The sequence below is a fragment of the Halictus rubicundus genome, unplaced genomic scaffold (genome assembly GCF_050948215.1).
Source record: "Halictus rubicundus isolate RS-2024b unplaced genomic scaffold, iyHalRubi1_principal scaffold0661, whole genome shotgun sequence".
NCBI classification, from domain to species: domain Eukaryota; kingdom Metazoa; phylum Arthropoda; class Insecta; order Hymenoptera; family Halictidae; genus Halictus; species Halictus rubicundus.
The window spans coordinates 594-71976 of NW_027489202.1; the positions used below are offsets into that span (position 1 = coordinate 594).

General features: G+C 44.1%; 4 protein-coding genes across 13 annotated transcripts in view; all 4 read left to right on the top strand.

Moving 5' to 3' along the window:
- LOC143364541 (dynein axonemal light chain 1-like) overlaps nt 1-3443 on the top strand; it is a 3922-nt gene extending 479 nt beyond the window's left edge. The window contains exons 2-4 of one of the 2 annotated variants that reach the window (XM_076804841.1): nt 11-288; nt 360-524; nt 725-3443. In XM_076804841.1, coding sequence (XP_076660956.1) covers nt 157-288; nt 360-506 — 279 coding nt within the window. In that variant the 5' untranslated portion in view covers nt 11-156 and the 3' untranslated portion in view covers nt 507-524; nt 725-3443. The other variant, XM_076804840.1, reaches the window with a different exon arrangement.
- A 14807-nt stretch (nt 3444-18250) lies between these two features.
- LOC143364539 (dynein axonemal light chain 1-like) lies at nt 18251-24464 on the top strand. 4 transcript variants are annotated; one of them, XM_076804837.1, is made up of 5 exons: nt 18251-18618; nt 19009-19250; nt 21039-21316; nt 21388-21552; nt 21753-24464. In XM_076804837.1, the coding sequence occupies exons 2-4, from the start codon at nt 19052-19054 to the stop codon at nt 21532-21534; spliced, it is 624 nt and encodes a 207-aa protein (XP_076660952.1). In that variant the 5' UTR covers nt 18251-18618; nt 19009-19051; the 3' UTR covers nt 21535-21552; nt 21753-24464. The 4 variants fall into 4 exon arrangements, with proteins under 4 accessions (XP_076660952.1, XP_076660951.1, XP_076660954.1 ...); XM_076804836.1 differs by lacking the exon at nt 21753-24464 and having other exon boundaries at nt 18252-18618; nt 21388-21744; XM_076804839.1 differs by lacking the exons at nt 18251-18618; nt 21753-24464 and adding an exon at nt 18769-18844 and having other exon boundaries at nt 21388-21744.
- Nucleotides 24465-39709: 15245 nt separating this feature from the next.
- Nucleotides 39710-45971, top strand: LOC143364537 (dynein axonemal light chain 1-like). Of its 4 annotated transcripts, XM_076804830.1 has the most exons (5): nt 39710-40074; nt 40465-40706; nt 42495-42772; nt 42844-43008; nt 43209-45971. In XM_076804830.1, the coding sequence occupies exons 2-4, from the start codon at nt 40508-40510 to the stop codon at nt 42988-42990; spliced, it is 624 nt and encodes a 207-aa protein (XP_076660945.1). In that variant the 5' UTR covers nt 39710-40074; nt 40465-40507; the 3' UTR covers nt 42991-43008; nt 43209-45971. The 4 variants fall into 4 exon arrangements, with proteins under 4 accessions (XP_076660945.1, XP_076660944.1, XP_076660947.1 ...); XM_076804829.1 differs by lacking the exon at nt 43209-45971 and having other exon boundaries at nt 39711-40074; nt 42844-43200; XM_076804832.1 differs by lacking the exons at nt 39710-40074; nt 43209-45971 and adding an exon at nt 40225-40300 and having other exon boundaries at nt 42844-43200.
- A 15208-nt stretch (nt 45972-61179) lies between these two features.
- LOC143364538 (dynein axonemal light chain 1-like) lies at nt 61180-67442 on the top strand. Of its 3 annotated transcripts, none has more exons than XM_076804833.1 (5): nt 61180-61545; nt 61936-62177; nt 63966-64243; nt 64315-64479; nt 64680-67442. In XM_076804833.1, the coding sequence occupies exons 2-4, from the start codon at nt 61979-61981 to the stop codon at nt 64459-64461; spliced, it is 624 nt and encodes a 207-aa protein (XP_076660948.1). In that variant the 5' UTR covers nt 61180-61545; nt 61936-61978; the 3' UTR covers nt 64462-64479; nt 64680-67442. The 3 variants fall into 3 exon arrangements, with proteins under 3 accessions (XP_076660948.1, XP_076660950.1, XP_076660949.1); XM_076804835.1 differs by lacking the exon at nt 61180-61545 and adding an exon at nt 61696-61771; XM_076804834.1 differs by lacking the exon at nt 61180-61545 and adding an exon at nt 61753-61845.
- The last annotated feature ends 3941 nt before the right edge of the window (nt 67443-71383 follow it).

A 71383-nucleotide genomic window follows, 5' to 3' on the forward strand; every position in this document is an offset into this window, starting at 1 on the left:
TTTGACACAGGGATCGGAACATTGAAGAACCTGAGGGTCCTATCGCTGGGTCGTAACATAATTAAAGGATTCTCCGGCTTGGAGCCTTTAGGGGACACGTTGGAGGAGCTTTGGATTTCTTACAACCTGATCGAGAAAATAAAGGGAATCAACGCGATGAGAAATCTTCGTGTCCTTTACATGTCGAACAACTTGGTGAGAGACTGGAACGAGTTCAACAGGCTTCAGGAACTCGCGAACCTCCAGGACCTCGTATTCGTTGGTAATCCGCTGTACGAAAGCGTCGAGGTACTTTACAGCTACCTTTTTCATTTGAAAATTGTATAATTTGATTAACTTTTAATATTCGTTCTTTTTAGTTGGAGCAGTGGAGGTCAGAGGTCGCTCGACGCTTACCGACGTTGGAAAAGTTAGACGGCGAGCCGATAATACGAACGGAAGAATGCTGCGCGACTCAAACGCAAAAAGTTGACTGTCCTTCCCAATCGGAAAACAGCTTAATATGATCATACAGCAGTTTTATGGTAATGTTTATTTAATATTCTGTACATTTGTTTTTGGAGTTTCTTTTGTATGATTCTTTATTTGGTCAAGTATGAACCTGTATAGATTTAGTAATATTTTTCGTAATCGTATTGATTTATACTTTGTGAGCATATTACCTTTCAATTTAATCGATGGATCGGAAATTGTATTTATATGACCGTTTTATATCTTTATACAGATTTCAATCTACATCAGGAAGGCGTAAGAATTAACGTTCGGAATTCGTCACCTTTGTGTCCACGGTTGTAATGTATCGTCAATATTCTTCAGTCGACCATTCACGTCGCTCCGCTCCAAAGAATTTGATACGAATAGAAGAAGCTCTCGATGGCTCCGGCTACATTGTTGCGTTCGACATAGACATATTGCGTGCCCATAGGAGGGCCATTTTCATAATACATACGGGGTTAATCTCGCGATTAAACTTCTAAGCGTCCGCTGACCAAAAAGGCTCGGTGAACTCTATTGTCTGGAAACTGTGAATCATTGGCCCCGTCTAATGGATTTTCCTTGGAGAGAAATGAGCTAGTTACTCGAATGATCAGATAATGATGTTCCTCGACGATTCTTCTTCGGTGCATCAGAACGTTGGAATTTTTCGTCGTTGCTTAGATAGAACCTCGAAGATTCTGTCCCGTCGAGTCCTTACAAAATCCTCCTAAATATATTTTCATCTAGATCATGCAAATTGAAAACTTTTCTCTTAATGTATTACCACAGACTTCTACATTTATTTCTACACTTTGTATTCAGTTATTCAGCACATGATTTCGTTTCAAAAAGTACATAACTACATTAGACCCGTTGAGAAATTCAGTAGCATCCGACCGGGTGATAAATAATTTCTGTTCCTCAGAATCAATAGTGTAGGAATCTTGGGAAATGGGGAGATTAATCTCTTTGAAACACTTTACTGAATATTAATATATTTAGAAGAAATAACGCTGACACGATTAACACTCTTTCTCGCAAGGCAGTCGCAACTCTACTCTCTCCGCTCTTCCCGAACATCCACGCTTTATAGTCTTTCACCCCCTTGCATTCGTCTCGCTTGCACTCTGTTTCTTGCATCCGTCGCTTTCATTCTTAGAAATACACAAACTCTCCTATCTCTTAGACCTAAACACTTTTCATTCACGCCTCCTCAGTCACTCGAGTTTTCCAAACATACCGGCGCCGGACCGTCGCAACATGATCCGGTCGCCCGCACGCACGCACGCACAATGAACCATTCATCCCACAAATCTGATGTCGTTCGCTCCACTTTTAGAATAGTTACTCGAACTGAAAGGGTGAAACGGTCGCTGATTGAATTTTCCATCGTGTTAGACGGCAAGTGCATGGCGTGCACCCACCAGGTGAAGTACGCCGAGATCTCCGTAGCCATCAACCACAACGTAGATCACCTTCTGGTCGGGATACTCCACCAGATTCGGCTGAAGAACGCGGACAACGGAGCCGCGAACGGGGCCGCAGGCGGCGGTCACTGGTATACATCAAGAACTGTGGTACGTGCCAGTATGAAAGCCAAGCGTGTGTTCACTTGGTTGTTTGGCAAGGAGGACTCGAAATTAAAAAACTGTGAAAATCTGCACATACTGTAAATTGACCGAGTGGATGTGTCAGTGCGGTGCCTGAAGACCGGGACGGGACCGGGGACGTTTGGCCCCTAGATTCGAAACCAGGGTGTAGGGTTTGAGTCGACGGGGCTTCAGTGTTCGAAACTATATTTCTGTTCGCCCCGGTTGGGTCATTATCTCGAGCGTAATGACCATTACCCAGAAGGCCTTTCGGGACCGCATTGACAGTGTATTGTATGTAAATGAATTGTATGGAAATGTATTGTATGTAAATTATATATAGATATATTGTAAAAACGAGAATAGTTGTTAGAACGTATGTAAGAACGGGGTCAAATTGATCAGACCCCTGGCTTTACAATTGTTATGTATTATTACCAGATTGCGGATCTGTGTGCGAAACAGAAAGCTTCCAAATTAATCGTAAGAAACGCGGGTCGAGTGAAGATAATATTTCTTCTTTAAATAAATTTTGTACATCAAATGTAATAACATTCTCAAGTTCTTCTAACGTCATTACAATTATACATTTTACTTGTTCCTATTACAAACGCATAAAGATCCGCAGTCTACCACCAAAAGGTATTCGTTCTCGCCTATCGATCCTCCATCGTCAGGATCTAAAGATATCATCAAGACGATACATTTTCAAAGTAATTCAATTTGAGCGTCATGGTTCGTGTATCCCATCGTAATACCGCAGATCATGTGTAGCGCTATTAAATTACTATTATACTTTTGATACTTTTTTAAATTAACGTGATTGTTAGGAAGCAAATTTTGGTTTGACGGTTGGTCTGTGAGAGCTTGCGTGAACGTCTCGTTGCAATTGAAAAGCTTTGTACAGAGTGAGCAAGAGTATGAGCATCGTTGATTGATAAACAATTAAAGTTTGGCCAAAAGTTTTTGACACGGATCGGTGGAAAATAGAAGAGAAGAAAATATAAATCTCCAACATGTTCAACATTCACCATTAGTGCATGGTTTCACTGTCGGTGTTTCACTGTAACATATACACTATTCTCCGTGTATTTTCTGCGATCTCTATGTCTGTAATATCCAAATGATGTATATGTTACAGTGAAACACCGAAATCTGGAGAATGTCGACTTTCACCGGGGAATGTCAACATTCACATAGTCGCTTGGTGTATGTCCGAAATATTTGCTAAATACCCTTATTTCTGACTTACACCGGTAAATGTTGACATTCACCATGCACTAATGGTGAATGTTGAACATGTTGGAGATTTATATTTTCTTCTCCGTAATTCAGTCGCCAAAAAACGTCACGCCAAGTCGTGATTAATTTCGGGTTATGTGCGTTACGACGTTACATTTCCTCATAAAAAAGGTTTAGGGTTAGGGTTAGGGTTAGGATTAGGGAATCACTTGGGGGCAGAAGGGGGTGAATCGACTTTCGTTTTTTTGACTCTTCTGTTTTGGACCTGCACCAGAGCATATCTGTGATTGTCGACATACACCGGACAGGGTCCGAATATACATATTTGGTATCTGTCGACTTTTACCGGTGCATGTCAACAGATACCAAATACGTCGGTGAAAGATCGAATATTTTATTACATTGTTGTATATTCGGAACCCTGTCCGGTGTATGTCGACAATCACAGATATGCTCTGGTGGAGGTCCAAAACAGAAGAGTCAAAAAAACGAAAGTCGATTCACCCCCTTCTACCCCCAAGTGATTCCCTAATCCTAACCCTAACCCTAACCCTGACCCTAAACCTTTTTTATGAGGAAATGTAACGTAACGCACATAACCCGAAATTAATCACGACTTGGCGTGACGTTTTATAGCGACTGAATTACGGAGAAGAAAATATAAATCTCCAACATGTTCAACATTCACCATTAGTGCATGGTTTCACTGTCGGTGTTTCACTGTAACATATACACTATTCTCCGTGTATTTTCTGCGATCTCTATGTCTGTAATATCCAAATGATGTATATGTTACAGTGAAACACCGAAATCTGGAGAATGTCGACTTTCACCGGTGAATGTCAACATTCACATAGTCGCTTGGTGTATGTCCGAAATATTTGCTAAATACCCTTATTTCTGACTTACACCGGTAAATGTTGACATTCACCATGCACTAATGCACGATCGATCTCGTACGGTCCTTTGAACCGCGGAATTATTTTTGTTGACACTCCTGGGGTGCAATCGTAATTTCTGATAAGCACCTTATCTTTAACCCTATATTTATTCGGAGCCTTATGTCTTTTATCGAAAATGCGTTTTTGCGACTCCTGATTTTTTCGAATTCGGTTACTAGCTTCTTTTCGGACGCTATTCAAATCACGGGAAATACTTATCTTTCCACTAATCTCCAACATATCACGCAACCCATCTATGACCTCACCACGTTGTCGCATACCAAACAGTAACATGCTTGGACTTTTGTCGGTAGACTTACAAACAGTATTATTACACGCAAATTGAACCTCTCGCAATACATTATACCATACCACACCACGCTCACTCATCAATTTGGCGATCATCGGTAAAATTGTGCGGTTATATCTCTCGACCTGCCCGTTCGCCTGAGGAGAAGCGGTCGCTATCTTAACATGCTGTATATGATATTCTTGTGTGAACTCATTGAATTCGTGAGACATAAAACTACTTCCTCGGTCCGAAACTATGCGCAGCGGTCGACTATAATGCTCGAAATACGATTTTAGACACTTTATGACTTCAGCGGTGTTCTTAGTCTTAGTGGCGTACATTTTTATATATTTGGTGAACGCGTCGATTACAACAAATATATATTTGTAACCCGATTTATGTGCTCTTGAAACAGGAGCTAAATGGTCGATGTGTAGGGTATCGAAAGGTTTATCACCCTTCGGTATACAGTGCAAGGTTCCCTCTAACTTTCCGCAGTTCGGCGTGTATGCGATACATTTCAAACAGCCGCGAATGTGTTTCTCGATCTTGGATTTCATATCTGGAAACCAATAACTATCCGTAATGTTTCGCACCGTTTTTTCAATTCCGACGTGTCCCATCTCATTGTGGTACTTGTACATAATACTTGATTCTAAAGTGCTCGGCACGTAAAACAAAATTCTATCCTGATGCTTCCGGTATACTAGACCGTCTCTCATTTCGTACAATTTATTTTCTGAATTTTCTAATTCCGTACGAATTTTCCCGATAACTTTATCGTCATTTTGGCATAGCGCTAAATTTCTATCGAACGAATTGTCTTCAATCACAAAAACCTGACGACTTAACGTGTCTACATGGAGCATACGCGAACCGGCCCTATGCTCTAGCTCGTAATCGTAATTTTGCATTTCAAGCACCCAACGTGCAATTCGGGGATTCGTCTCTTTTTTATTTAGCGTCAGACTAAGAGCTTGGCAATCCGTAACTATCTTAAACTTTCTTCCTAGTAAATATGTTCGGAAACGTCGGAGAGCAGAAACGATTGCTAGCGTTTCTAACTCAAAACTGTGATAGCGTGATTCAATCTCAGTCGTGCGTTTAGAAAAGTACAACACTGGGTGTAGCTTCTTATCGGCCTTCCTTTGTAACAGGATAGCACCGAACCCGGACGCGCTCGCATCACAGTGCAACTCGGTCTCGTCTTGTGGAGAATAAATACTTAATATCGGCGCGCTTAACAATCGATTCTTAAGCGTCTCGAACGCTTGTTTTTCTTTTTCGGCAAACTGAAACTTTGCATCCTTCCTCGTAAGATCGTATAGGGGCTTCGCGAGGATGGAGAAACCCTCAATAAATTTCCGAAAGTATGAACTCAAGCCCAAAAATCCCTGCACCTCTCGAACGTTTCGCGGAAATGGGAATTTTTTTACCGCCTCGAGGCCTCGTTCTGTCGGCCTGATTCCTTCGCTTGTTACCGTGTAACCCAAATAATCGAGTTTTGTTTGGAGAAATCTGCATTTATCTAACCGTAAATTCAAAAGATTCACTGTCAGTAGTTTAAATACTTTTCCAAGGACTTCTAAATGGTGCTCTATAGTCTCGGTCGCGATGAGAAAATCATCCAAATAAACAGATATTTCGCCGTCGTTGATTAGTTCTTTAAAGATTTCAGTGACGTAGCGTTGGAATTTAAGAGGCGCGCCCTTTAACCCGAATGGCATCCTCGTGTATTCGTATTGCCCGGAAGGTGTTACAAAAGATGTAAATTTAATCGAGTCTTCGTGCATCTTGACATGGAAAAATCTATCCTTTAAATCGAGGGTGGTAAAATACTTTTTCCCTTCCAGCAAATCTAATTGGTCTTCGATTAATGGCAGCGGAAAGTTATCGCGGATCGTGATTTTATTCAATGTACGGAAATCTACACACATTCTAATTTCCCCGTTCTTTTTCTTCGTTAGAACGATAGGAGACGCGTACTCGGATGTGCTCTCCCTAATTATCCCTTTTTCCAATAATCCATCGAGGATACCACGCAATTTGTTTTTCTCGTCATACGATAATCTACGAGGTGAAAATGAAAAGGGTTTGTCGCTCGTAAGTGTTAATTTCATTGTGTTTTCTACACTTGGCTCCACAGGTCTTTGTGCGTTAATGTACATTTTACTAAATAACTCCCGCGCTCGTGTCTTTACTTCATTAGAAAGGTTCTCGTCAAAACGCATGTCATCGGCGCTGATGCACGTATTACCCTGATCTACCTCAATGTTCATAATATCGGCTATATCATCGCGTTCTACTGTTTCCTCTCTACTCAACGATAAGTTGGCAATTTTCATGAAATCGCGTCCTAAAACTAAAGAGTTTTTCATCGTTTCGTCTGGTACAACTCTCAACATAACGCAATATTTTTCCGTGTCGTAAATAATTGTGGCTTGCGTCTTTCCTAACACGTTCAAGTCGCTACCGTTAATCCCGTGAAACCTATCTGAAACGCGATCGGCTGTAAAACATGTTCTCGGAACGCAATTCTCTTTAACAAAAGAAATCGGACTTCCCGAATCGATAAGTGCGTTTACTTTTGAACTGAAACTACCGCACTCGCTACTTATCTGTATTTCTACCGCTCGCCGAAAATCATCGCCTTCTTTTCGCCCGCGCGCGATGTAGTTGACGTCGTTCCTCGTTGTCTGTGCGTTGCATTGATTCGCTCGATGACCCATCTTTCCGCACGTGAAACAGGATCCCCTCTCTCTCACTGGTCTCGTACATTCGGCTGAGAAGTGACCTGGCTTGTTGCAATTGAAGCATCTCCGCCCGGTGCTCGCTGATCCTAGTCCCTCCTTCGGCGATGGTCTTCGTATGGGTGGTCTACCAGACCCATCTGATGACACGACTTTTCCGGACAGCGAAACTCCCTCCGAAAGTCGTAGTCTTCCCGCCGGCAACTTTACGTTCGTGAAAGCCGTCAGTATTTCGTCCACGGACTCATAACGCTGTACCTTTCCTGTATTTGCAACTCCCTATTCGGTATACCATCGACGACGTAGCTGAATAATTCTGTTTCCGAAACAGGTACTCGATTTGCAAGGATTGTCTTATCGTGCACATAATCGGTGAAAGATTCTTCCACGCCCCACTTCTCCTCGCTTCAAGCTCACGTCTCAAACATAATGGATCCGGTCGTTGCCCGTACAGTCTCTTCAACTCTCTCAAAAGCTCGTGGGCAGTTAAGTCTACGCAGTCTATTCTTGAGTGATACCACTTCAATGCACGACCTGTCAATCTGCTACACACTAAAGCTTTCGCTTGGTGGTTGTCCAACTCGTACGTCGACAGGAGTCCTCTCACCTGTTTCTCCCACCGACCAAAGTCGTTACTGCTTCCACTAAATTCACCCACTATGTCTTTTAACTCTTGCCACTTTTTCACTCTCGTCCATCCAGATGGGATTGTTTCCGAGCTTGGCGTCTCCCGTAATAACGCCAATTCTCTCCTAAGCAGCTCATTCTCCCGAGCGATAACATCTCGTTCTCTTCTTAAAACGTCTAATTCACGGATGGTTATCTCGTCCAGCCCTCTCGTATCGGGTTGGTTTTGAGTCTCGTTGGTCGACCCCGGCAGCGGTTCTGTGTCGACCTCTGTCATGGCTAATTCTTCCGCTGTGACATTAGCATTCAGTAACCGTTTTAACAGCTCGGCTTTCGTACCGGTCGATTGCAAATTCTTGGTTTTCAGCTTCTCCTTCAGTTCCGACACCGTAAGGGAACAATTCATTTTTTAATCGGAATGCACACTTCACACAAACGTCCGTCACGTAACTTAAACTTCGACCGACAAGACCGACAAGAAATTGCAAAACGGTTGCCTCGATCCCACTTCTGAATTTGTAAGGAATTTAAACAGACGTAAAACATTAAATCATTTATTAACAACGCGTCTTTCTCCGGTGTCCGACCTGACGAGACTGCTCGTCCTTTTATCGTCTCGTTCGTTTTTCGTTTTTCGACGTTCGTTTTATCAATAATTTGAACATATGAGTATTTGCATGAACAATATATACAGTGACGGATTAAATCTTAGCTTACATATATGACCGTTTTATATCTTTATACCGATTTCATCTACATCAGGAAGGCGTAAGAATTAACATTACTAAATTGCGCGTTCACGGTGCATATAGAATAGGTACTTTTTTTGATACGTAAAAGCAGGCTTTATAAATGTCATATTCAATATTTAAATCGAAGCATCGTGTATGGTTTGTTCTTGTCAAATCATATTATACACCCGTAGTAAAAAAGAAGTATATGGAATATTCAGTTGTTGCTAATACTAATATTCCGAAATAGTTTTCAGTGGATTTTTCCACTGTCTTCGTGCCGTTGCAATCGCCTGTACTCTACCTTCGACATGCATGCAAACGCGGCCCACATACACGAAATATTTTAGTTCTATTTTGTTCTATTTTATATGTACACCTTTAAAATTGTAATTTATTTGATGAAAAATACAGAATATTAGTTACAACAGTTAATGTGTTCTTTTTTCCGCACCCTGCCACGAAAATTCTGTGCCATCTCTTTTGGTATCATGTTCTCCTAGTATAAGTTCGAAAAATTGCGAAAACTTTCGAAAATTCTGAAAATCCAACTTTGTATTAGGAGAACATGATATCAAAGGAGGTGTCCGAATTTCAGTAGTACAAGTCAACGTCGAGTCAGACGCTCGAAAATTCTCGGAAATTAAGTGGTACAAGTCAACGACAAGTCAGACGGTCGAAAATCCGAAAAATTTCGGAAATTTTAACTTTTGTATTAGGAGAAATGATATCGAAGGAGGTATCCGAATTTCAGTAGTACAAGTTAACGCATGCCAGGCGGTTGAAATTTTTCGCGAATTTTTCGAAAAATTGAGTTTTGTATTAGGAGAATATGATAGTAAAAGAGGTGGCACGAAAATTAGAAAATTTAGAAATTCAGGAACAACTCTACGACGGGTCGGAAGTTCGGGAAAAATTGAAGGTGCAATAAATATAACGCGGATATTTCTTTTCATTACATTGTCTTTATTTATTCATTGTTCATTCTTACATAAAATGATTGTGTTAAAATACAATATAAATGTTTACATGTAACGTAGATGGCACCGTGAGTAACCGCGTTATCGCACATGGTAACGATGGTAACATAGTGGGTTAAGTATACAGATTATTGCAGTTCTTGCTAATATGTCTAAATTCGTGAAGTTTCGGCAACATTGGGCGCCACACAGGAATTGTACCAGACCTAGACAGAAAAGCCGATAAGATGCAATGTTTATAGTGATTTTAATTCTATATTAACAGTGTCTTGTCGGTGCTAGAGTTCTCTATCATACCGAAACATTTTCTACAGTGGGTAACAGTGTTGGTAATGCAGAACCGAAGAAATTTATATTATCTGTCGATGATATTTGTCGACAAGTTTGAGCGTTTTACCATGAGGGATCTCTGTTTGTAAATTTTACAATTCAAAATGATTTTTGTTTAGATCGTACACTATATGTACAAATTGAATCCTTATTGGCACGAAGAACTTTTTAACATGTAAAATGTATTTTTATATGCGATATACTGTACAAATTTAGCTGGCGCACTATAATATGCTCTATTTAAATTCTACTCAGAATTCTACATTTCTGTTACCAATTGTTAACTACTAGAGAAAATACAAGTATACGGTAGATATACACTTTCTTTTTCTTCTATTAAATTAGACAGCTATTAAAAGTAATCGCACAGCAAGGGATCAACATGAAATAGATTTTTCTACATACCACGGATGCAGAAAATTCCTCCAGCTTATTCAGCGTTCGGAATTCGTCACCTTTGTGTCCACCGTTGTAATGTATCGTCAATATTCTTCAGTCGACCATTCACGTCGCTCCGCTCCAAAGAATTTGATACGAATAGAAGAAGCTCTCGATGGCTCCGGCTACATTGTTGCGTTCGACATAGACATATTGCGTGCCCATAGGAGGGCCATTTTCATAATACATACGGGGTTAATCTCGCGATTAAACTTCTAAGCGTCCACTGACCAAAAAGGCTCGGTGAACTCTATTGTCTGGAAACTGTGAATCATTGGCCCCGTCTAATGGATTTTCCTTGGAGAGAAATGAGCTAGTTACTCGAATGATCAGATAATGATGTTCCTCGACGATTCTTCTTCGGTGCATCAGAACGTTGGAATTTTTCGTCGTTGCTTAGATAGAACCTCGAAGATTCTGTCCCGTCGAGTCCTTACAAAATCCTCCTAAATATATTTTCATCTAGATCATGCAAATTGAAAACTTTTCTCTTAATGTATTACCACAGACTTCTACATTTATTTCTACACTTTGTATTCAGTTATTCAGCACATGATTTCGTTTCAAAAAGTACATAACTACATTAGACCCGTTGAGAAATTCAGTAGCATCCGACCGGGTGATAAATAATTTCTGTTCCTCAGAATCAATAGTGTAGGAATCTTGGGAAATGGGGAGATTAATCTCTTTGAAACACTTTACTGAATATTAATATATTTAGAAGAAATAACGCTGACACGATTAACACTCTTTCTCGCAAGGCAGTCGCAACTCTACTCTCTCCGCTCTTCCCGAACATCCACGCTTTATAGTCTTTCACCCCCTTGCATTCGTCTCGCTTGCACTCTGTTTCTTGCATCCGTCGCTTTCATTCTTAGAAATACACAAACTCTCCTATCTCTTAGACCTAAACACTTTTCATTCACGCCTCCTCAGTCACTCGAGTTTTCCAAACATACCGGCGCCGGACCGTCGCAACATGATCCGGTCGCCCGCACGCACGCACGCACAATGAACCATTCATCCCACAAATCTGATGTCGTTCGCTCCACTTTTAGAATAGTTACTCGAACTGAAAGGGTGAAACGGTCGCTGATTGAATTTTCCATCGTGTTAGACGGCAAGTGCATGGCGTGCACCCACCAGGTGAAGTACGCCGAAATCTCCGTAGCCATAAACCATAACGTAGATCACCTGCTGGTCGGGATACTCCACCAGATCCGGCTGAAGAACGCGGACAACGGAGCCGCGAACGGGGCCGCAGGCGGCGGTCACTGGTATACATCAAGAACTGTGGTACGTGCCAGTATGAAAGCCAAGCGTGTGTTCACTTGGTTGTTTGGCAAGGAGGACTCGAAATTAAAAAACTGTGAAAATCTGCACATACTGTAAATTGACCGAGTGGATGTGTCAGTGCGGTGCCTGAAGACCGGGACGGGACCGGGGACGTTTGGCCCCTAGATTCGAAACCAGGGTGTAGGGTTTGAGTCGACGGGGCTTCAGTGTTCGAAACTATATTTCTGTTCGCCCCGGTTGGGTCATTATCTCGAGCGTAATGACCATTACCCAGAAGGCCTTTCGGGACCGCATTGACAGTGTATTGTATGTAAATGAATTGTATGGAAATGTATTGTATGTAAATTGTATATAGATATATTGTAAATATTGTAATATATTGTAAAAACGAGAATAGTTGTTAGAACGTATGTAAGAACGGGGTCAAATTGATCAGACCCCTGGCTTTACAATTGTTATGTATTATTACCAGATTGCGGATCTGTGTGCGAAACAGAAAGCTTCCAAATTAATCGTAAGAAACGCGGGTCGAGTGAAGATAATATTTCTTCTTTAAATAAATTTTGTACATCAAATGTAATAACATTCTCAAGTTCTTCTAACGTCATTACAATTATACATTTTACTTGTTCCTATTACAAACGCATAAAATCCGCAGTCTGGAATTCTCAGGAAAAGGGATAATTTGCATAAAGATCCGCAGTCTACCACCAAAGGGTATTCGTTCTCGCCTATCGATCCTCCATCGTCAGGATCTAAAGATATCATCAAGACGATACATTTTCAAAGTAATTCAATTTGAGCGTCATCGTTCGTGTATCCCATCGTAATACCGCAGATCATGTGTAGCGCTATTAAATTACTATTATACTTTTGATACTTTTTTAAATTAACGTGATTGTTAGGAAGCAAATTTTGGTTTGACGGTTGGTCTGTGAGAGCTTGCGTGAACGTCTCGTTGCAATTGAAAAGCTTTGTACAGAGTGAGCAAGAGTATGAGCATCGTTGATTGATAAACAATTAAAGTTTGGCCAAAAGTTTTTGACACGGATCGGTGGAAAATAGAAGAGAAGAAAATATAAATCTCCAACATGTTCAACATTCACCATTAGTGCATGGTTTCACTGTCGGTGTTTCACTGTAACATATACACTATTCTCCGTGTATTTTCTGCGATCTCTATGTCTGTAATATCCAAATGATGTATATGTTACAGTGAAACACCGAAATCTGGAGAATGTCGACTTTCACCGGTGAATGTCAACATTCACATAGTCGCTTGGTGTATGTCCGAAATATTTGCTAAATACCCTTATTTCTGACTTACACCGGTAAATGTTGACATTCACCATGCACTAATGGTGAATGTTGAACATGTTGGAGATTTATATTTTCTTCTCCGTAATTCAGTCGCTATAAAACGTCACGCCAAGTCGTGATTAATTTCGGGTTATGTGCGTTACGTTACATTTCCTCATAAAAAAGGTTTAGGGTTAGGGTTAGGGTTAGGGTTAGGGTTAGGATTAGGGAATCACTTGGGGGAAGAAGGGGGTGAATCGACTTTCGTTTTTTTGACTCTTCTGTTTTGGACCTCCACCAGACAATATCTGTGATTGTCGACATACACCGGACAGGGTCCGAATATACATATTTGGTATCTGTCGACTTTTACCGGTGCATGTCAACAGATACCAAATACGTCGGTGAAAGATCGAATATTTTATTACATTGTTGTATATTCGGAACCCTGTCCGGTGTATGTCGACAATCACAGATATGCTCTGGTGGAGGTCCAAAACAGAAGAGTCAAAAAAACGAAAGTCGATTCACCCCCTTCTACCCCCAAGTGATTCCCTAATCCTAACCCTAACCCTAACCCTGACCCTAAACCTTTTTTATGAGGAAATGTAACGTAACGCACATAACCCGAAATTAATCACGACTTGGCGTGACGTTTTATAGCGACTGAATTACGGAGAAGAAAATATAAATCTCCAACATGTTCAACATTCACCATTAGTGCATGGTTTCACTGTCGGTGTTTCACTGTGACATATACACTATTCTCCGTGTATTTTCTGCGATCTCTATGTCTGTAATATCCAAATGATGTATATGTTACAGTGAAACACCGAAATCTGGAGAATGTCGACTTTCACCGGTGAATGTCAACATTCACATAGTCGCTTGGTGTATGTCCGAAATATTTGCTAAATACCCTTATTTCTGACTTACACCGGTAAATGTTGACATTTACCATGCACTAATGGTGAATGTTGAACATGTTGGAGATTTATATTTTCTTCTCCGTAATTCAGTCGCTATAAAACGTCACGCCAAGTCGTGATTAATTTCGGGTTATGTGCGTTACATTACATTTCCTCATAAAAAAGGTTTAGGGTTAGGGTTAGGGTTAGGATTAGGGAATCACTTGGGGGTAGAAGGGGGTGAATCGTATTTTTTAAGCGAATGTTCAGTAGAAAGATACACGATACATCTGACGAAATTAGAATTTAGAAATTGAGAAGTTCGTACAATTTCCTGAACTTGGATCCCCACCTTGGAAATTCAGAAAATTATGGTACTCTTGGGTATATGTAAAGTATTGTAACGGCTCCGTTTCCCGGCGGACCTCGAAACAACGGGTTCCTCGCGGACGGATTTGGCTCGCCGAGCCAGGGTTCGCGACGGGATAACGCGAGGGTTGCGGCGGGACGCGGACGGTCGAGCACGGGTGATTAACGACACGAGTATTCAAAATGTTCGTCACTGTCCCGGCTTCGCATTTCGGTGGTCGGCGGTCGCGATTCGGGTCTCGATCGCTCGGCGTTCGGGTCGGCCCTCCAGGTGGTCCAGTACGCAGCGGCGTATTCGGGGTTCGCGGGTCGCGGGAAAATTCGGCACACTCGCGATTACAATTTCGCGGGTATAAATACACTCTCGTGAGTCGTATTCAGCGGGCGACTTCTCGGCGTCGCAAAAGGACGATTCCGGTCGTGATCGGGCGGTCGGTATCGGCGGCTAGAAATCGGATCGGAACGTACGTCTTTTCGCGAGCGTGGCGGAAAGCCAAAGAGGCCGTTTTCCGGCTCGTCTTTCTCGTCTTCTAGGCGAGGGGGTGCGGTGCGGTACGGTTTGCGGCCGACTTTTCCGGCGTCGTCCTGTATCCGGCGCGACGGTATTTCATCATGGCGGGTTCCATCATGGCAGGGGCGCTCGCGGGTGCCGGCGGATCTCGGTATCCGTCGGCCGCGTTCGGCTCGGAACAGGCCTGGCGCAGCCAGGTCTGTTACCCCCCCCCCCCCTTACGTCACGGCGGCGAGCGCGAGACGGTCCTTTTACTTCGGCAGGACGGGACCTTACTTGCTACACTTAAACTACGCGACACTGTACACTTAACATTACTTAACCTAGCCTAACCTACGTTTAGCGTTCGTTCACCCCCGCCGGGGTGAAGTCGCGGGTGCCCCGTGGGGCCACGTCCTCGCGCACCTTGTCCACTGTTCCACTGTTGTGTCTATTCACTGTCGTGGCAGCGTCCGGGTTGGCGACGTGGGCGTGGTAGGGCCGGCTCATCCGGGATCCGGATGGACGGCGGGCGGCGGAAACAACGCAGCAGGCGGCCGTCGCTCCCGAACAGCAGCCTCCAGCGTTCGAAGCCGGGCGGGATCGTCACGTACGCTCTGCGTTGGGCGACCAGGCGCAGCGGCACCTCAGCCTGTCGGCCCGTCGACAGCGTAAACCAGACGCTGGGGTAGGTCGGGGGCGGTCCGTGAAAGGGGATCGGATCCCACCGCAGGTTGCGACAGTCTGCGTCGCGGATAGCGTAGCCCCCGTTGGGGGGGTCCCCCGTCCTCTGCCCTCGTCGGTCTCGCCGGGCGGTGCCGTGTCGCGGACCCCCGGGTCGGCCTCTGGGTCGGTCGGGTCCGGGCTGGCGCGGCTGCGGTGAGTGTCGAGGTCGGCGGGGCGTCCTCAGTTTGGACCCCGATCGTCTGCGTGGCGGCGGCCGTCGGTAGGCGCCTCGGCGCTGGCACCGGGCGCAGTGTCCGCTCCGGCGGGGGCGGCTCGGTTATGGTCCAGACCGCTGCGGTGAGGGCGGGCTGCGCCCCGACGGGGTCCGGTCCTACTGGCCTCCCCAGGGCATCCGGTGGGAGGGGGTCCGACCAGTGACTCAGGGTTGCGTGCTGGCGTTCGGCGCGACCCGCTCGGCGCCTCCTCCTCGTCCTGCGACGGCGGGTTCCCTGGTTGGCCCGCGGCGGCGGTGACGGCGTCGGGGTCCACCAGCCCGGGGAGCTGGGCGGCGTGGTGAGCCTGTCCCGACGGCGGGGCGCGGCTCGTGGTCGTCGAGGTCGGTTCGGTCGTGGCGGCGTAGGTCGGGGTTCGGCGCGGCCGTCTCTCCTGCTCTTCGATGCGCTCAAGCTCCTGGACTCACTCGCGGAGCGTCCTCACGTCCGGTACGGATCCCCGGGGTAGGAGATATCGGAACTTCGTCCGCATATTCTCGTGCAGCAGCTCGAGTCTCTCGGACGGTGGTAGCTGGGCTCGTCGCATCAGCGTGGTGATATCCGTCACGAAATCCGTGAACGGCTCGTCGTCCCGCTGTCTTCGTTCCCGGGCGGCACGTTCGTGTTGATAGCGGGTCTGTGGTGACGTGTGGGCTCGGAGGAATGCCCGCCTGAACTCGTCCCAGGTAGCAATTTCCTCCCGTTCGCTCCGGTACCAAGCCTGCGCTCGTCCGCGTTACATTTCAGGCGCGGCCCGGAGTACGTCCTCGTCTGGAATCGCATACGTTGTCTGGATCTCCTCCACGCGTTCCAGGAACGCGTGCGGGTCTTTCCCGTCGGTGGTGAAATCGCTTTTCCGGATCCGGTCAATGTTGCGGAGCGGGTCCGGCTTCTCGAACCGTCGCGGCGGCGGATAGCATTTTCCGCGTCTGCACCCCGGGTTCCGTCATCCTGTATAGGTCGCCCGTCAGACGTTCAATGCACTCGGCTCAACGTTGGCCCCGCTGTTCTGGTGTCCCGGGTGATGGTGATCTGTCGGTGATCCGGCTGGTACTGCTGCTCGCGGGTGTTCCTCGGTGCATCCGCCCCGACTTCCTCGATGCGGTAATTAGAACGTTCGCGCTTGTCCGACGTTCGGTCCGCGATCCTGCTTCGTCGTGGTGGCGGCAGGCGGCGCGCGTGTACCGGCACTGTCGCGGCGGGATAGCACTAGGCGGCGCACGCGCGTCTAGTTTCACTTCACTCCGCGGCACAATTAACCTCGAAAACTCCCACGTGGGCGTAATCCAGCCTGTCCCACGTAGTTACACTGTCCCTGTTCGGGCGCCATGTAACGGGTCCGTTTCCCGGCGGACCTCGAAACAACGGGTTCCTCGCGGATGGATTTGGCTCGCCGTGCCAGGGTTCGCGACGGGATAACGCGAGGGTTGCGGCGGGACGCGGACGGTCGAGCAAGGGTGATTAACGACACGAGTATTCAAAATGTTCGTCACTGTCCCGGCTTCGCGTTTCGGTGGTCGGAGGTCGCGATTCGGGTCTCGATCGCTCGGCGTTCGGGTCGGCCCTCCAGGTGGTCCAGTACGCAGCGGCGTATTCGGGGTTCGCGGGTCGCGGAAAAATTCGGCACACTCGCGATTACTATTTCGCGGGTATAAATACACTCTCGTGAGTCGTATTCAGCGGGCGGCTTCTCGGCGTCGTAAAAGGGCGATTCCGGTCGTGATCGGGCGGTCGGTATCGGCGGCTAGAAATCGGATCGGAACGTACGTCTTTTCGCGAGCGTGGCGGAAAGCCCGAGGGGGTGCGGTGTGGTACGGTTTGCGGCCGACTTTTCCGGCGTCGTCCTGTATCCGGCGCGACGATATTTCATCATGGCGGGTTCCGGTTCCCGCCAAGATCGGTTCGGTGGTGCGGGGATCGCAGGGGCGCTCGCGGGTGCCGGCGGATCTCGGTATCCGTCGGCCGCGTTCGGCTCGGAACAGGCCTGGCGCAGCCAGGTCTGTTACAGTATCATACAGTATGTATAAATTCCTTTTACCCTTGACCCTTAAAATTATTATGGATGACGAGGCTTTTTCTCAATTTTATTTTATGCTTCTCAAAATCTGAAATGCCTTCGAATGTCAGTTACTTCCGCAGTAAATAATCAGATCAATTTTATAAACAAAAATATCTTCCCCAAAGATTGTTTTCACACGAGAAATTTTAATCGACAGTTTAAGTATTTATGAAACTCCCTGAAAATTATAACCACTGATGTTTCAACAACCTTCAGGGAAATAATTTTTAATTCTACTAATGAATTGAATCGTGAAAGGATTATGATTGATGTTTATAAAATGGCGTGAATGAAATACAGCGCATTATTCACACGGATTGATTATCAAGTTGAAATTAATTTAATACGCATTACAAAGCGGACTATTTCACCGGCAGCCATTGTAATCCACTAATTATTATTAAATACCATATTAATCTTGAAATCAATCAAAGGTAAATTCAATCGAGTGACGTAACAAAAGTGAAGCGTAATTAGATTTTGGTTAACAATTATATTTTTCGTTTACAGGTGACGAATGTACACGGGTTCGAGTTTCAAAGACCTGTATTTCTTCAATGTTATAACGTCCCTCGTAAATCTTATCGCGACGCTTCGTTGATAAGTAAGCGACGCCAGACGCATGCGTCCTGGGCATCGATTATTTTGATTGGTGCCAGATATTGCCAGGCTCCAGTCGTGGCCGCTTGCCACGAAGCAAAACGAATGTCGATTTCTTTGAACCTCGAACCGACTATAAACGATAATAAACGACATTGGTGATACACGCGAAACGTATTTTATTCGACAAGCAGTCGCAACGAAATGTTGGCAAGTGACAGATGACCGGTTCGTCGCGTTTCAACGTTCCGGATCGAGAAGGGTGAATAATTTCGAATTTATACATGTTGAAAAGATTTCGAAGCGAAATTGTGCTCGAAGCAGCTCGGCGTGTTTGCATGTAAGCGAGTTGCGGGTGCGTTGTGCGTGCCCGTGGAATCCGCGCGGTGTGTGTCCGCCTTGATGCGAAAGCTGCTGTTTCTCGTTCTTTTGTTTTTTCGTGCGTGTATGTTTTCTCCCCAGTCGTTCATCAACCGCTATCCGTTACGGTCAGTTATTTGTTTGCAACCAATTGTTCAATAATACATCATCGATTTTGTTACACGCGATCATTAAATTATTTGCAAGTACCTCAAAAGATCATTAAAGTTCATCTCTTTCGTTGAAGCTTTACAAAATTGTGATGTTTCGATATTTTCGATGATTTTTCTAGTTTCGTACAGTTTTGAAATGATCGATGATGATCGAGGAGCAGCATGGCCACCGTAAAACCGTCCACTTGCAAAGAATCCATTCGACGATGGGAAGAAGACAACGAACAAGAGGCCTCCACGGCGACAGAAGTCAGTCTGAGCTTTCAATGGCCTCCCATAGAAAAGATGGACAATGCTTTGGCGAGTTTGACCAACTGCGAGAAACTTTCGTTATCGACGAACATGATCGAGAAGATTGCAGGTGAATATTCTCCCACTATCTTTAGAAAAATTTTAGTATCCTTTTTGCAGGCTCTTTTTATCTTTCCTCTACTCGTATCGATAAATCCTAAACAATTTCGACTAGACTATTCGATTTGTTTACTCAGGTAGCAATTTTCTGCTTCATTCAATCTTAAATTCTGCTTCAAGTATATTTTTGGCGCTAAAATCACCGCCTTTTGCTCGCGAAGTACAGTAACAAGTACAGTGATCAAAATTTGTTCGAAGCAGGTTTGGGTAAATTAGAACAAGAATCCCACAGTGTTATCTAAACAATTATAATGCAAGATAAGTAACATAGTTTGAGTTGAAAGAATTGCAGGTGATGAAATTTTTCGTTTACACGGCGGTAGTAGAATTCTTTAACAAAAATGTCCCTACCTCAGTAAAATGAGAGAATGAAACGGGAATTAAAGAATAGAAATAATGAATGTGGGGCTTCAAGGATATTTTACGGAGGGTTGAATTTTAATTCGTTTTTTCGCAATAAATATTACTCCCGAGATTCACTGTTAAACATTTTACATCCGCAACGAGAAAGCGATTCTCAGTTTGGTCGGAACGGGGGAAAGGGAACGAGGATAATGAATAAGACGGGCGTTCGACAGGACAGATAATAATGCATGCGCAATTCCATTACGAAGCACGATAAATGGACCGCAGATGCTGGCCATCCTAACGTCGCTTTCATCAGAGTCTGGCATCGTTCAGAAACCAATTTACGTTCGTTCTGCGCATCTTCGCTCTTATTGGCTCCCTTCCCAATGCACTACGCATGCGCGGAGCGGACTGATGTGACGCCATGTCCGGCAGCGGCATTCGCAACCAAATACGCGGTGTGTCAAAGTATTTCGAATTTAAATAGCGAAAGGTTCTGGCAATCGTCACTTAAATGACCTGGCCCTCAACCCGACCTCCTATGGCATGCACTTGGGAAGGATGGAATTTCCGCGTCCGAAAATTCCCTCGTTCCCACACACCATGGTCGCTTCATTTACATTTTTCAACTAAAAACGTAAAGAAAGAATTCATTTACATTTTCCGACATTATACAGTTAATTATCGAGGTTGAAAAAATTATATTACTATAGTCCAATCCTTTCTAAATAAAACAAAAAAAAATTTAGCGCAATCGGACAAACAGTTCCTAAGATAAAAATTCGTAAATGAAGCCCATTTTCGCCACTCATTTCCTACCCACTTCTTCTGCCTATTAATCTGTACTTTTGTTCTACCGCGTATATTAATCTCGCAGTCTACAAAGTGGGGACTGAGTAGTGGAGTAGGGAGTCTGAGGAGCTCGCAGCGCCCCCAACGTCTTCCGGGCTGCGCGAAATAGTGCCAGACTCTGATGAACGCGACTTTACTCCCTTGACACGTAACTGTGGCTCAATTAATGTAACTCGATCGCCTGGAAATTCGATTGAACGCAGATCTTGCGCCGTTTCGTATTGCGATCATCCTCTTGAATTCAGGTCGCCTTTATTTTCATTTAACTTGAGCGTTCCGTTTTATCTGGATACAATTCAACGTTAATCGCTTCCTCAGAATCTAATGAAATCATCAAAACTTCCTTTTTAACTTAAACGATCCAAAGGGGCCAATCTTTTAGAACGGTATTCATTATTTTAGTGCTAAGGGCATAGCAAGGCCTTAAATATTTTTTGAAATAGGAAGTGGTGTTAATCTTCATTAGGTTCCAAGAAAACAGCTTGTATAGATTCCTTTAAAACATCCCGTCTAATTAAACTTCTCTCATTTGACACAGGGATCGGAACATTGAAGAACCTGAGGGTCCTATCGCTGGGTCGTAACATAATTAAAGGATTCTCCGGCTTGGAGCCTTTAGGGGACACGTTGGAGGAGCTTTGGATTTCTTACAACCTGATCGAGAAAATAAAGGGAATCAACGCGATGAGAAATCTTCGTGTCCTTTACATGTCGAACAACTTGGTGAGAGACTGGAACGAGTTCAACAGGCTTCAGGAACTCGCGAACCTCCAGGACCTCGTATTCGTTGGTAATCCGCTGTACGAAAGCGTCGAGGTACTTTACAGCTACCTTTTTCATTTGAAAATTGTATAATTTGATTAACTTTTAATATTCGTTCTTTTTAGTTGGAGCAGTGGAGGTCAGAGGTCGCTCGACGCTTACCGACGTTGGAAAAGTTAGACGGCGAGCCGATAATACGAACGGAAGAATGCTGCGCGACTCAAACGCAAAAAGTTGACTGTCCTTCCCAATCGGAAAACAGCTTAATATGATCATACAGCAGTTTTATGGTAATGTTTATTTAATATTCTGTACATTTGTTTTTGGAGTTTCTTTTGTATGATTCTTTATTTGGTCAAGTATGAACCTGTATAGATTTAGTAATATTTTTCGTAATCGTATTGATTTATACTTTGTGAGCATATTACCTTTCAATTTAATCGATGGATCGGAAATTGTATTTATATGACCGTTTTATATCTTTATACAGATTTCAATCTACATCAGGAAGGCGTAAGAATTAACGTTCGGAATTCGTCACCTTTGTGTCCACGGTTGTAATGTATCGTCAATATTCTTCAGTCGACCATTCACGTCGCTCCGCTCCAAAGAATTTGATACGAATAGAAGAAGCTCTCGATGGCTCCGGCTACATTGTTGCGTTCGACATAGACATATTGCGTGCCCATAGGAGGGCCATTTTCATAATACATACGGGGTTAATCTCGCGATTAAACTTCTAAGCGTCCACCGACCAAAAAGGCTCGGTGAACTCTATTGTCTGGAAACTGTGAATCATTGGCCCCGTCTAATGGATTTTCCTTGGAGAGAAATGAGCTAGTTACTCGAATGATCAGATAATGATGTTCCTCGACGATTCTTCTTCGGTGCATCAGAACGTTGGAATTTTTCGTCGTTGCTTAGATAGAACCTCGAAGATTCTGTCCCGTCGAGTCCTTACAAAATCCTCCTAAATATATTTTCATCTAGATCATGCAAATTGAAAACTTTTCTCTTAATGTATTACCACAGACTTCTACATTTATTTCTACACTTTGTATTCAGTTATTCAGCACATGATTTCGTTTCAAAAAGTACATAACTACATTAGACCCGTTGAGAAATTCAGTAGCATCCGACCGGGTGATAAATAATTTCTGTTCCTCAGAATCAATAGTGTAGGAATCTTGGGAAATGGGGAGATTAATCTCTTTGAAACACTTTACTGAATATTAATATATTTAGAAGAAATAACGCTGACACGATTAACACTCTTTCTCGCAAGGCAGTCGCAACTCTACTCTCTCCGCTCTTCCCGAACATCCACGCTTTATAGTCTTTCACCCCCTTGCATTCGTCTCGCTTGCACTCTGTTTCTTGCATCCGTCGCTTTCATTCTTAGAAATACACAAACTCTCCTATCTCTTAGACCTAAACACTTTTCATTCACGCCTCCTCAGTCACTCGAGTTTTCCAAACATACCGGCGCCGGACCGTCGCAACATGATCCGGTCGCCCGCACGCACGCACGCACAATGAACCATTCATCCCACAAATCTGATGTCGTTCGCTCCACTTTTAGAATAGTTACTCGAACTGAAAGGGTGAAACGGTCGCTGATTGAATTTTCCATCGTGTTAGACGGCAAGTGCATGGCGTGCACCCACCGGGTGAAGTACGCCGAGATCTCGGTTGCCATCAACCACAACGTAGATCACCTTCTGGTCGGGATACTCCACCAGATTCGGCTGAAGAACGCGGACAACGGAGCCGCGAACGGGGCCGCAGGCGGCGGACACTGGTACACGTCCAAAACCATCGTACGTGCCAGTATGAAAGCCAAACGTGTAATTACTTGGTTGTTTGGCAAGGAGGACTCGAAATTAAAAAACTGTGAAAATCTGCACATACTGTAAATTGACCGAGTGGATGTGTCAGTGCGGTGCCTGAAGACCGGGACGGGACCGGGGACGTTTGGCCCCTAGATTCGAAACCAGGGTGTAGGGTTTGAGTCGACGGGGCTTCAGTGTTCGAAACTATATTTCTGTTCGCCCCGGTTGGGTCATTATCTCGAGCGTAATGACCATTACCCAGAAGGCCTTTCGGGACCGCATTGACAGTGTATTGTATGTAAATGAATTGTATGGAAATGTATTGTATGTAAATTATATATAGATATATTGTAAAAACGAGAATAGTTGTTAGAACGTATGTAAGAACGGGGTCAAATTGATCAGACCCCTGGCTTTACAATTGTTATGTATTATTACCAGATTGCGGATCTGTGTGCGAAACAGAAAGCTTCCAAATTAATCGTAAGAAACGCGGGTCGAGTGAAGATAATATTTCTTCTTTAAATAAATTTTGTACATCAAATGTAATAACATTCTCAAGTTCTTCTAACGTCATTACAATTATACATTTTACTTGTTCCTATTACAAACGCATAAAGATCCGCAGTCTACCACCAAAAGGTATTCGTTCTCGCCTATCGATCCTCCATCGTCAGGATCTAAAGATATCATCAAGACGATACATTTTCAAAGTAATTCAATTTGAGCGTCATGGTTCGTGTATCCCATCGTAATACCGCAGATCATGTGTAGCGCTATTAAATTACTATTATACTTTTGATACTTTTTTAAATTAACGTGATTGTTAGGAAGCAAATTTTGGTTTGACGGTTGGTCTGTGAGAGCTTGCGTGAACGTCTCGTTGCAATTGAAAAGCTTTGTACAGAGTGAGCAAGAGTATGAGCATCGTTGATTGATAAACAATTAAAGTTTGGCCAAAAGTTTTTGACACGGATCGGTGGAAAATAGAAGAGAAGAAAATATAAATCTCCAACATGTTCAACATTCACCATTAGTGCATGGTTTCACTGTCGGTGTTTCACTGTAACATATACACTATTCTCCGTGTATTTTCTGCGATCTCTATGTCTGTAATATCCAAATGATGTATATGTTACAGTGAAACACCGAAATCTGGAGAATGTCGACTTTCACCGGGGAATGTCAACATTCACATAGTCGCTTGGTGTATGTCCGAAATATTTGCTAAATACCCTTATTTCTGACTTACACCGGTAAATGTTGACATTCACCATGCACTAATGGTGAATGTTGAACATGTTGGAGATTTATATTTTCTTCTCCGTAATTCAGTCGCCAAAAAACGTCACGCCAAGTCGTGATTAATTTCGGGTTATGTGCGTTACGACGTTACATTTCCTCATAAAAAAGGTTTAGGGTTAGGGTTAGGGTTAGGATTAGGGAATCACTTGGGGGCAGAAGGGGGTGAATCGACTTTCGTTTTTTTGACTCTTCTGTTTTGGACCTGCACCAGAGCATATCTGTGATTGTCGACATACACCGGACAGGGTCCGAATATACATATTTGGTATCTGTCGACTTTTACCGGTGCATGTCAACAGATACCAAATACGTCGGTGAAAGATCGAATATTTTATTACATTGTTGTATATTCGGAACCCTGTCCGGTGTATGTCGACAATCACAGATATGCTCTGGTGGAGGTCCAAAACAGAAGAGTCAAAAAAACGAAAGTCGATTCACCCCCTTCTACCCCCAAGTGATTCCCTAATCCTAACCCTAACCCTAACCCTGACCCTAAACCTTTTTTATGAGGAAATGTAACGTAACGCACATAACCCGAAATTAATCACGACTTGGCGTGACGTTTTATAGCGACTGAATTACGGAGAAGAAAATATAAATCTCCAACATGTTCAACATTCACCATTAGTGCATGGTTTCACTGTCGGTGTTTCACTGTAACATATACACTATTCTCCGTGTATTTTCTGCGATCTCTATGTCTGTAATATCCAAATGATGTATATGTTACAGTGAAACACCGAAATCTGGAGAATGTCGACTTTCACCGGTGAATGTCAACATTCACATAGTCGCTTGGTGTATGTCCGAAATATTTGCTAAATACCCTTATTTCTGACTTACACCGGTAAATGTTGACATTCACCATGCACTAATGCACGATCGATCTCGTACGGTCCTTTGAACCGCGGAATTATTTTTGTTGACACTCCTGGGGTGCAATCGTAATTTCTGATAAGCACCTTATCTTTAACCCTATATTTATTCGGAGCCTTATGTCTTTTATCGAAAATGCGTTTTTGCGACTCCTGATTTTTTCGAATTCGGTTACTAGCTTCTTTTCGGACGCTATTCAAATCACGGGAAATACTTATCTTTCCACTAATCTCCAACATATCACGCAACCCATCTATGACCTCACCACGTTGTCGCATACCAAACAGTAACATGCTTGGACTTTTGTCGGTAGACTTACAAACAGTATTATTACACGCAAATTGAACCTCTCGCAATACATTATACCATACCACACCACGCTCACTCATCAATTTGGCGATCATCGGTAAAATTGTGCGGTTATATCTCTCGACCTGCCCGTTCGCCTGAGGAGAAGCGGTCGCTATCTTAACATGCTGTATATGATATTCTTGTGTGAACTCATTGAATTCGTGAGACATAAAACTACTTCCTCGGTCCGAAACTATGCGCAGCGGTCGACTATAATGCTCGAAATACGATTTTAGACACTTTATGACTTCAGCGGTGTTCTTAGTCTTAGTGGCGTACATTTTTATATATTTGGTGAACGCGTCGATTACAACAAATATATATTTGTAACCCGATTTATGTGCTCTTGAAACAGGAGCTAAATGGTCGATGTGTAGGGTATCGAAAGGTTTATCACCCTTCGGTATACAGTGCAAGGTTCCCTCTAACTTTCCGCAGTTCGGCGTGTATGCGATACATTTCAAACAGCCGCGAATGTGTTTCTCGATCTTGGATTTCATATCTGGAAACCAATAACTATCCGTAATGTTTCGCACCGTTTTTTCAATTCCGACGTGTCCCATCTCATTGTGGTACTTGTACATAATACTTGATTCTAAAGTGCTCGGCACGTAAAACAAAATTCTATCCTGATGCTTCCGGTATACTAGACCGTCTCTCATTTCGTACAATTTATTTTCTGAATTTTCTAATTCCGTACGAATTTTCCCGATAACTTTATCGTCATTTTGGCATAGCGCTAAATTTCTATCGAACGAATTGTCTTCAATCACAAAAACCTGACGACTTAACGTGTCTACATGGAGCATACGCGAACCGGCCCTATGCTCTAGCTCGTAATCGTAATTTTGCATTTCAAGCACCCAACGTGCAATTCGGGGATTCGTCTCTTTTTTATTTAGCGTCAGACTAAGAGCTTGGCAATCCGTAACTATCTTAAACTTTCTTCCTAGTAAATATGTTCGGAAACGTCGGAGAGCAGAAACGATTGCTAGCGTTTCTAACTCAAAACTGTGATAGCGTGATTCAATCTCAGTCGTGCGTTTAGAAAAGTACAACACTGGGTGTAGCTTCTTATCGGCCTTCCTTTGTAACAGGATAGCACCGAACCCGGACGCGCTCGCATCACAGTGCAACTCGGTCTCGTCTTGTGGAGAATAAATACTTAATATCGGCGCGCTTAACAATCGATTCTTAAGCGTCTCGAACGCTTGTTTTTCTTTTTCGGCAAACTGAAACTTTGCATCCTTCCTCGTAAGATCGTATAGGGGCTTCGCGAGGATGGAGAAACCCTCAATAAATTTCCGAAAGTATGAACTCAAGCCCAAAAATCCCTGCACCTCTCGAACGTTTCGCGGAAATGGGAATTTTTTTACCGCCTCGAGGCCTCGTTCTGTCGGCCTGATTCCTTCGCTTGTTACCGTGTAACCCAAATAATCGAGTTTTGTTTGGAGAAATCTGCATTTATCTAACCGTAAATTCAAAAGATTCACTGTCAGTAGTTTAAATACTTTTCCAAGGACTTCTAAATGGTGCTCTATAGTCTCGGTCGCGATGAGAAAATCATCCAAATAAACAGATATTTCGCCGTCGTTGATTAGTTCTTTAAAGATTTCAGTGACGTAGCGTTGGAATTTAAGAGGCGCGCCCTTTAACCCGAATGGCATCCTCGTGTATTCGTATTGCCCGGAAGGTGTTACAAAAGATGTAAATTTAATCGAGTCTTCGTGCATCTTGACATGGAAAAATCTATCCTTTAAATCGAGGGTGGTAAAATACTTTTTCCCTTCCAGCAAATCTAATTGGTCTTCGATTAATGGCAGCGGAAAGTTATCGCGGATCGTGATTTTATTCAATGTACGGAAATCTACACACATTCTAATTTCCCCGTTCTTTTTCTTCGTTAGAACGATAGGAGACGCGTACTCGGATGTGCTCTCCCTAATTATCCCTTTTTCCAATAATCCATCGAGGATACCACGCAATTTGTTTTTCTCGTCATACGATAATCTACGAGGTGAAAATGAAAAGGGTTTGTCGCTCGTAAGTGTTAATTTCATTGTGTTTTCTACACTTGGCTCCACAGGTCTTTGTGCGTTAATGTACATTTTACTAAATAACTCCCGCGCTCGTGTCTTTACTTCATTAGAAAGGTTCTCGTCAAAACGCATGTCATCGGCGCTGATGCACGTATTACCCTGATCTACCTCAATGTTCATAATATCGGCTATATCATCGCGTTCTACTGTTTCCTCTCTACTCAACGATAAGTTGGCAATTTTCATGAAATCGCGTCCTAAAACTAAAGAGTTTTTCATCGTTTCGTCTGGTACAACTCTCAACATAACGCAATATTTTTCCGTGTCGTAAATAATTGTGGCTTGCGTCTTTCCTAACACGTTCAAGTCGCTACCGTTAATCCCGTGAAACCTATCTGAAACGCGATCGGCTGTAAAACATGTTCTCGGAACGCAATTCTCTTTAACAAAAGAAATCGGACTTCCCGAATCGATAAGTGCGTTTACTTTTGAACTGAAACTACCGCACTCGCTACTTATCTGTATTTCTACCGCTCGCCGAAAATCATCGCCTTCTTTTCGCCCGCGCGCGATGTAGTTGACGTCGTTCCTCGTTGTCTGTGCGTTGCATTGATTCGCTCGATGACCCATCTTTCCGCACGTGAAACAGGATCCCCTCTCTCTCACTGGTCTCGTACATTCGGCTGAGAAGTGACCTGGCTTGTTGCAATTGAAGCATCTCCGCCCGGTGCTCGCTGATCCTAGTCCCTCCTTCGGCGATGGTCTTCGTATGGGTGGTCTACCAGACCCATCTGATGACACGACTTTTCCGGACAGCGAAACTCCCTCCGAAAGTCGTAGTCTTCCCGCCGGCAACTTTACGTTCGTGAAAGCCGTCAGTATTTCGTCCACGGACTCATAACGCTGTACCTTTCCTGTATTTGCAACTCCCTATTCGGTATACCATCGACGACGTAGCTGAATAATTCTGTTTCCGAAACAGGTACTCGATTTGCAAGGATTGTCTTATCGTGCACATAATCGGTGAAAGATTCTTCCACGCCCCACTTCTCCTCGCTTCAAGCTCACGTCTCAAACATAATGGATCCGGTCGTTGCCCGTACAGTCTCTTCAACTCTCTCAAAAGCTCGTGGGCAGTTAAGTCTACGCAGTCTATTCTTGAGTGATACCACTTCAATGCACGACCTGTCAATCTGCTACACACTAAAGCTTTCGCTTGGTGGTTGTCCAACTCGTACGTCGACAGGAGTCCTCTCACCTGTTTCTCCCACCGACCAAAGTCGTTACTGCTTCCACTAAATTCACCCACTATGTCTTTTAACTCTTGCCACTTTTTCACTCTCGTCCATCCAGATGGGATTGTTTCCGAGCTTGGCGTCTCCCGTAATAACGCCAATTCTCTCCTAAGCAGCTCATTCTCCCGAGCGATAACATCTCGTTCTCTTCTTAAAACGTCTAATTCACGGATGGTTATCTCGTCCAGCCCTCTCGTATCGGGTTGGTTTTGAGTCTCGTTGGTCGACCCCGGCAGCGGTTCTGTGTCGACCTCTGTCATGGCTAATTCTTCCGCTGTGACATTAGCATTCAGTAACCGTTTTAACAGCTCGGCTTTCGTACCGGTCGATTGCAAATTCTTGGTTTTCAGCTTCTCCTTCAGTTCCGACACCGTAAGGGAACAATTCATTTTTTAATCGGAATGCACACTTCACACAAACGTCCGTCACGTAACTTAAACTTCGACCGACAAGACCGACAAGAAATTGCAAAACGGTTGCCTCGATCCCACTTCTGAATTTGTAAGGAATTTAAACAGACGTAAAACATTAAATCATTTATTAACAACGCGTCTTTCTCCGGTGTCCGACCTGACGAGACTGCTCGTCCTTTTATCGTCTCGTTCGTTTTTCGTTTTTCGACGTTCGTTTTATCAATAATTTGAACATATGAGTATTTGCATGAACAATATATACAGTGACGGATTAAATCTTAGCTTACATATATGACCGTTTTATATCTTTATACCGATTTCATCTACATCAGGAAGGCGTAAGAATTAACATTACTAAATTGCGCGTTCACGGTGCATATAGAATAGGTACTTTTTTTGATACGTAAAAGCAGGCTTTATAAATGTCATATTCAATATTTAAATCGAAGCATCGTGTATGGTTTGTTCTTGTCAAATCATATTATACACCCGTAGTAAAAAAGAAGTATATGGAATATTCAGTTGTTGCTAATACTAATATTCCGAAATAGTTTTCAGTGGATTTTTCCACTGTCTTCGTGCCGTTGCAATCGCCTGTACTCTACCTTCGACATGCATGCAAACGCGGCCCACATACACGAAATATTTTAGTTCTATTTTGTTCTATTTTATATGTACACCTTTAAAATTGTAATTTATTTGATGAAAAATACAGAATATTAGTTACAACAGTTAATGTGTTCTTTTTTCCGCACCCTGCCACGAAAATTCTGTGCCATCTCTTTTGGTATCATGTTCTCCTAGTATAAGTTCGAAAAATTGCGAAAACTTTCGAAAATTCTGAAAATCCAACTTTGTATTAGGAGAACATGATATCAAAGGAGGTGTCCGAATTTCAGTAGTACAAGTCAACGTCGAGTCAGACGCTCGAAAATTCTCGGAAATTAAGTGGTACAAGTCAACGACAAGTCAGACGGTCGAAAATCCGAGAAATTTCGGAAATTTTAACTTTTGTATTAGGAGAAATGATATCGAAGGAGGTATCCGAATTTCAGTAGTACAAGTTAACGCATGCCAGGCGGTTGAAATTTTTCGCGAATTTTTCGAAAAATTGAGTTTTGTATTAGGAGAATATGATAGTAAAAGAGGTGGCACGAAAATTAGAAAATTTAGAAATTCAGGAACAACTCTACGACGGGTCGGAAGTTCGGGAAAAATTGAAGGTGCAATAAATATAACGCGGATATTTCTTTTCATTACATTGTCTTTATTTATTCATTGTTCATTCTTACATAAAATGATTGTGTTAAAATACAATATAAATGTTTACATGTAACGTAGATGGCACCGTGAGTAACCGCGTTATCGCACATGGTAACGATGGTAACATAGTGGGTTAAGTATACAGATTATTGCAGTTCTTGCTAATATGTCTAAATTCGTGAAGTTTCGGCAACATTGGGCGCCACACAGGAATTGTACCAGACCTAGACAGAAAAGCCGATAAGATGCAATGTTTATAGTGATTTTAATTCTATATTAACAGTGTCTTGTCGGTGCTAGAGTTCTCTATCATACCGAAACATTTTCTACAGTGGGTAACAGTGTTGGTAATGCAGAACCGAAGAAATTTATATTATCTGTCGATGATATTTGTCGACAAGTTTGAGCGTTTTACCATGAGGGATCTCTGTTTGTAAATTTTACAATTCAAAATGATTTTTGTTTAGATCGTACACTATATGTACAAATTGAATCCTTATTGGCACGAAGAACTTTTTAACATGTAAAATGTATTTTTATATGCGATATACTGTACAAATTTAGCTGGCGCACTATAATATGCTCTATTTAAATTCTACTCAGAATTCTACATTTCTGTTACCAATTGTTAACTACTAGAGAAAATACAAGTATACGGTAGATATACACTTTCATTTTCTTCTATTAAATTAGACAGCTATTAAAAGTAATCGCACAGCAAGGGATCAACATGAAATAGATTTTTCTACATACCACGGATGCAGAAAATTCCTCCAGCTTATTCAGCGTTCGGAATTCGTCACCTTTGTGTCCACCGTTGTAATGTATCGTCAATATTCTTCAGTCGACCATTCACGTCGCTCCGCTCCAAAGAATTTGATACGAATAGAAGAAGCTCTCGATGGCTCCGGCTACATTGTTGCGTTCGACATAGACATATTGCGTGCCCATAGGAGGGCCATTTTCATAATACATACGGGGTTAATCTCGCGATTAAACTTCTAAGCGTCCACTGACCAAAAAGGCTCGGTGAACTCTATTGTCTGGAAACTGTGAATCATTGGCCCCGTCTAATGGATTTTCCTTGGAGAGAAATGAGCTAGTTACTCGAATGATCAGATAATGATGTTCCTCGACGATTCTTCTTCGGTGCATCAGAACGTTGGAATTTTTCGTCGTTGCTTAGATAGAACCTCGAAGATTCTGTCCCGTCGAGTCCTTACAAAATCCTCCTAAATATATTTTCATCTAGATCATGCAAATTGAAAACTTTTCTCTTAATGTATTACCACAGACTTCTACATTTATTTCTACACTTTGTATTCAGTTATTCAGCACATGATTTCGTTTCAAAAAGTACATAACTACATTAGACCCGTTGAGAAATTCAGTAGCATCCGACCGGGTGATAAATAATTTCTGTTCCTCAGAATCAATAGTGTAGGAATCTTGGGAAATGGGGAGATTAATCTCTTTGAAACACTTTACTGAATATTAATATATTTAGAAGAAATAACGCTGACACGATTAACACTCTTTCTCGCAAGGCAGTCGCAATTCTACTCTCTCCGCTCTTCCCGAACATCCACGCTTTATAGTCTTTCACCCCCTTGCATTCGTCTCGCTTGCACTCTGTTTCTTGCATCCGTCGCTTTCATTCTTAGAAATACACAAACTCTCCTATCTCTTAGACCTAAACACTTTTCATTCACGCCTCCTCAGTCACTCGAGTTTTCCAAACATACCGGCGCCGGACCGTCGCAACATGATCCGGTCGCCCGCACGCACGCACGCACAATGAACCATTCATCCCACAAATCTGATGTCGTTCGCTCCACTTTTAGAATAGTTACTCGAACTGAAAGGGTGAAACGGTCGCTGATTGAATTTTCCATCGTGTTAGACGGCAAGTGCATGGCGTGCACCCACCGGGTGAAGTACGCCGAGATCTCGGTTGCCATCAACCACAATGTAGATCATCTTCTGGTCGGGATACTCCACCAGATCCGGCTGAAGAACGCGGACAACGGAGCCGCGAACGGGGCCGCAGGCGGCGGTCACTGGTATATGTCCAAAACCATCATACGTGCCAGTGTAAAAGCAAAACGTGTGATTACTTGGTTGTTTGGCAAGGAGGACTCCAAATTAAAAAACTGTGAAAATCTGCACATATTGTAAATTGACCGAGTGGATGTGTCAGTGCGGTGCCTGAAGACGGATTATACAGGGATGGAACCGGCGCGATTCTTATCCAGGCAATTCTCACCTTTTGAAAAATCATTTTTCGGCCAAACTTTACCACCGATCCACGGATCTTTATGCGTTCGTATCAACTGCAATTTTCTAAAATTCAACAAACCGCGTGAACACACATATCCAACCAAATGGCTCTAGTTTCTTTAACCCTGTGTTGTTTTCATCGGGGTTACAGTGATTAGAGCTTGTTCATCCTTAATAATTTCACAAATGAAGAAAGAAAGTGTGTGTTATATTTATCGTTAAATATTGACTACGGAAAGAAAGTTATAACATTTAGTAGATTTTGTTTGAAATGTTTATCACGAGTCTGACTCGTTATTACACGGTACGGGGTTAAATCAACGTGAATTGAAATGATCCATCAACAAGAACGAAATATGAAATCGTAATTCCTTCGCAGAGGATCTTTAAGCAAAATAAATATTGCAAGACGCAGAACCTGGACAGTCATTTCTTTTCTTGTTAGTATTCTTTTTATTTTGCATTTCATCTACTCATTTGTGTTATAAATGTATGAAATCAACAGTCTATTGATTAGAAAAGAACAGAGGGATGAACAGAGAAAAAATTCCGGTCGGATATGTGTTGTCAGTAGAACGGGGTCAAATTGATCAGACCCCTGGCTTTACAATTGTTATGTATTATTACCAGATTGCGGATCTGTGTGCGAAACAGAAAGCTTCTTTAAATAAATTTTGTACATCAAATGTAATAACATTCTCAAGTTCTTCTAACGTCATTACAATTATACATTTTACTTGTTCCTATTACAAACGCATAAAATCCGCAGTCTGGAATTCTCAGGAAAAGGGATAATTTGCATAAAGATCCGCAGTCTACCACCAAAGGGTATTCGTTCTCGCCTATCGATCCTCCATCGTCAGGATCTAAAGATATCATCAAGACGATACATTTTCAAAGTAATTCAATTTGAGCGTCATCGTTCGTGTATCCCATCGTAATACCGCAGATCATGTGTAGCGCTATTAAATTACTATTATACTTTTGATACTTTTTTAAATTAACGTGATTGTTAGGAAGCAAATTTTGGTTTGACGGTTGGTCTGTGAGAGCTTGCGTGAACGTCTCGTTGCAATTGAAAAGCTTTGTACAGAGTGAGCAAGAGTATGAGCATCGTTGATTGATAAACAATTAAAGTTTGGCCAAAAGTTTTTGACACGGATCGGTGGAAAATAGAAGAGAAGAAAATATAAATCTCCAACATGTTCAACATTCACCATTAGTGCATGGTTTCACTGTCGGTGTTTCACTGTAACATATACACTATTCTCCGTGTATTTTCTGCGATCTCTATGTCTGTAATATCCAAATGATGTATATGTTACAGTGAAACACCGAAATCTGGAGAATGTCGACTTTCACCGGTGAATGTCAACATTCACATAGTCGCTTGGTGTATGTCCGAAATATTTGCTAAATACCCTTATTTCTGACTTACACCGGTAAATGTTGACATTCACCATGCACTAATGGTGAATGTTGAACATGTTGGAGATTTATATTTTCTTCTCCGTAATTCAGTCGCTATAAAACGTCACGCCAAGTCGTGATTAATTTCGGGTTATGTGCGTTACGACGTTACATTTCCTCATAAAAAAGGTTTAGGGTTAGGGTTAGGGTTAGGGTTAGGGTTAGGATTAGGGAATCACTTGGGGGAAGAAGGGGGTGAATCGACTTTCGTTTTTTTGACTCTTCTGTTTTGGACCTCCACCAGACAATATCTGTGATTGTCGACATACACCGGACAGGGTCCGAATATACATATTTGGTATCTGTCGACTTTTACCGGTGCATGTCAACAGATACCAAATACGTCGGTGAAAGATCGAATATTTTATTACATTGTTGTATATTCGGAACCCTGTCCGGTGTATGTCGACAATCACAGATATGCTCTGGTGGAGGTCCAAAACAGAAGAGTCAAAAAAACGAAAGTCGATTCACCCCCTTCTACCCCCAAGTGATTCCCTAATCCTAACCCTAACCCTAACCCTGACCCTAAACCTTTTTTATGAGGAAATGTAACGTAACGCACATAACCCGAAATTAATCACGACTTGGCGTGACGTTTTATAGCGACTGAATTACGGAGAAGAAAATATAAATCTCCAACATGTTCAACATTCACCATTAGTGCATGGTTTCACTGTCGGTGTTTCACTGTGACATATACACTATTCTCCGTGTATTTTCTGCGATCTCTATGTCTGTAATATCCAAATGATGTATATGTTACAGTGAAACACCGAAATCTGGAGAATGTCGACTTTCACCGGTGAATGTCAACATTCACATAGTCGCTTGGTGTATGTCCGAAATATTTGCTAAATACCCTTATTTCTGACTTACACCGGTAAATGTTGACATTCACCATGCACTAATGGTGAATGTTGAACATGTTGGAGATTTATATTTTCTTCTCCGTAATTCAGTCGCTATAAAACGTCACGCCAAGTCGTGATTAATTTCGGGTTATGTGCGTTACATTACATTTCCTCATAAAAAAAGGTTTAGGGTTAGGGTTAGGGTTAGGATTAGGGAATCACTTGGGGGTAGAAGGGGGTGAATCGTATTTTTTAAGCGAATGTTCAGTAGAAAGATACACGATACATCTGACGAAATTAGAATTTAGAAATTGAGAAGTTCGTACAATTTCCTGAACTTGGATCCCCACCTTGGAAATTCAGAAAATTATGGTACTCTTGGGTATATGTAAAGTATTGTAACGGCTCCGTTTCCCGGCGGACCTCGAAACAACGGGTTCCTCGCGGACGGATTTGGCTCGCCGAGCCAGGGTTCGCGACGGGATAACGCGAGGGTTGCGGCGGGACGCGGACGGTCGAGCACGGGTGATTAACGACACGAGTATTCAAAATGTTCGTCACTGTCCCGGCTTCGCATTTCGGTGGTCGGCGGTCGCGATTCGGGTCTCGATCGCTCGGCGTTCGGGTCGGCCCTCCAGGTGGTCCAGTACGCAGCGGCGTATTCGGGGTTCGCGGGTCGCGGGAAAATTCGGCACACTCGCGATTACAATTTCGCGGGTATAAATACACTCTCGTGAGTCGTATTCAGCGGGCGACTTCTCGGCGTCGCAAAAGGACGATTCCGGTCGTGATCGGGCGGTCGGTATCGGCGGCTAGAAATCGGATCGGAACGTACGTCTTTTCGCGAGCGTGGCGGAAAGCCAAAGAGGCCGTTTTCCGGCTCGTCTTTCTCGTCTTCTAGGCGAGGGGGTGCGGTGCGGTACGGTTTGCGGCCGACTTTTCCGGCGTCGTCCTGTATCCGGCGCGACGGTATTTCATCATGGCGGGTTCCATCATGGCAGGGGCGCTCGCGGGTGCCGGCGGATCTCGGTATCCGTCGGCCGCGTTCGGCTCGGAACAGGCCTGGCGCAGCCAGGTCTGTTACCCCCCCCCCCCCCTTACGTCACGGCGGCGAGCGCGAGACGGTCCTTTTACTTCGGCAGGACGGGACCTTACTTGCTACACTTAACCTAACTTATTCTAACGCGGGGCTGTACACTTAACCTATCTTAATCCTATGTGAGCACTGTACACTTAACCTATCTTAATCCTACTAGAACGCTGTACCCTTAGCCTAACTTAAACTACGCGACACTGTACACTTAACATTACTTAACCTAGCCTAACCTACGTTTAGCGTTCGTTCACCCCCGCCGGGGTGAAGTCGCGGGTGCCCCGTGGGGCCACGTCCTCGCGCACCTTGTCCACTGTTCCACTGTTGTGTCTATTCACTGTCGTGGCAGCGTCCGGGTTGGCGACGTGGGCGTGGTAGGGCCGGCTCATCCGGGATCCGGATGGACGGCGGGCGGCGGAAACAACGCAGCAGGCGGCCGTCGCTCCCGAACAGCAGCCTCCAGCGTTCGAAGCCGGGCGGGATCGTCACGTACGCTCTGCGTTGGGCGACCAGGCGCAGCGGCACCTCAGCCTGTCGGCCCGTCGACAGCGTAAACCAGACGCTGGGGTAGGTCGGGGGCGGTCCGTGAAAGGGGATCGGATCCCACCGCAGGTTGCGACAGTCTGCGTCGCGGATAGCGTAGCCCCCGTTGGGGGGGTCCCCCGTCCTCTGCCCTCGTCGGTCTCGCCGGGCGGTGCCGTGTCGCGGACCCCCGGGTCGGCCTCTGGGTCGGTCGGGTCCGGGCTGGCGCGGCTGCGGTGAGTGTCGAGGTCGGCGGGGCGTCCTCAGTTTGGACCCCGATCGTCTGCGTGGCGGCGGCCGTCGGTAGGCGCCTCGGCGCTGGCACCGGGCGCAGTGTCCGCTCCGGCGGGGGCGGCTCGGTTATGGTCCAGACCGCTGCGGTGAGGGCGGGCTGCGCCCCGACGGGGTCCGGTCCTACTGGCCTCCCCAGGGCATCCGGTGGGAGGGGGTCCGACCAGTGACTCAGGGTTGCGTGCTGGCGTTCGGCGCGACCCGCTCGGCGCCTCCTCCTCGTCCTGCGACGGCGGGTTCCCTGGTTGGCCCGCGGCGGCGGTGACGGCGTCGGGGTCCACCAGCCCGGGGAGCTGGGCGGCGTGGTGAGCCTGTCCCGACGGCGGGGCGCGGCTCGTGGTCGTCGAGGTCGGTTCGGTCGTGGCGGCGTAGGTCGGGGTTCGGCGCGGCCGTCTCTCCTGCTCTTCGATGCGCTCAAGCTCCTGGACTCACTCGCGGAGCGTCCTCACGTCCGGTACGGATCCCCGGGGTAGGAGATATCGGAACTTCGTCCGCATATTCTCGTGCAGCAGCTCGAGTCTCTCGGACGGTGGTAGCTGGGCTCGTCGCATCAGCGTGGTGATATCCGTCACGAAATCCGTGAACGGCTCCTCGTCCCGCTGTCTTCGTTCCCGGGCGGCACGTTCGTGTTGATAGCGGGTCTGTGGTGACGTGTGGGCTCGGAGGAATGCCCGCCTGAACTCGTCCCAGGTAGCAATTTCCTCCCGTTCGCTCCGGTACCAAGCCTGCGCTCGTCCGCGTTACATTTCAGGCGCGGCCCGGAGTACGTCCTCGTCTGGAATCGCATACGTTGTCTGGATCTCCTCCACGCGTTCCAGGAACGCGTGCGGGTCTTTCCCGTCGGTGGTGAAATCGCTTTTCCGGATCCGGTCAATGTTGCGGAGCGGGTCCGGCTTCTCGAACCGTCGCGGCGGCGGATAGCATTTTCCGCGTCTGCACCCCGGGTTCCGTCATCCTGTATAGGTCGCCCGTCAGACGTTCAATGCACTCGGCTCAACGTTGGCCCCGCTGTTCTGGTGTCCCGGGTGATGGTGATCTGTCGGTGATCCGGCTGGTACTGCTGCTCGCGGGTGTCCCTCGGTGCATCCGCCCCGACTTCCTCGATGCGGTAATTAGAACGTTCGCGCTTGTCCGACGTTCGGTCCGCGATCCTGCTTCGTCGTGGTGGCGGCAGGCGGCGCGCGTGTACCGGCACTGTCGCGGCGGGATAGCACTAGGCGGCGCACGCGCGTCTAGTTTCACTTCACTCCGCGGCACAATTAACCTCGAAAACTCCCACGTGGGCGTAATCCAGCCTGTCCCACGTAGTTACACTGTCCCTGTTCGGGCGCCATGTAACGGGTCCGTTTCCCGGCGGACCTCGAAACAACGGGTTCCTCGCGGATGGATTTGGCTCGCCGTGCCAGGGTTCGCGACGGGATAACGCGAGGGTTGCGGCGGGACGCGGACGGTCGAGCAAGGGTGATTAACGACACGAGTATTCAAAATGTTCGTCACTGTCCCGGCTTCGCGTTTCGGTGGTCGGAGGTCGCGATTCGGGTCTCGATCGCTCGGCGTTCGGGTCGGCCCTCCAGGTGGTCCAGTACGCAGCGGCGTATTCGGGGTTCGCGGGTCGCGGAAAAATTCGGCACACTCGCGATTACTATTTCGCGGGTATAAATACACTCTCGTGAGTCGTATTCAGCGGGCGGCTTCTCGGCGTCGTAAAAGGGCGATTCCGGTCGTGATCGGGCGGTCGGTATCGGCGGCTAGAAATCGGATCGGAACGTACGTCTTTTCGCGAGCGTGGCGGAAAGCCAAAGAGGCCGTTTTCCGGCTGGTCTCTCTCGTCTTCTAGGCGAGGGGGTGCGGTGCGGTACGGTTTGCGGCCGACTTTTCCGGCGTCGTCCTGTATCCGGCGCGACGGTATTTCATCATGGCGGGTTCCATCATGGCAGGGGCGCTCGCGGGTGCCGGCGGATCTCGGTATCCGTCGGCCGCGTTCGGCTCGGAACAGGCCTGGCGCAGCCAGGTCTGTTACAGTATGTATAAATTCCTTTTACCCTTGACCCTTAAAATTATTATGGATGACGAGGCTTTTTCTCAATTTTATTTTATGCTTCTCAAAATCTGAAATGCCTTCGAATGTCAGTTACTTCCGCAGTAAATAATCAGATCAATTTTTTAAACAAAAATATCTTCCCCAAAGATTGTTTTCACACGAGAAATTTTAATCGACAGTTTAAGTATTTATGAAACTCCCTGAAAATTATAACCACTGATGTTTCAACAACCTTCAGGGAAATAATTTTTAATTCTACTAATGAATTGAATCGTGAAAGGATTATGATTGATGTTTATAAAATGGCGTGAATGAAATACAGCGCATTATTCACACGGATTGATTATCAAGTTGAAATTAATTTAATACGCATTACAAAGCGGACTATTTCACCGGCAGCCATTGTAATCCACTAATTATTATTAAATACCATATTAATCTTGAAATCAATCAAAGGTAAATTCAATCGAGTGACGTAACAAAAGTGAAGCGTAATTAGATTTTGGTTAACAATTATATTTTTCGTTTACAGGTGACGAATGTACACGGGTTCGAGTTTCAAAGACCTGTATTTCTTCAATGTTATAACGTCCCTCGTAAATCTTATCGCGACGCTTCGTTGATAAGTAAGCGACGCCAGACGCATGCGTCCTGGGCATCGATTATTTTGATTGGTGCCAGATATTGCCAGGCTCCAGTCGTGGCCGCTTGCCACGAAGCAAAACGAATGTCGATTTCTTTGAACCTCGAACCGACTATAAACGATAATAAACGACATTGGTGATACACGCGAAACGTATTTTATTCGACAAGCAGTCGCAACGAAATGTTGGCAAGTGACAGATGACCGGTTCGTCGCGTTTCAACGTTCCGGATCGAGAAGGGTGAATAATTTCGAATTTATACATGTTGAAAAGATTTCGAAGCGAAATTGTGCTCGAAGCAGCTCGGCGTGTTTGCATGTAAGCGAGTTGCGGGTGCGTTGTGCGTGCCCGTGGAATCCGCGCGGTGTGTGTCCGCCTTGATGCGAAAGCTGCTGTTTCTCGTTCTTTTGTTTTTTCGTGCGTGTATGTTTTCTCCCCAGTCGTTCATCAACCGCTATCCGTTACGGTCAGTTATTTGTTTGCAACCAATTGTTCAATAATACATCATCGATTTTGTTACACGCGATCATTAAATTATTTGCAAGTACCTCAAAAGATCATTAAAGTTCATCTCTTTCGTTGAAGCTTTACAAAATTGTGATGTTTCGATATTTTCGATGATTTTTCTAGTTTCGTACAGTTTTGAAATGATCGATGATGATCGAGGAGCAGCATGGCCACCGTAAAACCGTCCACTTGCAAAGAATCCATTCGACGATGGGAAGAAGACAACGAACAAGAGGCCTCCACGGCGACAGAAGTCAGTCTGAGCTTTCAATGGCCTCCCATAGAAAAGATGGACAATGCTTTGGCGAGTTTGACCAACTGCGAGAAACTTTCGTTATCGACGAACATGATCGAGAAGATTGCAGGTGAATATTCTCCCACTATCTTTAGAAAAATTTTAGTATCCTTTTTGCAGGCTCTTTTTATCTTTCCTCTACTCGTATCGATAAATCCTAAACAATTTCGACTAGACTATTCGATTTGTTTACTCAGGTAGCAATTTTCTGCTTCATTCAATCTTAAATTCTGCTTCAAGTATATTTTTGGCGCTAAAATCACCGCCTTTTGCTCGCGAAGTACAGTAACAAGTACAGTGATCAAAATTTGTTCGAAGCAGGTTTGGGTAAATTAGAACAAGAATCCCACAGTGTTATCTAAACAATTATAATGCAAGATAAGTAACATAGTTTGAGTTGAAAGAATTGCAGGTGATGAAATTTTTCGTTTACACGGCGGTAGTAGAATTCTTTAACAAAAATGTCCCTACCTCAGTAAAATGAGAGAATGAAACGGGAATTAAAGAATAGAAATAATGAATGTGGGGCTTCAAGGATATTTTACGGAGGGTTGAATTTTAATTCGTTTTTTCGCAATAAATATTACTCCCGAGATTCACTGTTAAACATTTTACATCCGCAACGAGAAAGCGATTCTCAGTTTGGTCGGAACGGGGGAAAGGGAACGAGGATAATGAATAAGACGGGCGTTCGACAGGACAGATAATAATGCATGCGCAATTCCATTACGAAGCACGATAAATGGACCGCAGATGCTGGCCATCCTAACGTCGCTTTCATCAGAGTCTGGCATCGTTCAGAAACCAATTTACGTTCGTTCTGCGCATCTTCGCTCTTATTGGCTCCCTTCCCAATGCACTACGCATGCGCGGAGCGGACTGATGTGACGCCATGTCCGGCAGCGGCATTCGCAACCAAATACGCGGTGTGTCAAAGTATTTCGAATTTAAATAGCGAAAGGTTCTGGCAATCGTCACTTAAATGACCTGGCCCTCAACCCGACCTCCTATGGCATGCACTTGGGAAGGATGGAATTTCCGCGTCCGAAAATTCCCTCGTTCCCACACACCATGGTCGCTTCATTTACATTTTTCAACTAAAAACGTAAAGAAAGAATTCATTTACATTTTCCGACATTATACAGTTAATTATCGAGGTTGAAAAAATTATATTACTATAGTCCAATCCTTTCTAAATAAAACAAAAAAAAATTTAGCGCAATCGGACAAACAGTTCCTAAGATAAAAATTCGTAAATGAAGCCCATTTTCGCCACTCATTTCCTACCCACTTCTTCTGCCTATTAATCTGTACTTTTGTTCTACCGCGTATATTAATCTCGCAGTCTACAAAGTGGGGACTGAGTAGTGGAGTAGGGAGTCTGAGGAGCTCGCAGCGCCCCCAACGTCTTCCGGGCTGCGCGAAATAGTGCCAGACTCTGATGAACGCGACTTTACTCCCTTGACACGTAACTGTGGCTCAATTAATGTAACTCGATCGCCTGGAAATTCGATTGAACGCAGATCTTGCGCCGTTTCGTATTGCGATCATCCTCTTGAATTCAGGTCGCCTTTATTTTCATTTAACTTGAGCGTTCCGTTTTATCTGGATACAATTCAACGTTAATCGCTTCCTCAGAATCTAATGAAATCATCAAAACTTCCTTTTTAACTTAAACGATCCAAAGGGGCCAATCTTTTAGAACGGTATTCATTATTTTAGTGCTAAGGGCATAGCAAGGCCTTAAATATTTTTTGAAATAGGAAGTGGTGTTAATCTTCATTAGGTTCCAAGAAAACAGCTTGTATAGATTCCTTTAAAACATCCCGTCTAATTAAACTTCTCTCATTTGACACAGGGATCGGAACATTGAAGAACCTGAGGGTCCTATCGCTGGGTCGTAACATAATTAAAGGATTCTCCGGCTTGGAGCCTTTAGGGGACACGTTGGAGGAGCTTTGGATTTCTTACAACCTGATCGAGAAAATAAAGGGAATCAACGCGATGAGAAATCTTCGTGTCCTTTACATGTCGAACAACTTGGTGAGAGACTGGAACGAGTTCAACAGGCTTCAGGAACTCGCGAACCTCCAGGACCTCGTATTCGTTGGTAATCCGCTGTACGAAAGCGTCGAGGTACTTTACAGCTACCTTTTTCATTTGAAAATTGTATAATTTGATTAACTTTTAATATTCGTTCTTTTTAGTTGGAGCAGTGGAGGTCAGAGGTCGCTCGACGCTTACCGACGTTGGAAAAGTTAGACGGCGAGCCGATAATACGAACGGAAGAATGCTGCGCGACTCAAACGCAAAAAGTTGACTGTCCTTCCCAATCGGAAAACAGCTTAATATGATCATACAGCAGTTTTATGGTAATGTTTATTTAATATTCTGTACATTTGTTTTTGGAGTTTCTTTTGTATGATTCTTTATTTGGTCAAGTATGAACCTGTATAGATTTAGTAATATTTTTCGTAATCGTATTGATTTATACTTTGTGAGCATATTACCTTTCAATTTAATCGATGGATCGGAAATTGTATTTATATGACCGTTTTATATCTTTATACAGATTTCAATCTACATCAGGAAGGCGTAAGAATTAACGTTCGGAATTCGTCACCTTTGTGTCCACGGTTGTAATGTATCGTCAATATTCTTCAGTCGACCATTCACGTCGCTCCGCTCCAAAGAATTTGATACGAATAGAAGAAGCTCTCGATGGCTCCGGCTACATTGTTGCGTTCGACATAGACATATTGCGTGCCCATAGGAGGGCCATTTTCATAATACATACGGGGTTAATCTCGCGATTAAACTTCTAAGCGTCCACCGACCAAAAAGGCTCGGTGAACTCTATTGTCTGGAAACTGTGAATCATTGGCCCCGTCTAATGGATTTTCCTTGGAGAGAAATGAGCTAGTTACTCGAATGATCAGATAATGATGTTCCTCGACGATTCTTCTTCGGTGCATCAGAACGTTGGAATTTTTCGTCGTTGCTTAGATAGAACCTCGAAGATTCTGTCCCGTCGAGTCCTTACAAAATCCTCCTAAATATATTTTCATCTAGATCATGCAAATTGAAAACTTTTCTCTTAATGTATTACCACAGACTTCTACATTTATTTCTACACTTTGTATTCAGTTATTCAGCACATGATTTCGTTTCAAAAAGTACATAACTACATTAGACCCGTTGAGAAATTCAGTAGCATCCGACCGGGTGATAAATAATTTCTGTTCCTCAGAATCAATAGTGTAGGAATCTTGGGAAATGGGGAGATTAATCTCTTTGAAACACTTTACTGAATATTAATATATTTAGAAGAAATAACGCTGACACGATTAACACTCTTTCTCGCAAGGCAGTCGCAACTCTACTCTCTCCGCTCTTCCCGAACATCCACGCTTTATAGTCTTTCACCCCCTTGCATTCGTCTCGCTTGCACTCTGTTTCTTGCATCCGTCGCTTTCATTCTTAGAAATACACAAACTCTCCTATCTCTTAGACCTAAACACTTTTCATTCACGCCTCCTCAGTCACTCGAGTTTTCCAAACATACCGGCGCCGGACCGTCGCAACATGATCCGGTCGCCCGCACGCACGCACGCACAATGAACCATTCATCCCACAAATCTGATGTCGTTCGCTCCACTTTTAGAATAGTTACTCGAACTGAAAGGGTGAAACGGTCGCTGATTGAATTTTCCATCGTGTTAGACGGCAAGTGCATGGCGTGCACCCACCGGGTGAAGTACGCCGAGATCTCGGTTGCCATCAACCACAACGTAGATCACCTTCTGGTCGGGATACTCCACCAGATTCGGCTGAAGAACGCGGACAACGGAGCCGCGAACGGGGCCGCAGGCGGCGGACACTGGTACACGTCCAAAACCATCGTACGTGCCAGTATGAAAGCCAAACGTGTAATTACTTGGTTGTTTGGCAAGGAGGACTCGAAATTAAAAAACTGTGAAAATCTGCACATACTGTAAATTGACCGAGTGGATGTGTCAGTGCGGTGCCTGAAGACCGGGACGGGACCGGGGACGTTTGGCCCCTAGATTCGAAACCAGGGTGTAGGGTTTGAGTCGACGGGGCTTCAGTGTTCGAAACTATATTTCTGTTCGCCCCGGTTGGGTCATTATCTCGAGCGTAATGACCATTACCCAGAAGGCCTTTCGGGACCGCATTGACAGTGTATTGTATGTAAATGAATTGTATGGAAATGTATTGTATGTAAATTATATATAGATATATTGTAAAAACGAGAATAGTTGTTAGAACGTATGTAAGAACGGGGTCAAATTGATCAGACCCCTGGCTTTACAATTGTTATGTATTATTACCAGATTGCGGATCTGTGTGCGAAACAGAAAGCTTCCAAATTAATCGTAAGAAACGCGGGTCGAGTGAAGATAATATTTCTTCTTTAAATAAATTTTGTACATCAAATGTAATAACATTCTCAAGTTCTTCTAACGTCATTACAATTATACATTTTACTTGTTCCTATTACAAACGCATAAAGATCCGCAGTCTACCACCAAAAGGTATTCGTTCTCGCCTATCGATCCTCCATCGTCAGGATCTAAAGATATCATCAAGACGATACATTTTCAAAGTAATTCAATTTGAGCGTCATGGTTCGTGTATCCCATCGTAATACCGCAGATCATGTGTAGCGCTATTAAATTACTATTATACTTTTGATACTTTTTTAAATTAACGTGATTGTTAGGAAGCAAATTTTGGTTTGACGGTTGGTCTGTGAGAGCTTGCGTGAACGTCTCGTTGCAATTGAAAAGCTTTGTACAGAGTGAGCAAGAGTATGAGCATCGTTGATTGATAAACAATTAAAGTTTGGCCAAAAGTTTTTGACACGGATCGGTGGAAAATAGAAGAGAAGAAAATATAAATCTCCAACATGTTCAACATTCACCATTAGTGCATGGTTTCACTGTCGGTGTTTCACTGTAACATATACACTATTCTCCGTGTATTTTCTGCGATCTCTATGTCTGTAATATCCAAATGATGTATATGTTACAGTGAAACACCGAAATCTGGAGAATGTCGACTTTCACCGGGGAATGTCAACATTCACATAGTCGCTTGGTGTATGTCCGAAATATTTGCTAAATACCCTTATTTCTGACTTACACCGGTAAATGTTGACATTCACCATGCACTAATGGTGAATGTTGAACATGTTGGAGATTTATATTTTCTTCTCCGTAATTCAGTCGCTATAAAACGTCACGCCAAGTCGTGATTAATTTCGGGTTATGTGCGTTACGACGTTACATTTCCTCATAAAAAAGGTTTAGGGTTAGGGTTAGGGTTAGGGTTAGGGTTAGGGTTAGGATTAGGGAATCACTTGGGGGCAGAAGGGGGTGAATCGACTTTCGTTTTTTTGACTCTTCTGTTTTGGACCTGCACCAGAGCATATCTGTGATTGTCGACATACACCGGACAGGGTCCGAATATACATATTTGGTATCTGTCGACTTTCACCGGTGCATGTCAACAGATACCAAATACGTCGGTGAAAGATCGAATATTTTATTACATTGTTGTATATTCGGAACCCTGTCCGGTGTATGTCGACAATCACAGATATGCTCTGGTGGAGGTCCAAAACAGAAGAGTCAAAAAAACGAAAGTCGATTCACCCCCTTCTACCCCCAAGTGATTCCCTAATCCTAACCCTAACCCTAACCCTGACCCTAAACCTTTTTTATGAGGAAATGTAACGTAACGCACATAACCCGAAATTAATCACGACTTGGCGTGACGTTTTATAGCGACTGAATTACGGAGAAGAAAATATAAATCTCCAACATGTTCAACATTCACCATTAGTGCATGGTTTCACTGTCGGTGTTTCACTGTAACATATACACTATTCTCCGTGTATTTTCTGCGATCTCTATGTCTGTAATATCCAAATGATGTATATGTTACAGTGAAACACCGAAATCTGGAGAATGTCGACTTTCACCGGTGAATGTCAACATTCACATAGTCGCTTGGTGTATGTCCGAAATATTTGCTAAATACCCTTATTTCTGACTTACACCGGTAAATGTTGACATTCACCATGCACTAATGCACGATCGATCTCGTACGGTCCTTTGAACCGCGGAATTATTTTTGTTGACACTCCTGGGGTGCAATCGTAATTTCTGATAAGCACCTTATCTTTAACCCTATATTTATTCGGAGCCTTATGTCTTTTATCGAAAATGCGTTTTTGCGACTCCTGATTTTTTCGAATTCGGTTACTAGCTTCTTTTCGGACGCTATTCAAATCACGGGAAATACTTATCTTTCCACTAATCTCCAACATATCACGCAACCCATCTATGACCTCACCACGTTGTCGCATACCAAACAGTAACATGCTTGGACTTTTGTCGGTAGACTTACAAACAGTATTATTACACGCAAATTCAACCTCTCGCAATACATTGTACCATACCACACCACGCTCACTCATCAATTTGGCGATCATCGGTAAAATTGTGCGGTTATATCTCTCGACCTGCCCGTTCGCCTGAGGAGAAGCGGTCGCTATCTTAACATGCTGTATATGATATTCTTGTGTGAACTCATTGAATTCGTGAGACATAAAACTACTTCCTCGGTCCGAAACTATGCGCAGCGGTCGACTATAATGCTCGAAATACGATTTTAGACACTTTATGACTTCAGCGGTGTTCTTAGTCTTAGTGGCGTACATTTTTATATATTTGGTGAACGCGTCGATTACAACAAATATATATTTGTAACCCGATTTATGTGCTCTTGAAACAGGAGCTAAATGGTCGATGTGTAGGGTATCGAAAGGTTTATCACCCTTCGGTATACAGTGCAAGGTTCCCTCTAACTTTCCGCAGTTCGGCGTGTATGCGATACATTTCAAACAGCCGCGAATGTGTTTCTCGATCTTGGATTTCATATCTGGAAACCAATAACTATCCGTAATGTTTCGCACCGTTTTTTCAATTCCGACGTGTCCCATCTCATTGTGGTACTTGTACATAATACTTGATTCTAAAGTGCTCGGCACGTAAAACAAAATTCTATCCTGATGCTTCCGGTATACTAGACCGTCTCTCATTTCGTACAATTTATTTTCTGAATTTTCTAATTCCGTACGAATTTTCCCGATAACTTTATCGTCATTTTGGCATAGCGCTAAATTTCTATCGAACGAATTGTCTTCAATCACAAAAACCTGACGACTTAACGTGTCTACATGGAGCATACGCGAACCGGCCCTATGCTCTAGCTCGTAATCGTAATTTTGCATTTCAAGCACCCAACGTGCAATTCGGGGATTCGTCTCTTTTTTATTTAGCGTCAGACTAAGAGCTTGGCAATCCGTAACTATCTTAAACTTTCTTCCTAGTAAATATGTTCGGAAACGTCGGAGAGCAGAAACGATTGCTAGCGTTTCTAACTCAAAACTGTGATAGCGTGATTCAATCTCAGTCGTGCGTTTAGAAAAGTACAACACTGGGTGTAGCTTCTTATCGGCCTTCCTTTGTAACAGGATAGCACCGAACCCGGACGCGCTCGCATCACAGTGCAACTCGGTCTCGTCTTGTGGAGAATAAATACTTAATATCGGCGCGCTTAACAATCGATTCTTAAGCGTCTCGAACGCTTGTTTTTCTTTTTCGGCAAACTGAAACTTTGCATCCTTCCTCGTAAGATCGTATAGGGGCTTCGCGAGGATGGAGAAACCCTCAATAAATTTCCGAAAGTATGAACTCAAGCCCAAAAATCCCTGCACCTCTCGAACGTTTCGCGGAAATGGGAATTTTTTTACCGCCTCGAGGCCTCGTTCTGTCGGCCTGATTCCTTCGCTTGTTACCGTGTAACCCAAATAATCGAGTTTTGTTTGGAGAAATCTGCATTTATCTAACCGTAAATTCAAAAGATTCACTGTCAGTAGTTTAAATACTTTTCCAAGGACTTCTAAATGGTGCTCTATAGTCTCGGTCGCGATGAGAAAATCATCCAAATAAACAGATATTTCGCCGTCGTTGATTAGTTCTTTAAAGATTTCAGTGACGTAGCGTTGGAATTTAAGAGGCGCGCCCTTTAACCCGAATGGCATCCTCGTGTATTCGTATTGCCCGGAAGGTGTTACAAAAGATGTAAATTTAATCGAGTCTTCGTGCATCTTGACATGGAAAAATCTATCCTTTAAATCGAGGGTGGTAAAATACTTTTTCCCTTCCAGCAAATCTAATTGGTCTTCGATTAATGGCAGCGGAAAGTTATCGCGGATCGTGATTTTATTCAATGTACGGAAATCTACACACATTCTAATTTCCCCGTTCTTTTTCTTCGTTAGAACGATAGGAGACGCGTACTCGGATGTGCTCTCCCTAATTATCCCTTTTTCCAATAATCCATCGAGGATACCACGCAATTTGTTTTTCTCGTCATACGATAATCTACGAGGTGAAAATGAAAAGGGTTTGTCGCTCGTAAGTGTTAATTTCATTGTGTTTTCTACACTTGGCTCCACAGGTCTTTGTGCGTTAATGTACATTTTACTAAATAACTCCCGCGCTCGTGTCTTTACTTCATTAGAAAGGTTCTCGTCAAAACGCATGTCATCGGCGCTGATGCACGTATTACCCTGATCTACCTCAATGTTCATAATATCGGCTATATCATCGCGTTCTACTGTTTCCTCTCTACTCAACGATAAGTTGGCAATTTTCATGAAATCGCGTCCTAAAACTAAAGAGTTTTTCATCGTTTCGTCTGGTACAACTCTCAACATAACGCAATATTTTTCCGTGTCGTAAATAATTGTGGCTTGCGTCTTTCCTAACACGTTCAAGTCGCTACCGTTAATCCCGTGAAACCTATCTGAAACGCGATCGGCTGTAAAACATGTTCTCGGAACGCAATTCTCTTTAACAAAAGAAATCGGACTTCCCGAATCGATAAGTGCGTTTACTTTTGAACTGAAACTACCGCACTCGCTACTTATCTGTATTTCTACCGCTCGCCGAAAATCATCGCCTTCTTTTCGCCCGCGCGCGATGTAGTTGACGTCGTTCCTCGTTGTCTGTGCGTTGCATTGATTCGCTCGATGACCCATCTTTCCGCACGTGAAACAGGATCCCCTCTCTCTCACTGGTCTCGTACATTCGGCTGAGAAGTGACCTGGCTTGTTGCAATTGAAGCATCTCCGCCCGGTGCTCGCTGATCCTAGTCCCTCCTTCGGCGATGGTCTTCGTATGGGTGGTCTACCAGACCCATCTGATGACACGACTTTTCCGGACAGCGAAACTCCCTCCGAAAGTCGTAGTCTTCCCGCCGGCAACTTTACGTTCGTGAAAGCCGTCAGTATTTCGTCCACGGACTCATAACGCTGTACCTTTCCTGTATTTGCAACTCCCTATTCGGTATACCATCGACGACGTAGCTGAATAATTCTGTTTCCGAAACAGGTACTCGATTTGCAAGGATTGTCTTATCGTGCACATAATCGGTGAAAGATTCTTCCACGCCCCACTTCTCCTCGCTTCAAGCTCACGTCTCAAACATAATGGATCCGGTCGTTGCCCGTACAGTCTCTTCAACTCTCTCAAAAGCTCGTGGGCAGTTAAGTCTACGCAGTCTATTCTTGAGTGATACCACTTCAATGCACGACCTGTCAATCTGCTACACACTAAAGCTTTCGCTTGGTGGTTGTCCAACTCGTACGTCGACAGGAGTCCTCTCACCTGTTTCTCCCACCGACCAAAGTCGTTACTGCTTCCACTAAATTCACCCACTATGTCTTTTAACTCTTGCCACTTTTTCACTCTCGTCCATCCAGATGGGATTGTTTCCGAGCTTGGCGTCTCCCGTAATAACGCCAATTCTCTCCTAAGCAGCTCATTCTCCCGAGCGATAACATCTCGTTCTCTTCTTAAAACGTCTAATTCACGGATGGTTATCTCGTCCAGCCCTCTCGTATCGGGTTGGTTTTGAGTCTCGTTGGTCGACCCCGGCAGCGGTTCTGTGTCGACCTCTGTCATGGCTAATTCTTCCGCTGTGACATTAGCATTCAGTAACCGTTTTAACAGCTCGGCTTTCGTACCGGTCGATTGCAAATTCTTGGTTTTCAGCTTCTCCTTCAGTTCCGACACCGTAAGGGAACAATTCATTTTTTAATCGGAATGCACACTTCACACAAACGTCCGTCACGTAACTTAAACTTCGACCGACAAGACCGACAAGAAATTGCAAAACGGTTGCCTCGATCCCACTTCTGAATTTGTAAGGAATTTAAACAGACGTAAAACATTAAATCATTTATTAACAACGCGTCTTTCTCCGGTGTCCGACCTGACGAGACTGCTCGTCCTTTTATCGTCTCGTTCGTTTTTCGTTTTTCGACGTTCGTTTTATCAATAATTTGAACATATGAGTATTTGCATGAACAATATATACAGTGACGGATTAAATCTTAGCTTACATATATGACCGTTTTATATCTTTATACCGATTTCATCTACATCAGGAAGGCGTAAGAATTAACATTACTAAATTGCGCGTTCACGGTGCATATAGAATAGGTACTTTTTTTGATACGTAAAAGCAGGCTTTATAAATGTCATATTCAATATTTAAATCGAAGCATCGTGTATGGTTTGTTCTTGTCAAATCATATTATACACCCGTAGTAAAAAAGAAGTATATGGAATATTCAGTTGTTGCTAATACTAATATTCCGAAATAGTTTTCAGTGGATTTTTCCACTGTCTTCGTGCCGTTGCAATCGCCTGTACTCTACCTTCGACATGCATGCAAACGCGGCCCACATACACGAAATATTTTAGTTCTATTTTGTTCTATTTTATATGTACACCTTTAAAATTGTAATTTATTTGATGAAAAATACAGAATATTAGTTACAACAGTTAATGTGTTCTTTTTTCCGCACCCTGCCACGAAAATTCTGTGCCATCTCTTTTGGTATCATGTTCTCCTAGTATAAGTTCGAAAAATTGCGAAAACTTTCGAAAATTCTGAAAATCCAACTTTGTATTAGGAGAACATGATATCAAAGGAGGTGTCCGAATTTCAGTAGTACAAGTCAACGTCGAGTCAGACGCTCGAAAATTCTCGGAAATTAAGTGGTACAAGTCAACGACAAGTCAGACGGTCGAAAATCCGAGAAATTTCGGAAATTTTAACTTTTGTATTAGGAGAAATGATATCGAAGGAGGTATCCGAATTTCAGTAGTACAAGTTAACGCATGCCAGGCGGTTGAAATTTTTCGCGAATTTTTCGAAAAATTGAGTTTTGTATTAGGAGAATATGATAGTAAAAGAGGTGGCACGAAAATTAGAAAATTTAGAAATTCAGGAACAACTCTACGACGGGTCGGAAGTTCGGGAAAAATTGAAGGTGCAATAAATATAACGCGGATATTTCTTTTCATTACATTGTCTTTATTTATTCATTGTTCATTCTTACATAAAATGATTGTGTTAAAATACAATATAAATGTTTACATGTAACGTAGATGGCACCGTGAGTAACCGCGTTATCGCACATGGTAACGATGGTAACATAGTGGGTTAAGTATACAGATTATTGCAGTTCTTGCTAATATGTCTAAATTCGTGAAGTTTCGGCAACATTGGGCGCCACACAGGAATTGTACCAGACCTAGACAGAAAAGCCGATAAGATGCAATGTTTATAGTGATTTTAATTCTATATTAACAGTGTCTTGTCGGTGCTAGAGTTCTCTATCATACCGAAACATTTTCTACAGTGGGTAACAGTGTTGGTAATGCAGAACCGAAGAAATTTATATTATCTGTCGATGATATTTGTCGACAAGTTTGAGCGTTTTACCATGAGGGATCTCTGTTTGTAAATTTTACAATTCAAAATGATTTTTGTTTAGATCGTACACTATATGTACAAATTGAATCCTTATTGGCACGAAGAACTTTTTAACATGTAAAATGTATTTTTATATGCGATATACTGTACAAATTTAGCTGGCGCACTATAATATGCTCTATTTAAATTCTACTCAGAATTCTACATTTCTGTTACCAATTGTTAACTACTAGAGAAAATACAAGTATACGGTAGATATACACTTTCATTTTCTTCTATTAAATTAGACAGCTATTAAAAGTAATCGCACAGCAAGGGATCAACATGAAATAGATTTTTCTACATACCACGGATGCAGAAAATTCCTCCAGCTTATTCAGCGTTCGGAATTCGTCACCTTTGTGTCCACCGTTGTAATGTATCGTCAATATTCTTCAGTCGACCATTCACGTCGCTCCGCTCCAAAGAATTTGATACGAATAGAAGAAGCTCTCGATGGCTCCGGCTACATTGTTGCGTTCGACATAGACATATTGCGTGCCCATAGGAGGGCCATTTTCATAATACATACGGGGTTAATCTCGCGATTAAACTTCTAAGCGTCCACTGACCAAAAAGGCTCGGTGAACTCTATTGTCTGGAAACTGTGAATCATTGGCCCCGTCTAATGGATTTTCCTTGGAGAGAAATGAGCTAGTTACTCGAATGATCAGATAATGATGTTCCTCGACGATTCTTCTTCGGTGCATCAGAACGTTGGAATTTTTCGTCGTTGCTTAGATAGAACCTCGAAGATTCTGTCCCGTCGAGTCCTTACAAAATCCTCCTAAATATATTTTCATCTAGATCATGCAAATTGAAAACTTTTCTCTTAATGTATTACCACAGACTTCTACATTTATTTCTACACTTTGTATTCAGTTATTCAGCACATGATTTCGTTTCAAAAAGTACATAACTACATTAGACCCGTTGAGAAATTCAGTAGCATCCGACCGGGTGATAAATAATTTCTGTTCCTCAGAATCAATAGTGTAGGAATCTTGGGAAATGGGGAGATTAATCTCTTTGAAACACTTTACTGAATATTAATATATTTAGAAGAAATAACGCTGACACGATTAACACTCTTTCTCGCAAGGCAGTCGCAATTCTACTCTCTCCGCTCTTCCCGAACATCCACGCTTTATAGTCTTTCACCCCCTTGCATTCGTCTCGCTTGCACTCTGTTTCTTGCATCCGTCGCTTTCATTCTTAGAAATACACAAACTCTCCTATCTCTTAGACCTAAACACTTTTCATTCACGCCTCCTCAGTCACTCGAGTTTTCCAAACATACCGGCGCCGGACCGTCGCAACATGATCCGGTCGCCCGCACGCACGCACGCACAATGAACCATTCATCCCACAAATCTGATGTCGTTCGCTCCACTTTTAGAATAGTTACTCGAACTGAAAGGGTGAAACGGTCGCTGATTGAATTTTCCATCGTGTTAGACGGCAAGTGCATGGCGTGCACCCACCGGGTGAAGTACGCCGAGATCTCGGTTGCCATCAACCACAATGTAGATCATCTTCTGGTCGGGATACTCCACCAGATCCGGCTGAAGAACGCGGACAACGGAGCCGCGAACGGGGCCGCAGGCGGCGGTCACTGGTATATGTCCAAAACCATCATACGTGCCAGTGTAAAAGCAAAACGTGTGATTACTTGGTTGTTTGGCAAGGAGGACTCCAAATTAAAAAACTGTGAAAATCTGCACATATTGTAAATTGACCGAGTGGATGTGTCAGTGCGGTGCCTGAAGACGGATTATACAGGGATGGAACCGGCGCGATTCTTATCCAGGCAATTCTCACCTTTTGAAAAATCATTTTTCGGCCAAACTTTACCACCGATCCACGGATCTTTATGCGTTCGTATCAACTGCAATTTTCTAAAATTCAACAAACCGCGTGAACACACATATCCAACCAAATGGCTCTAGTTTCTTTAACCCTGTGTTGTTTTCATCGGGGTTACAGTGATTAGAGCTTGTTCATCCTTAATAATTTCACAAATGAAGAAAGAAAGTGTGTGTTATATTTATCGTTAAATATTGACTACGGAAAGAAAGTTATAACATTTAGTAGATTTTGTTTGAAATGTTTATCACGAGTCTGACTCGTTATTACACGGTACGGGGTTAAATCAACGTGAATTGAAATGATCCATCAACAAGAACGAAATATGAAATCGTAATTCCTTCGCAGAGGATCTTTAAGCAAAATAAATATTGCAAGACGCAGAACCTGGACAGTCATTTCTTTTCTTGTTAGTATTCTTTTTATTTTGCATTTCATCTACTCATTTGTGTTATAAATGTATGAAATCAACAGTCTATTGATTAGAAAAGAACAGAGGGATGAACAGAGAAAAAATTCCGGTCGGATATGTGTTGTCAGTAGAACGGGGTCAAATTGATCAGACCCCTGGCTTTACAATTGTTATGTATTATTACCAGATTGCGGATCTGTGTGCGAAACAGAAAGCTTCTTTAAATAAATTTTGTACATCAAATGTAATAACATTCTCAAGTTCTTCTAACGTCATTACAATTATACATTTTACTTGTTCCTATTACAAACGCATAAAATCCGCAGTCTGGAATTCTCAGGAAAAGGGATAATTTGCATAAAGATCCGCAGTCTACCACCAAAGGGTATTCGTTCTCGCCTATCGATCCTCCATCGTCAGGATCTAAAGATATCATCAAGACGATACATTTTCAAAGTAATTCAATTTGAGCGTCATCGTTCGTGTATCCCATCGTAATACCGCAGATCATGTGTAGCGCTATTAAATTACTATTATACTTTTGATACTTTTTTAAATTAACGTGATTGTTAGGAAGCAAATTTTGGTTTGACGGTTGGTCTGTGAGAGCTTGCGTGAACGTCTCGTTGCAATTGAAAAGCTTTGTACAGAGTGAGCAAGAGTATGAGCATCGTTGATTGATAAACAATTAAAGTTTGGCCAAAAGTTTTTGACACGGATCGGTGGAAAATAGAAGAGAAGAAAATATAAATCTCCAACATGTTCAACATTCACCATTAGTGCATGGTTTCACTGTCGGTGTTTCACTGTAACATATACACTATTCTCCGTGTATTTTCTGCGATCTCTATGTCTGTAATATCCAAATGATGTATATGTTACAGTGAAACACCGAAATCTGGAGAATGTCGACTTTCACCGGTGAATGTCAACATTCACATAGTCGCTTGGTGTATGTCCGAAATATTTGCTAAATACCCTTATTTCTGACTTACACCGGTAAATGTTGACATTCACCATGCACTAATGGTGAATGTTGAACATGTTGGAGATTTATATTTTCTTCTCCGTAATTCAGTCGCTATAAAACGTCACGCCAAGTCGTGATTAATTTCGGGTTATGTGCGTTACGACGTTACATTTCCTCATAAAAAAGGTTTAGGGTTAGGGTTAGGGTTAGGGTTAGGGTTAGGATTAGGGAATCACTTGGGGGAAGAAGGGGGTGAATCGACTTTCGTTTTTTTGACTCTTCTGTTTTGGACCTCCACCAGACAATATCTGTGATTGTCGACATACACCGGACAGGGTCCGAATATACATATTTGGTATCTGTCGACTTTTACCGGTGCATGTCAACAGATACCAAATACGTCGGTGAAAGATCGAATATTTTATTACATTGTTGTATATTCGGAACCCTGTCCGGTGTATGTCGACAATCACAGATATGCTCTGGTGGAGGTCCAAAACAGAAGAGTCAAAAAAACGAAAGTCGATTCACCCCCTTCTACCCCCAAGTGATTCCCTAATCCTAACCCTAACCCTAACCCTGACCCTAAACCTTTTTTATGAGGAAATGTAACGTAACGCACATAACCCGAAATTAATCACGACTTGGCGTGACGTTTTATAGCGACTGAATTACGGAGAAGAAAATATAAATCTCCAACATGTTCAACATTCACCATTAGTGCATGGTTTCACTGTCGGTGTTTCACTGTGACATATACACTATTCTCCGTGTATTTTCTGCGATCTCTATGTCTGTAATATCCAAATGATGTATATGTTACAGTGAAACACCGAAATCTGGAGAATGTCGACTTTCACCGGTGAATGTCAACATTCACATAGTCGCTTGGTGTATGTCCGAAATATTTGCTAAATACCCTTATTTCTGACTTACACCGGTAAATGTTGACATTCACCATGCACTAATGGTGAATGTTGAACATGTTGGAGATTTATATTTTCTTCTCCGTAATTCAGTCGCTATAAAACGTCACGCCAAGTCGTGATTAATTTCGGGTTATGTGCGTTACATTACATTTCCTCATAAAAAAAGGTTTAGGGTTAGGGTTAGGGTTAGGATTAGGGAATCACTTGGGGGTAGAAGGGGGTGAATCGTATTTTTTAAGCGAATGTTCAGTAGAAAGATACACGATACATCTGACGAAATTAGAATTTAGAAATTGAGAAGTTCGTACAATTTCCTGAACTTGGATCCCCACCTTGGAAATTCAGAAAATTATGGTACTCTTGGGTATATGTAAAGTATTGTAACGGCTCCGTTTCCCGGCGGACCTCGAAACAACGGGTTCCTCGCGGACGGATTTGGCTCGCCGAGCCAGGGTTCGCGACGGGATAACGCGAGGGTTGCGGCGGGACGCGGACGGTCGAGCACGGGTGATTAACGACACGAGTATTCAAAATGTTCGTCACTGTCCCGGCTTCGCATTTCGGTGGTCGGCGGTCGCGATTCGGGTCTCGATCGCTCGGCGTTCGGGTCGGCCCTCCAGGTGGTCCAGTACGCAGCGGCGTATTCGGGGTTCGCGGGTCGCGGGAAAATTCGGCACACTCGCGATTACAATTTCGCGGGTATAAATACACTCTCGTGAGTCGTATTCAGCGGGCGACTTCTCGGCGTCGCAAAAGGACGATTCCGGTCGTGATCGGGCGGTCGGTATCGGCGGCTAGAAATCGGATCGGAACGTACGTCTTTTCGCGAGCGTGGCGGAAAGCCAAAGAGGCCGTTTTCCGGCTCGTCTTTCTCGTCTTCTAGGCGAGGGGGTGCGGTGCGGTACGGTTTGCGGCCGACTTTTCCGGCGTCGTCCTGTATCCGGCGCGACGGTATTTCATCATGGCGGGTTCCATCATGGCAGGGGCGCTCGCGGGTGCCGGCGGATCTCGGTATCCGTCGGCCGCGTTCGGCTCGGAACAGGCCTGGCGCAGCCAGGTCTGTTACCCCCCCCCCCTTACGTCACGGCGGCGAGCGCGAGACGGTCCTTTTACTTCGGCAGGACGGGACCTTACTTGCTACACTTAACCTAACTTATTCTAACGCGGGGCTGTACACTTAACCTATCTTAATCCTATGTGAGCACTGTACACTTAACCTATCTTAATCCTACTAGAACGCTGTACCCTTAGCCTAACTTAAACTACGCGACACTGTACACTTAACATTACTTAACCTAGCCTAACCTACGTTTAGCGTTCGTTCACCCCCGCCGGGGTGAAGTCGCGGGTGCCCCGTGGGGCCACGTCCTCGCGCACCTTGTCCACTGTTCCACTGTTGTGTCTATTCACTGTCGTGGCAGCGTCCGGGTTGGCGACGTGGGCGTGGTAGGGCCGGCTCATCCGGGATCCGGATGGACGGCGGGCGGCGGAAACAACGCAGCAGGCGGCCGTCGCTCCCGAACAGCAGCCTCCAGCGTTCGAAGCCGGGCGGGATCGTCACGTACGCTCTGCGTTGGGCGACCAGGCGCAGCGGCACCTCAGCCTGTCGGCCCGTCGACAGCGTAAACCAGACGCTGGGGTAGGTCGGGGGCGGTCCGTGAAAGGGGATCGGATCCCACCGCAGGTTGCGACAGTCTGCGTCGCGGATAGCGTAGCCCCCGTTGGGGGGGTCCCCCGTCCTCTGCCCTCGTCGGTCTCGCCGGGCGGTGCCGTGTCGCGGACCCCCGGGTCGGCCTCTGGGTCGGTCGGGTCCGGGCTGGCGCGGCTGCGGTGAGTGTCGAGGTCGGCGGGGCGTCCTCAGTTTGGACCCCGATCGTCTGCGTGGCGGCGGCCGTCGGTAGGCGCCTCGGCGCTGGCACCGGGCGCAGTGTCCGCTCCGGCGGGGGCGGCTCGGTTATGGTCCAGACCGCTGCGGTGAGGGCGGGCTGCGCCCCGACGGGGTCCGGTCCTACTGGCCTCCCCAGGGCATCCGGTGGGAGGGAGTCCGACCAGTGACTCAGGGTTGCGTGCTGGCGTTCGGCGCGACCCGCTCGGCGCCTCCTCCTCGTCCTGCGACGGCGGGTTCCCTGGTTGGCCCGCGGCGGCGGTGACGGCGTCGGGGTCCACCAGCCCGGGGAGCTGGGCGGCGTGGTGAGCCTGTCCCGACGGCGGGGCGCGGCTCGTGGTCGTCGAGGTCGGTTCGGTCGTGGCGGCGTAGGTCGGGGTTCGGCGCGGCCGTCTCTCCTGCTCTTCGATGCGCTCAAGCTCCTGGACTCACTCGCGGAGCGTCCTCACGTCCGGTACGGATCCCCGGGGTAGGAGATATCGGAACTTCGTCCGCATATTCTCGTGCAGCAGCTCGAGTCTCTCGGACGGTGGTAGCTGGGCTCGTCGCATCAGCGTGGTGATATCCGTCACGAAATCCGTGAACGGCTCCTCGTCCCGCTGTCTTCGTTCCCGGGCGGCACGTTCGTGTTGATAGCGGGTCTGTGGTGACGTGTGGGCTCGGAGGAATGCCCGCCTGAACTCGTCCCAGGTAGCAATTTCCTCCCGTTCGCTCCGGTACCAAGCCTGCGCTCGTCCGCGTTACATTTCAGGCGCGGCCCGGAGTACGTCCTCGTCTGGAATCGCATACGTTGTCTGGATCTCCTCCACGCGTTCCAGGAACGCGTGCGGGTCTTTCCCGTCGGTGGTGAAATCGCTTTTCCGGATCCGGTCAATGTTGCGGAGCGGGTCCGGCTTCTCGAACCGTCGCGGCGGCGGATAGCATTTTCCGCGTCTGCACCCCGGGTTCCGTCATCCTGTATAGGTCGCCCGTCAGACGTTCAATGCACTCGGCTCAACGTTGGCCCCGCTGTTCTGGTGTCCCGGGTGATGGTGATCTGTCGGTGATCCGGCTGGTACTGCTGCTCGCGGGTGTCCCTCGGTGCATCCGCCCCGACTTCCTCGATGCGGTAATTAGAACGTTCGCGCTTGTCCGACGTTCGGTCCGCGATCCTGCTTCGTCGTGGTGGCGGCAGGCGGCGCGCGTGTACCGGCACTGTCGCGGCGGGATAGCACTAGGCGGCGCACGCGCGTCTAGTTTCACTTCACTCCGCGGCACAATTAACCTCGAAAACTCCCACGTGGGCGTAATCCAGCCTGTCCCACGTAGTTACACTGTCCCTGTTCGGGCGCCATGTAACGGGTCCGTTTCCCGGCGGACCTCGAAACAACGGGTTCCTCGCGGATGGATTTGGCTCGCCGTGCCAGGGTTCGCGACGGGATAACGCGAGGGTTGCGGCGGGACGCGGACGGTCGAGCAAGGGTGATTAACGACACGAGTATTCAAAATGTTCGTCACTGTCCCGGCTTCGCGTTTCGGTGGTCGGAGGTCGCGATTCGGGTCTCGATCGCTCGGCGTTCGGGTCGGCCCTCCAGGTGGTCCAGTACGCAGCGGCGTATTCGGGGTTCGCGGGTCGCGGAAAAATTCGGCACACTCGCGATTACTATTTCGCGGGTATAAATACACTCTCGTGAGTCGTATTCAGCGGGCGGCTTCTCGGCGTCGTAAAAGGGCGATTCCGGTCGTGATCGGGCGGTCGGTATCGGCGGCTAGAAATCGGATCGGAACGTACGTCTTTTCGCGAGCGTGGCGGAAAGCCAAAGAGGCCGTTTTCCGGCTGGTCTCTCTCGTCTTCTAGGCGAGGGGGTGCGGTGCGGTACGGTTTGCGGCCGACTTTTCCGGCGTCGTCCTGTATCCGGCGCGACGGTATTTCATCATGGCGGGTTCCATCATGGCAGGGGCGCTCGCGGGTGCCGGCGGATCTCGGTATCCGTCGGCCGCGTTCGGCTCGGAACAGGCCTGGCGCAGCCAGGTCTGTTACAGTATGTATAAATTCCTTTTACCCTTGACCCTTAAAATTATTATGGATGACGAGGCTTTTTCTCAATTTTATTTTATGCTTCTCAAAATCTGAAATGCCTTCGAATGTCAGTTACTTCCGCAGTAAATAATCAGATCAATTTTTTAAACAAAAATATCTTCCCCAAAGATTGTTTTCACACGAGAAATTTTAATCGACAGTTTAAGTATTTATGAAACTCCCTGAAAATTATAACCACTGATGTTTCAACAACCTTCAGGGAAATAATTTTTAATTCTACTAATGAATTGAATCGTGAAAGGATTATGATTGATGTTTATAAAATGGCGTGAATGAAATACAGCGCATTATTCACACGGATTGATTATCAAGTTGAAATTAATTTAATACGCATTACAAAGCGGACTATTTCACCGGCAGCCATTGTAATCCACTAATTATTATTAAATACCATATTAATCTTGAAATCAATCAAAGGTAAATTCAATCGAGTGACGTAACAAAAGTGAAGCGTAATTAGATTTTGGTTAACAATTATATTTTTCGTTTACAGGTGACGAATGTACACGGGTTCGAGTTTCAAAGACCTGTATTTCTTCAATGTTATAACGTCCCTCGTAAATCTTATCGCGACGCTTCGTTGATAAGTAAGCGACGCCAGACGCATGCGTCCTGGGCATCGATTATTTTGATTGGTGCCAGATATTGCCAGGCTCCAGTCGTGGCCGCTTGCCACGAAGCAAAACGAATGTCGATTTCTTTGAACCTCGAACCGACTATAAACGATAATAAACGACATTGGTGATACACGCGAAACGTATTTTATTCGACAAGCAGTCGCAACGAAATGTTGGCAAGTGACAGATGACCGGTTCGTCGCGTTTCAACGTTCCGGATCGAGAAGGGTGAATAATTTCGAATTTATACATGTTGAAAAGATTTCGAAGCGAAATTGTGCTCGAAGCAGCTCGGCGTGTTTGCATGTAAGCGAGTTGCGGGTGCGTTGTGCGTGCCCGTGGAATCCGCGCGGTGTGTGTCCGCCTTGATGCGAAAGCTGCTGTTTCTCGTTCTTTTGTTTTTTCGTGCGTGTATGTTTTCTCCCCAGTCGTTCATCAACCGCTATCCGTTACGGTCAGTTATTTGTTTGCAACCAATTGTTCAATAATACATCATCGATTTTGTTACACGCGATCATTAAATTATTTGCAAGTACCTCAAAAGATCATTAAAGTTCATCTCTTTCGTTGAAGCTTTACAAAATTGTGATGTTTCGATATTTTCGATGATTTTTCTAGTTTCGTACAGTTTTGAAATGATCGATGATGATCGAGGAGCAGCATGGCCACCGTAAAACCGTCCACTTGCAAAGAATCCATTCGACGATGGGAAGAAGACAACGAACAAGAGGCCTCCACGGCGACAGAAGTCAGTCTGAGCTTTCAATGGCCTCCCATAGAAAAGATGGACAATGCTTTGGCGAGTTTGACCAACTGCGAGAAACTTTCGTTATCGACGAACATGATCGAGAAGATTGCAGGTGAATATTCTCCCACTATCTTTAGAAAAATTTTAGTATCCTTTTTGCAGGCTCTTTTTATCTTTCCTCTACTCGTATCGATAAATCCTAAACAATTTCGACTAGACTATTCGATTTGTTTACTCAGGTAGCAATTTTCTGCTTCATTCAATCTTAAATTCTGCTTCAAGTATATTTTTGGCGCTAAAATCACCGCCTTTTGCTCGCGAAGTACAGTAACAAGTACAGTGATCAAAATTTGTTCGAAGCAGGTTTGGGTAAATTAGAACAAGAATCCCACAGTGTTATCTAAACAATTATAATGCAAGATAAGTAACATAGTTTGAGTTGAAAGAATTGCAGGTGATGAAATTTTTCGTTTACACGGCGGTAGTAGAATTCTTTAACAAAAATGTCCCTACCTCAGTAAAATGAGAGAATGAAACGGGAATTAAAGAATAGAAATAATGAATGTGGGGCTTCAAGGATATTTTACGGAGGGTTGAATTTTAATTCGTTTTTTCGCAATAAATATTACTCCCGAGATTCACTGTTAAACATTTTACATCCGCAACGAGAAAGCGATTCTCAGTTTGGTCGGAACGGGGGAAAGGGAACGAGGATAATGAATAAGACGGGCGTTCGACAGGACAGATAATAATGCATGCGCAATTCCATTACGAAGCACGATAAATGGACCGCAGATGCTGGCCATCCTAACGTCGCTTTCATCAGAGTCTGGCATCGTTCAGAAACCAATTTACGTTCGTTCTGCGCATCTTCGCTCTTATTGGCTCCCTTCCCAATGCACTACGCATGCGCGGAGCGGACTGATGTGACGCCATGTCCGGCAGCGGCATTCGCAACCAAATACGCGGTGTGTCAAAGTATTTCGAATTTAAATAGCGAAAGGTTCTGGCAATCGTCACTTAAATGACCTGGCCCTCAACCCGACCTCCTATGGCATGCACTTGGGAAGGATGGAATTTCCGCGTCCGAAAATTCCCTCGTTCCCACACACCATGGTCGCTTCATTTACATTTTTCAACTAAAAACGTAAAGAAAGAATTCATTTACATTTTCCGACATTATACAGTTAATTATCGAGGTTGAAAAAATTATATTACTATAGTCCAATCCTTTCTAAATAAAACAAAAAAAAATTTAGCGCAATCGGACAAACAGTTCCTAAGATAAAAATTCGTAAATGAAGCCCATTTTCGCCACTCATTTCCTACCCACTTCTTCTGCCTATTAATCTGTACTTTTGTTCTACCGCGTATATTAATCTCGCAGTCTACAAAGTGGGGACTGAGTAGTGGAGTAGGGAGTCTGAGGAGCTCGCAGCGCCCCCAACGTCTTCCGGGCTGCGCGAAATAGTGCCAGACTCTGATGAACGCGACTTTACTCCCTTGACACGTAACTGTGGCTCAATTAATGTAACTCGATCGCCTGGAAATTCGATTGAACGCAGATCTTGCGCCGTTTCGTATTGCGATCATCCTCTTGAATTCAGGTCGCCTTTATTTTCATTTAACTTGAGCGTTCCGTTTTATCTGGATACAATTCAACGTTAATCGCTTCCTCAGAATCTAATGAAATCATCAAAACTTCCTTTTTAACTTAAACGATCCAAAGGGGCCAATCTTTTAGAACGGTATTCATTATTTTAGTGCTAAGGGCATAGCAAGGCCTTAAATATTTTTTGAAATAGGAAGTGGTGTTAATCTTCATTAGGTTCCAAGAAAACAGCTTGTATAGATTCCTTTAAAACATCCCGTCTAATTAAACTTCTCTCATTTGACACAGGGATCGGAACATTGAAGAACCTGAGGGTCCTATCGCTGGGTCGTAACATAATTAAAGGATTCTCCGGCTTGGAGCCTTTAGGGGACACGTTGGAGGAGCTTTGGATTTCTTACAACCTGATCGAGAAAATAAAGGGAATCAACGCGATGAGAAATCTTCGTGTCCTTTACATGTCGAACAACTTGGTGAGAGACTGGAACGAGTTCAACAGGCTTCAGGAACTCGCGAACCTCCAGGACCTCGTATTCGTTGGTAATCCGCTGTACGAAAGCGTCGAGGTACTTTACAGCTACCTTTTTCATTTGAAAATTGTATAATTTGATTAACTTTTAATATTCGTTCTTTTTAGTTGGAGCAGTGGAGGTCAGAGGTCGCTCGACGCTTACCGACGTTGGAAAAGTTAGACGGCGAGCCGATAATACGAACGGAAGAATGCTGCGCGACTCAAACGCAAAAAGTTGACTGTCCTTCCCAATCGGAAAACAGCTTAATATGATCATACAGCAGTTTTATGGTAATGTTTATTTAATATTCTGTACATTTGTTTTTGGAGTTTCTTTTGTATGATTCTTTATTTGGTCAAGTATGAACCTGTATAGATTTAGTAATATTTTTCGTAATCGTATTGATTTATACTTTGTGAGCATATTACCTTTCAATTTAATCGATGGATCGGAAATTGTATTTATATGACCGTTTTATATCTTTATACAGATTTCAATCTACATCAGGAAGGCGTAAGAATTAACGTTCGGAATTCGTCACCTTTGTGTCCACGGTTGTAATGTATCGTCAATATTCTTCAGTCGACCATTCACGTCGCTCCGCTCCAAAGAATTTGATACGAATAGAAGAAGCTCTCGATGGCTCCGGCTACATTGTTGCGTTCGACATAGACATATTGCGTGCCCATAGGAGGGCCATTTTCATAATACATACGGGGTTAATCTCGCGATTAAACTTCTAAGCGTCCACCGACCAAAAAGGCTCGGTGAACTCTATTGTCTGGAAACTGTGAATCATTGGCCCCGTCTAATGGATTTTCCTTGGAGAGAAATGAGCTAGTTACTCGAATGATCAGATAATGATGTTCCTCGACGATTCTTCTTCGGTGCATCAGAACGTTGGAATTTTTCGTCGTTGCTTAGATAGAACCTCGAAGATTCTGTCCCGTCGAGTCCTTACAAAATCCTCCTAAATATATTTTCATCTAGATCATGCAAATTGAAAACTTTTCTCTTAATGTATTACCACAGACTTCTACATTTATTTCTACACTTTGTATTCAGTTATTCAGCACATGATTTCGTTTCAAAAAGTACATAACTACATTAGACCCGTTGAGAAATTCAGTAGCATCCGACCGGGTGATAAATAATTTCTGTTCCTCAGAATCAATAGTGTAGGAATCTTGGGAAATGGGGAGATTAATCTCTTTGAAACACTTTACTGAATATTAATATATTTAGAAGAAATAACGCTGACACGATTAACACTCTTTCTCGCAAGGCAGTCGCAACTCTACTCTCTCCGCTCTTCCCGAACATCCACGCTTTATAGTCTTTCACCCCCTTGCATTCGTCTCGCTTGCACTCTGTTTCTTGCATCCGTCGCTTTCATTCTTAGAAATACACAAACTCTCCTATCTCTTAGACCTAAACACTTTTCATTCACGCCTCCTCAGTCACTCGAGTTTTCCAAACATACCGGCGCCGGACCGTCGCAACATGATCCGGTCGCCCGCACGCACGCACGCACAATGAACCATTCATCCCACAAATCTGATGTCGTTCGCTCCACTTTTAGAATAGTTACTCGAACTGAAAGGGTGAAACGGTCGCTGATTGAATTTTCCATCGTGTTAGACGGCAAGTGCATGGCGTGCACCCACCGGGTGAAGTACGCCGAGATCTCGGTTGCCATCAACCACAACGTAGATCACCTTCTGGTCGGGATACTCCACCAGATTCGGCTGAAGAACGCGGACAACGGAGCCGCGAACGGGGCCGCAGGCGGCGGACACTGGTACACGTCCAAAACCATCGTACGTGCCAGTATGAAAGCCAAACGTGTAATTACTTGGTTGTTTGGCAAGGAGGACTCGAAATTAAAAAACTGTGAAAATCTGCACATACTGTAAATTGACCGAGTGGATGTGTCAGTGCGGTGCCTGAAGACCGGGACGGGACCGGGGACGTTTGGCCCCTAGATTCGAAACCAGGGTGTAGGGTTTGAGTCGACGGGGCTTCAGTGTTCGAAACTATATTTCTGTTCGCCCCGGTTGGGTCATTATCTCGAGCGTAATGACCATTACCCAGAAGGCCTTTCGGGACCGCATTGACAGTGTATTGTATGTAAATGAATTGTATGGAAATGTATTGTATGTAAATTATATATAGATATATTGTAAAAACGAGAATAGTTGTTAGAACGTATGTAAGAACGGGGTCAAATTGATCAGACCCCTGGCTTTACAATTGTTATGTATTATTACCAGATTGCGGATCTGTGTGCGAAACAGAAAGCTTCCAAATTAATCGTAAGAAACGCGGGTCGAGTGAAGATAATATTTCTTCTTTAAATAAATTTTGTACATCAAATGTAATAACATTCTCAAGTTCTTCTAACGTCATTACAATTATACATTTTACTTGTTCCTATTACAAACGCATAAAGATCCGCAGTCTACCACCAAAAGGTATTCGTTCTCGCCTATCGATCCTCCATCGTCAGGATCTAAAGATATCATCAAGACGATACATTTTCAAAGTAATTCAATTTGAGCGTCATGGTTCGTGTATCCCATCGTAATACCGCAGATCATGTGTAGCGCTATTAAATTACTATTATACTTTTGATACTTTTTTAAATTAACGTGATTGTTAGGAAGCAAATTTTGGTTTGACGGTTGGTCTGTGAGAGCTTGCGTGAACGTCTCGTTGCAATTGAAAAGCTTTGTACAGAGTGAGCAAGAGTATGAGCATCGTTGATTGATAAACAATTAAAGTTTGGCCAAAAGTTTTTGACACGGATCGGTGGAAAATAGAAGAGAAGAAAATATAAATCTCCAACATGTTCAACATTCACCATTAGTGCATGGTTTCACTGTCGGTGTTTCACTGTAACATATACACTATTCTCCGTGTATTTTCTGCGATCTCTATGTCTGTAATATCCAAATGATGTATATGTTACAGTGAAACACCGAAATCTGGAGAATGTCGACTTTCACCGGGGAATGTCAACATTCACATAGTCGCTTGGTGTATGTCCGAAATATTTGCTAAATACCCTTATTTCTGACTTACACCGGTAAATGTTGACATTCACCATGCACTAATGGTGAATGTTGAACATGTTGGAGATTTATATTTTCTTCTCCGTAATTCAGTCGCTATAAAACGTCACGCCAAGTCGTGATTAATTTCGGGTTATGTGCGTTACGACGTTACATTTCCTCATAAAAAAGGTTTAGGGTTAGGGTTAGGGTTAGGGTTAGGGTTAGGGTTAGGATTAGGGAATCACTTGGGGGCAGAAGGGGGTGAATCGACTTTCGTTTTTTTGACTCTTCTGTTTTGGACCTGCACCAGAGCATATCTGTGATTGTCGACATACACCGGACAGGGTCCGAATATACATATTTGGTATCTGTCGACTTTCACCGGTGCATGTCAACAGATACCAAATACGTCGGTGAAAGATCGAATATTTTATTACATTGTTGTATATTCGGAACCCTGTCCGGTGTATGTCGACAATCACAGATATGCTCTGGTGGAGGTCCAAAACAGAAGAGTCAAAAAAACGAAAGTCGATTCACCCCCTTCTACCCCCAAGTGATTCCCTAATCCTAACCCTAACCCTAACCCTGACCCTAAACCTTTTTTATGAGGAAATGTAACGTAACGCACATAACCCGAAATTAATCACGACTTGGCGTGACGTTTTATAGCGACTGAATTACGGAGAAGAAAATATAAATCTCCAACATGTTCAACATTCACCATTAGTGCATGGTTTCACTGTCGGTGTTTCACTGTAACATATACACTATTCTCCGTGTATTTTCTGCGATCTCTATGTCTGTAATATCCAAATGATGTATATGTTACAGTGAAACACCGAAATCTGGAGAATGTCGACTTTCACCGGTGAATGTCAACATTCACATAGTCGCTTGGTGTATGTCCGAAATATTTGCTAAATACCCTTATTTCTGACTTACACCGGTAAATGTTGACATTCACCATGCACTAATGCACGATCGATCTCGTACGGTCCTTTGAACCGCGGAATTATTTTTGTTGACACTCCTGGGGTGCAATCGTAATTTCTGATAAGCACCTTATCTTTAACCCTATATTTATTCGGAGCCTTATGTCTTTTATCGAAAATGCGTTTTTGCGACTCCTGATTTTTTCGAATTCGGTTACTAGCTTCTTTTCGGACGCTATTCAAATCACGGGAAATACTTATCTTTCCACTAATCTCCAACATATCACGCAACCCATCTATGACCTCACCACGTTGTCGCATACCAAACAGTAACATGCTTGGACTTTTGTCGGTAGACTTACAAACAGTATTATTACACGCAAATTCAACCTCTCGCAATACATTGTACCATACCACACCACGCTCACTCATCAATTTGGCGATCATCGGTAAAATTGTGCGGTTATATCTCTCGACCTGCCCGTTCGCCTGAGGAGAAGCGGTCGCTATCTTAACATGCTGTATATGATATTCTTGTGTGAACTCATTGAATTCGTGAGACATAAAACTACTTCCTCGGTCCGAAACTATGCGCAGCGGTCGACTATAATGCTCGAAATACGATTTTAGACACTTTATGACTTCAGCGGTGTTCTTAGTCTTAGTGGCGTACATTTTTATATATTTGGTGAACGCGTCGATTACAACAAATATATATTTGTAACCCGATTTATGTGCTCTTGAAACAGGAGCTAAATGGTCGATGTGTAGGGTATCGAAAGGTTTATCACCCTTCGGTATACAGTGCAAGGTTCCCTCTAACTTTCCGCAGTTCGGCGTGTATGCGATACATTTCAAACAGCCGCGAATGTGTTTCTCGATCTTGGATTTCATATCTGGAAACCAATAACTATCCGTAATGTTTCGCACCGTTTTTTCAATTCCGACGTGTCCCATCTCATTGTGGTACTTGTACATAATACTTGATTCTAAAGTGCTCGGCACGTAAAACAAAATTCTATCCTGATGCTTCCGGTATACTAGACCGTCTCTCATTTCGTACAATTTATTTTCTGAATTTTCTAATTCCGTACGAATTTTCCCGATAACTTTATCGTCATTTTGGCATAGCGCTAAATTTCTATCGAACGAATTGTCTTCAATCACAAAAACCTGACGACTTAACGTGTCTACATGGAGCATACGCGAACCGGCCCTATGCTCTAGCTCGTAATCGTAATTTTGCATTTCAAGCACCCAACGTGCAATTCGGGGATTCGTCTCTTTTTTATTTAGCGTCAGACTAAGAGCTTGGCAATCCGTAACTATCTTAAACTTTCTTCCTAGTAAATATGTTCGGAAACGTCGGAGAGCAGAAACGATTGCTAGCGTTTCTAACTCAAAACTGTGATAGCGTGATTCAATCTCAGTCGTGCGTTTAGAAAAGTACAACACTGGGTGTAGCTTCTTATCGGCCTTCCTTTGTAACAGGATAGCACCGAACCCGGACGCGCTCGCATCACAGTGCAACTCGGTCTCGTCTTGTGGAGAATAAATACTTAATATCGGCGCGCTTAACAATCGATTCTTAAGCGTCTCGAACGCTTGTTTTTCTTTTTCGGCAAACTGAAACTTTGCATCCTTCCTCGTAAGATCGTATAGGGGCTTCGCGAGGATGGAGAAACCCTCAATAAATTTCCGAAAGTATGAACTCAAGCCCAAAAATCCCTGCACCTCTCGAACGTTTCGCGGAAATGGGAATTTTTTTACCGCCTCGAGGCCTCGTTCTGTCGGCCTGATTCCTTCGCTTGTTACCGTGTAACCCAAATAATCGAGTTTTGTTTGGAGAAATCTGCATTTATCTAACCGTAAATTCAAAAGATTCACTGTCAGTAGTTTAAATACTTTTCCAAGGACTTCTAAATGGTGCTCTATAGTCTCGGTCGCGATGAGAAAATCATCCAAATAAACAGATATTTCGCCGTCGTTGATTAGTTCTTTAAAGATTTCAGTGACGTAGCGTTGGAATTTAAGAGGCGCGCCCTTTAACCCGAATGGCATCCTCGTGTATTCGTATTGCCCGGAAGGTGTTACAAAAGATGTAAATTTAATCGAGTCTTCGTGCATCTTGACATGGAAAAATCTATCCTTTAAATCGAGGGTGGTAAAATACTTTTTCCCTTCCAGCAAATCTAATTGGTCTTCGATTAATGGCAGCGGAAAGTTATCGCGGATCGTGATTTTATTCAATGTACGGAAATCTACACACATTCTAATTTCCCCGTTCTTTTTCTTCGTTAGAACGATAGGAGACGCGTACTCGGATGTGCTCTCCCTAATTATCCCTTTTTCCAATAATCCATCGAGGATACCACGCAATTTGTTTTTCTCGTCATACGATAATCTACGAGGTGAAAATGAAAAGGGTTTGTCGCTCGTAAGTGTTAATTTCATTGTGTTTTCTACACTTGGCTCCACAGGTCTTTGTGCGTTAATGTACATTTTACTAAATAACTCCCGCGCTCGTGTCTTTACTTCATTAGAAAGGTTCTCGTCAAAACGCATGTCATCGGCGCTGATGCACGTATTACCCTGATCTACCTCAATGTTCATAATATCGGCTATATCATCGCGTTCTACTGTTTCCTCTCTACTCAACGATAAGTTGGCAATTTTCATGAAATCGCGTCCTAAAACTAAAGAGTTTTTCATCGTTTCGTCTGGTACAACTCTCAACATAACGCAATATTTTTCCGTGTCGTAAATAATTGTGGCTTGCGTCTTTCCTAACACGTTCAAGTCGCTACCGTTAATCCCGTGAAACCTATCTGAAACGCGATCGGCTGTAAAACATGTTCTCGGAACGCAATTCTCTTTAACAAAAGAAATCGGACTTCCCGAATCGATAAGTGCGTTTACTTTTGAACTGAAACTACCGCACTCGCTACTTATCTGTATTTCTACCGCTCGCCGAAAATCATCGCCTTCTTTTCGCCCGCGCGCGATGTAGTTGACGTCGTTCCTCGTTGTCTGTGCGTTGCATTGATTCGCTCGATGACCCATCTTTCCGCACGTGAAACAGGATCCCCTCTCTCTCACTGGTCTCGTACATTCGGCTGAGAAGTGACCTGGCTTGTTGCAATTGAAGCATCTCCGCCCGGTGCTCGCTGATCCTAGTCCCTCCTTCGGCGATGGTCTTCGTA

Excerpts from the sequence above, each read along its gene's own strand:
- LOC143364539 (XM_076804837.1), top strand. The coding sequence starts at position 19,052 with ATGGCCACCGTAAAACCGTCCACTTGCAAAGAATCCATTCGACGATGG. Across the intron at positions 19,251-21,038 it reads CATGATCGAGAAGATTGCAG|GGATCGGAACATTGAAGAAC; the intron begins GTGAATATTCTC and ends CATTTGACACAG. Across the intron at positions 21,317-21,387 it reads CGCTGTACGAAAGCGTCGAG|TTGGAGCAGTGGAGGTCAGA; the intron begins GTACTTTACAGC and ends CGTTCTTTTTAG.
- LOC143364538 (XM_076804833.1), top strand. The coding sequence starts at position 61,979 with ATGGCCACCGTAAAACCGTCCACTTGCAAAGAATCCATTCGACGATGG. Across the intron at positions 62,178-63,965 it reads CATGATCGAGAAGATTGCAG|GGATCGGAACATTGAAGAAC; the intron begins GTGAATATTCTC and ends CATTTGACACAG. Across the intron at positions 64,244-64,314 it reads CGCTGTACGAAAGCGTCGAG|TTGGAGCAGTGGAGGTCAGA; the intron begins GTACTTTACAGC and ends CGTTCTTTTTAG.
- LOC143364537 (XM_076804830.1), top strand. The coding sequence starts at position 40,508 with ATGGCCACCGTAAAACCGTCCACTTGCAAAGAATCCATTCGACGATGG. Across the intron at positions 40,707-42,494 it reads CATGATCGAGAAGATTGCAG|GGATCGGAACATTGAAGAAC; the intron begins GTGAATATTCTC and ends CATTTGACACAG. Across the intron at positions 42,773-42,843 it reads CGCTGTACGAAAGCGTCGAG|TTGGAGCAGTGGAGGTCAGA; the intron begins GTACTTTACAGC and ends CGTTCTTTTTAG.